Source organism: Cucurbita pepo, chromosome 10 (genome assembly GCF_057944985.1).
Source record: "Cucurbita pepo subsp. pepo isolate OVF chromosome 10, ASM5794498v1, whole genome shotgun sequence".
Classification (NCBI taxonomy): Eukaryota; Viridiplantae; Streptophyta; class Magnoliopsida; order Cucurbitales; family Cucurbitaceae; genus Cucurbita; species Cucurbita pepo.
In genome coordinates this window covers 11,368,405-11,440,493 of record NC_141807.1, presented here as the reverse complement: position 1 = coordinate 11,440,493, position 72,089 = coordinate 11,368,405, and the positions used below count along the sequence as shown (strand labels likewise).

General features: G+C 36.1%; 3 non-coding genes across 3 annotated transcripts; all 3 read left to right on the top strand.

Moving 5' to 3' along the window:
• Nucleotides 1–26,488: 26,488 nt before the first annotated feature.
• On the top strand, nt 26,489–26,560 carry TRNAQ-UUG (transfer RNA glutamine (anticodon UUG)). Its single transcript has one exon. It is a non-coding gene; the product is annotated as a tRNA-Gln (tRNA).
• A 27,707-nt stretch (nt 26,561–54,267) lies between these two features.
• Nucleotides 54,268–54,341, top strand: TRNAF-GAA (transfer RNA phenylalanine (anticodon GAA)). The gene has a single exon. It is a non-coding gene; the product is annotated as a tRNA-Phe (tRNA).
• Nucleotides 54,342–66,833: 12,492 nt separating this feature from the next.
• Nucleotides 66,834–66,905, top strand: TRNAQ-UUG (transfer RNA glutamine (anticodon UUG)). The gene has a single exon. It is a non-coding gene; the product is annotated as a tRNA-Gln (tRNA).
• The last annotated feature ends 5,184 nt before the right edge of the window (nt 66,906–72,089 follow it).

Below are 72,089 nucleotides of genomic sequence, written 5' to 3'. Positions count from 1 at the left end.
ACTAATATATTTAGTAATCGTTTCCTTTGTTGATGCATGGTATCGATCCCAGTAATTCTCACATGGGATGCAAACGCTCTACCATCTAAGCTATATCCTCAAGATTCTTACGTCACAAAATCCTAAACATCTCGTCATCAATAATAGTGAAAATAAAAAAATAACGCTATTCATTATGTCATAAATAAGGAAAAATTGAATAGAAATAAAATAGTAATAACGAATAGTTTCTTTTGGAGATATGGGGTATCGATCCGATCCCCGTACCTCTTGCATGCTAAGCAAGCAATCTACCATCTAAGCTACATTCCCACAATACTTATGTCAAAAAACCCTAAATGTCCCGTCATCAATTCTAGTGAAAATGAAAAAATATCTCCGCTAATTATGTCATAAATAAGGAAAGGTTGAATAGAAGTAAAATATTAATAACGTATTTCCCATCATAAGCTACATCCCCACAGTTGTTGCATCATAAAACCCTCAAATTCCCATCATCAATAATAGTGAAAATGAAGAAAATCTAGAGATGCAGGGTATCAATCCCCATACCTCTCGCATGCAAAGCGAGTGCTCTACCATCTAAGCTATATCCCCACAATTCTTATGTCACAAAGTCCTAAACATCTCGTCATCAATAATAGTGAAAATGAAAAATTATCCGAGCTCATTATGTCCTAAATAAGAAAAAATTGAAAAGAAATAATATATTTAGTAATCGATTCAACTGGAGATGCAAGGTATTGATCCCCGTACTTTCCACATGGGAAATGAACGCTCTACCATTTGGACTACATCCCTACGATTCTTACATCAGAAAACCCTAAACGTCCCTTCATCAATAATTGTGAAAATGAAAAAGTATCTCTGCATATTATGTCATAAATAAGGAAATATTGAATAGAAATAAAATATTAATAATAAATAGTTTCTTTTGGAGATGCGAGGTATCAATCCTCGTACCTCTCGTATGCTAAGTCATACCTCTTTTATGCTAAGCGCAGCTACATCCCCACAATTCTTGCATCACAAAACCCTAAATTTTTCATCATCAATAATAGTGAAAATGAAGAAATATTGCTACTCAATCTGTCATGAATAAGGAAAATTTGAAAAGAAATAATTTTCAATAATATATTTAATAATAGATAGTTTTATTTTGGAGATGCGTGGTATCTATCCCCGTACCTCTCGCATGCAAAGCAAGCGGTCTACCATTTAAGCTACATCCCCACGATTCTCACGTCCCAAAATCCTAAACGTGTCGTCATCAATAATAGTGACATGAAAAACTATCCCTGCTCATTATGTCGTAAATAAGAAAAAATTGAAAAGAAATAATATATTAGTGATCGATTCATTTGGAGATGCAAGGTATCGATCTCCGTACTTTCCACATCGGAAGCGAGCGCTCTACCATCTGAGCTACATCCCCACGATTCTTACATTAAAAAATCCTAAACCTCTCGTCTAATTGTGAAAATGAAAAATATCTCCGATCATTATTTCATAAATAAGGAAAGATGTAATATAAATAAAATATTAATAACATAGTTTACATATGTGTTATTTTAATGTATTTATTTACTTGGTAAATGTCTTTCATACTACAATCTCTTGAAGGGGCATTTTGAGAATCGAACTTTCATAGCACTAGACCAAATGCCCTTGTTATACCACTTGAAACGTATGCATGAAGCCTAATGCCCTTGTTATACCACTTGAAACGTATGCATGAAGCCTAATGCCCTTGTTATACCACTTGAAACGTATGTATGAAACCTTAGGCCTAGGTATTATACCACTTGAAACGTATGTATGAAGCCTTAGGCCAAGGTATTAAGGTCGTATTGCAGGAAACACGTGAAGTCCTTGGATGTAGAATTTGTCTTCGAGAATACCTTGGATGTAGAATTTGTCTTGGAGAATAAAGCCTTGGGATGAGATGTTAAGACTATGAGTATTAAGAGCATGATGGTAAGTGTAAAATGTCGAATATGAAGTTAGGTTGATTTCGAATATGATGTCCTTAGATAAGAAAAGATTTAAACATAGGGGCATTTCAAGAATTGAACTCAAAACCTCTTGCACCCCAAGTGAGAATCATACCACTAAACCAAATGCCTTTTCTTGAACACCAAATATTTTTAGCTTCTACTTAAATATATTATTCTCTTTGAATCGTTATAATATACAAGGGTTATCAAATAAACCAACAACCCAACAAAAGAAACAAACTAATCAATTTTGGTTGGATTGATTCGATTCAGTTCATTAGTTTGTTTGATTTAATTTTTCTATTTTGCCTCGTATGACAAGAAAATAAAGTTGTATTGAATGCACCTTAGTTTCATTTATGACAAACTCATATGAAACATGATTGCATTAATAGTACTCACAATTGGAGTCTATAAGCATTTCATGAACTTCAGTGCAATTCATGCTTCATTAAAGAGGAGATAAACTTTAGTTAGGTAAGGGAACTAGTTAAGTAACAGTATTATGGTACTAGGAGTTCAAGAATCTAGATTTGAATCTAGTTAAGTAACAGTAAGATTTAAAAGTTTTGAATTCTAGACCAAATTTGTACCTAATTATTTCTTTTTATGACTAATTTTAAATTAAGAGAAAAATATTTTTGTAAAGATAGATTTATCTCTAAAGCTTTCGTGACGAAACCATGTTCAGACTAGCAGTTTAAAGTCAGGAGATGTAGTCACAGGTGTGATTATTTTGGATGGATTCGTAATAGAACTTACCGTTGAGATGAGGGAGCCTTCAAAGGTTGTGCACTCACAGATGGTGTTGTTATGTAGCGTTAGTCTGTCTTTGTGTTTGAGTTTTTTTGTATTTTTTCTTTTTTTTGTAATTGTATCCCAAACACTTTTTTTTTTTGTTTGGATAAACTTGATCAACAGCGTCTTATAATTTAATTTAATTTTATATTTAATGTTGTGTTGTTTTCTCAATCTCATTTTAATTTTACAACATTTTCTTATTTTATATTAATTTACTTTTATTTTTATTTGTTTTCACTCTCAATTTTAGTTTCTATTTGAGTTTTGAACCCTTAAAAGTTGGGTTGTGACAGATTGGTATCTGCCATATTTTAAATTATATAGATTTTTTTTTAGGATAAAGAGTCGTATATCTCTATGACTCAGCTCGATGACACGTCTCTCCACGACCAAGTAAGCAGTATATGATATGTTGTAAAACTTGTATGAATTTATTGTATGTTTTGATTTTCGTGGTAGTTATAAAATGTCCTCGGACGTTAAAGAGTGAACGTTAACTATATAAGACAAAACTGGATCAACGTTATAGTGTCTAGCTATGGTGAGGAGAAAAAGAGTGGTCATGAGATATCTGACTAGCCTAACGAAAACAGAGAGTTGTCGTTGCAAGGGCGAGACCTCTAATCCATGAAATTTTGGTACTAGAAATGAAGAAACTGGAGATGGTCCCCAAACGTCTGTATGGACCATTTCCAATCGCACTTTCTTTGGTTCCCTGGCAGCGTCAACCAAATTAACCCTACGGCGTGACAATCCTTGAGCTTCCACTCCTCCGTGGTCATGGTATCCAGCTTCACCCCAAAATGGGTTCCTGAATATCTTTCTCGTACAGATAATCTTCAATCTACATCTTCTAGAAACTGATATCGAAACCATCAAACTTTTCAATTCCAGTCTTTGAACTTTCCATCTTCACAGATCGTGGTGAATCTCTCCTCGCTCTGATACCAGTTATTAGAATCACACAACAATGCACACACTTGATCTAAATGAACACAAAGAACGTGATAGAGAAAATAGAAGAAGAAATATTGACTAATGGTTTTGTATTAATGACTTCTGGTATGCAAAGAGAGGATATGGAGAATGAGAAATGTACATTTAGGAAGCACTGACTAATGGGTATACATATGATTTCAGTTTATTATATATAGCTTCACTACATGTAACCGCCTACTATATATAATTATTTAGTATATATATCTCTATAAGATTTTTACTATAAATAGTCAGCCTTCATATCCAACCTTCTAGAGCCCAAATAGTCAGTGATTGACATCCTGCTAGAACACAAAGTCATGTACATGCGCCTAGAAAAATGCCTAGTAGTAACGGAGTCTAACCCAACGATCATTTAGACAAACATCCATCAACCAAGATGTCATGCGGCTCAGCATGAGCTAGTTGAATTCTACAAATAGCAAAATGTCATGTTCACAGTCGGGTTTATTTGACCTGCAAAGGCTCTTGTCAGTGATCACTCAAATGCTTGGCAAAGACACCAAGCCAACACCTCTACTGAAGAAGGGAGACAAAAACAAACCACTAAAGCATCACATTTTCACGCAAAAATACCATCCAGACGGATGTAGAGAAGGGTCGACCACGATAATTTCAAAGCAAATAGAGAGTTATGATAAGTTAAGGTCAGATCAACTTTGAGTTCAAAGCAACAAGAACCAAAGACTGGTGCGAAAATTCTATGGACTAGTCGAAGTTATCCACAAGATGAGGAAGACATCATATAGGATTCAATTGCTTCTATCGATACAGACTAACCCTGTTGTCCACGTCAGTAACTTGAAACGTTATTATTCCGACCAAGAAAACATCAAGTAAAAGCAGGTGGTATGACATCGTGCAAAGAAGAAATTGTTTCAAGCGAAGAAAGTAGGATAAACACCAACAGAGAAGACTTGATGAGTTAACAAACCGAGAAGTGATTTTCAATAGCTTCTAGTAGGTTGGAAAAGACTCCTCAATACTGAGATCAGCTAGAAGTGCGTCGGGAGACCTAAAGTCAGCCTCATCCTACAACGTTGTGTTTATGAAGAGCCGGTTGATAGAGATATTGACAAATTGTGTAAGGGCAGATGTCGCGGTCATGATTGGTCGAGGCATGTTGCCTGTGACTGCATGTTAGATGTCTCAGCTATTCTTGTAAACGATTTGTGATTCATGGTGGCATGCTCATTCCAAACACCTTTTACTTGCTTTCATCTTAGATAGGCTTTTACTATTATTGTTGTGCCAATACGGGGTGTATGATTAGCCCTCAAAATCATATCTACACCCATCAGGACTAAAATGTCCCAAAATGTACTATAGAAGAACGTGACCAGTTGTTGTTTCTTCACTTTTAGCTTATAACATTGCTTTATTTGAAATTGTTTTTAACGTATTTCCTCGCTCACGTTTTCTAAAATATTTCTTCAAAATGTGATTCGAGCATATACTACTATTGTTCGTTCAGTCTAAATTTTGCATGGTTGACTTGTTCATTGGATTAGAACAAATGTCACATAATCATTGTCTCACTACTGCAAGAGTGCGATTGTGACACTTGTCTTCCGTTCAGTTGTGGGCTGCATCTTCTAACTAGTTACGTGAGTTTGGCCTGGAGCATACGTGTAGGTTGAAAAAGAAATGGTTGGATGCTGATTGCAAATAAGGGTTGGGCCACGGAAGGTTTTTTATTTTACCACATATGGACTATGGGCTAGTGAGTCTTGAATTTGGGTTCGTTTGAAAAAATTTGGTTCGTTTTTTAGTTCAAATGAACCCAAATTAAACCTACTAGTTCCTTCTTTCTTGCACGACTCACTCCTATTCTCTGTTCTATCTCTTCTTGCTCTCTGAAACTTCTTTAAAGTCTATTGTTCACCGATTATTTGGGAGCATCTTTCTTAAAATGATTGTGACCATAGATGACCTATGTAGAAAATTTGTACCCCCTGTCCTAAAACATTTAGCGGATAACATACCCAAAACAGATGCGCTGACCAGACTGCGCTACACCTCGTCTCACCACCCCCCTCCCCCCCGGAGCAAATGGATCCACCCAATCGATGAACACTCAAACCAAACTCGCCCATCCTTTTTGGCACAGGGACGCGAGAACCAATCTGAGTAATCTATAGTGGGGAGACCCCTTAAAGCAACAAGCGAGAATGGCTAGGTTGATAGCAGGGTTAAAGAAAAGGCGAGTATGAAAAGACGTATCGCATAACCGTCCCTGTAAGCAGCTTCATTCTTTCTTGATCTATGAACCGACTTTATGAAAAAAATCAGTCTCTCGGCTGAAAGTGTGACTGTTGGGTATAGATAAGCAGGACCTCTTGGTTCGAGGAAAACCGGAGATGTTGGTTATGAAACCTAAGCAAGCAAGTACAGGACGTTCAAAATGCACATACAAATTGATTGACATGATCCCTCTCCCTCTCTCTTTGGCTAGTTGGCTAGTTGCACGATAAGCGGAAAAGCATACCAGGTAGGGAAAGAAAGGCTGCTCGATCTCCTGTAAGGCACACCCTCAACGGCGAGCTCACCAGGCAATGCTATAAGTCCGATAGAAGTCCAAGATTTCATCTACTACGGACAAGGAAGCTCTTGGGGGAGCTAACATGAAATGAGAAATACATTCGATTACGGCAACTAATAGATAGCGAACTTTTTGGTAGAAACTGAATGATCCCTTGGCTCGGGCAAGAAAAGGAAAAGGTAGTCGTACTCCTACCTTTTCCGTCGGACGATAGGAAAGTTTGAGCTGAAAGATTGAATCACATCTGGTAAGAAAGGCGCGCTTAGCAGGTTTCTCCAAACGTATAAACAAAAAGAGGAAGCAACCGGTCCTAAAGAGGTCAACGCATACGTGCTTTTTCCTTTCGTTTAGCGAGATAGCTTACCAGCTCTTTCGGCTCATAGCAGCAGTATGAAAAGCGAAATCCTCATCCTGAGTCGAGTCCGCATTGCCATACGAATCAATATCGGCCATACCAAGAGCTACTATTTTTTCTTTAACGAAAGCGGATCTAACAGTTTCGATAAAACCAACCTCTTTTAAAGAAGGAGTCGCTCTGCCTTGATCACCGTGGATATATGCAGCTCCCGCTTTACCTTTGCCTGTCGTGAAAAGGAAAGTTCCCTCACGATAGGCCCTCCCAGCTCCCGAACGTCTTTCTATCAATCGAGAGAGGTATAGAATAGTACAACAAACCAACAAGACAAGAATGAACTCATAAGATGGGCGGTCAGGGAAACGATTTCATTTGTGTTATCCGCCAAGGAAATGATCAAGGAATTCTCTATACACGGCTGAGAGATGACCGTATTGTTGCACATCCTGAATAAAGTACCGTAGGCAAGCGAAGCTTTTGAAAATGAAAGCGTGTAGAACTCAGATCCACTTTCTCTTCGATTCGTAAACTTCGGATCTGATCATCATTTCGTCTCCGGGTGACTGAGAGAGAATTTAGGCCTAGCGTGCATCCGATTTGGTCAACAATAAGGTACAAAGCGGATTGATAAAATGGGCTTGAAGTTCTATTGTCGTTAGGTCGAAGATCTCTACTAGGTTTAGTGCACTTTGGTAGTTGCGAATGTTGCCGTAATCGAATGTCTTTCTCATTCGACATTCTCTCTTACCAAGCACTCATACTCGCCAGGCTTGAGGAGACAGTCCGTGAGCTAATTGGGTTTCGAGATTGCGTATACGCGAAAAGAGCTCGCTTTCGACTTTCTCCTCGGTGTTTTATGCTCGGTTTTGGTTCAGGAAAGGGTCTCATCTCTTTCATTGGAGCACATTGATGCCAAAGGAGTCTTCGGAACCGGTGGAGAGGCTATGATGACTTCAGGCTATTCAAATAGCATGGCTGATACCACAAAGAAAGGGTATCTAAGTCATACTAGTGGAATAGATTTTTCATAATAATTATCTCGATATATGATACCAAAAACCTGCCTGATGACTGATAAGGTAAGGGGTTTCAAAAGACAAAAGAATGACAATTCCACGTGTGATAGAAAAGGAGATATTTTTTTTTTAGTGTGCGTGGTTCGCCTGCCTTCCTGACCACGGATAGGCTTTGGGGATTTGCACTTCGGCCCCTTAGAATACCACATCAAGGTGACAGGATTCGAACCTATGGCTCTCTGAAACTTCTTCATAGGTTATTTGGGCGCATCTTTCTTAAAAGGATTGTGACGATAGATGACCTATGTGACGACAGCGGACAACATGCCTGCCTTCCTGACCACGGATAGACTACGGGGCTTTGCACTTCGGCCCCTGAGAATACAACATCAAGGTGATAGGATTCGAACCTATGGCTTTCTGAAACTTCTTTATCGGTTATGTGGGTGCATCTTCCTTAAAAGGATTGTGACAACAGATGATCTATTTGACGACAGCGGACAACATAATGAAAAGTTCCTAGAAAGGGCGCATCTTCCTTAAAAGGATTGTGACAACAGATGATCTATTTGACGACAGCGGACAACATAATGAAAAGTTCCTAGAAAGAATACAATAGAACAATTTCTGTAATGCTCTTTTTGAAGTCCGGCCCTTCCAAGAATATGTTTCATTCTGTATTCTCATCTTCTTGGTTCAATGTTTAAAAAATCTTCTTGGTTCAATGTTTAAAAAATCTTCTTGGTTCAATGTTTAAAAACCACATTATTAATATTATCTTGCATAATTCATTTTGATATAATTTTGTTGGGGGCATTTTGAGAATCGAACTTGAGACCTCTCACACCCAAAACGATAATCATACCACTTAGACCAAATGCCTTTATAGTAGATTTATAATTCTTAGTTGCTAGTCTATATATTTTTCGTGCCTCAATATATGAAAAATTTATAGAAGTTGAAAGATGCATTGCCACGCATTCCTTTGGGTCAGGCCCCATTGATAACTATTTTGTTTTTTTGTTTTTTTTTTCTTTCAAAATTGTGCTTTTTTTCTTTTGAAGAAGGGGCATTTCAAGAATCGAACTCAAGACCTCTTGCACCCAAAGCAAGAATCATACCACTAGACCAAATGCCTTATTAATAACAATATATTAAGTTGTTTATGGAATGTATCATCATTATTTCATTTATTTTCTTTGTTAATGAAATCCATGAGCAATTATTATTATATCTTTTAGATCTTTTAGATCTAGACCGCTGTTAAATTATTTACATAGGGTTTGCGATAATTACGGTAGAGAGAAGAAAAAAGAATAGAAGTTATTTAAAGAATAGAAGTTAATTACTGTAGAGAAGTTAATTAAAGAATAGAAGTTAATTACTGTAGAGAGAAGAAAAAATAATAGAATTACTATAGAGAGAAGAAAAAATAATAGAATTACTATAGAGAGAAGAAAAAATAATAGAATTACTATAGAGACAAGAAAAAAGAATATAAGTTATTTTTATTTTCTATAAGTTAATTACGGTAGGGATAGAAGAAAAAAGAATAGAATTACTGTAGAGAGAAGAAAAAAGAATAGAAGTTATTTAAAGAATAGAAGTTAATTACTGTAGAGAAGTTAATTAAAGAATAGAAGTTAATTACGGTAGAGAGAAGAAAAAATAATAGAATTACTATAGAGAGAAGAAAAAATAATAGAATTACTATAGAGAGAAGAAAAAAATAATAGAATTACTATAGAGACAAGAAAAAAGAATAGAAGTTATTTTTATTTTCTATAAGTTAATTACGGTAGGGATAGAAGAAAAAAGAATAGAAAAAAGAATAGAAGTTATTTTTATTTTCTATAAGTTAATTACGGTAGGGATAGAAGAAAAAAGAATAGAATTACCGTAGAGAGAAGAAAAAAGAATAGAATTACTATAGAGAGAAGAAAAAATAATAGAATTACTATAGAGAGAAGAAAAAAATAATAGAATTACTATAGAGACAAGAAAAAAGAATAGAAGTTATTTTTATTTTCTATAAGTTAATTACGGTAGGGATAGAAGAAAAAATAATAGAATTACTATAGAGAGAAGAAAAAAATAATAGAATTACTATAGAGACAAGAAAAAAGAATAGAAGTTATTTTTATTTTCTATAAGTTAATTACGGTAGGGATAGAAGAAAAAAGAATAGAAAAAAGAATAGAAGTTATTTTTATTTTCTATAAGTTAATTACGGTAGGGATAGAAGAAAAAAGAATAGAATTACCGTAGAGAGAAGAAAAAAGAATAGAATTACTATAGAGAGAAGAAAAAATAATAGAATTACTATAGAGAGAAGAAAAAAATAATAGAATTACTATAGAGACAAGAAAAAAGAATAGAAGTTATTTTTATTTTCTATAAGTTAATTACGGTAGGGATAGAAGAAAAAAGAATAGAAAAAAGAATAGAAGTTATTTTTATTTTCTATAAGTTAATTACGGTAGGGATAGAAGAAAAAAGAATAGAATTACCGTAGAGAGAAGAAAAATTTTCTATAAGTTAATTACGGTAGGGATAGAAGAAAAAAGAATAGAATTACCGTAGAGAGAAGAAAAAAGAATAGAATTACCGTAGAGAGAAGAAAAAAGAATAGAAAAGAAAAAAGAATAGAAGTTATTTTGGAGTTCTTATTTTTTATTTTAGAAGTTATTTTGGAGTTCTTATTTTTTATTTTTTCGTGTAAGTAAGTTTTAGTTTGATAGTTACATTTGAGACATATATTACACAAGTAAATGATATTAAGAGCATTATCTTTAATTATCATTAAATGATAATACACTAGGTTGGCTCATCTTTTGATGACATGAACATAGGGGCATTTCGGGAATTGAACTTGTGACCTCTCGCACCTTAAGCGAGAATCATACCACTAGACCAAATGCCCTTTCCAAAAAAAAATGCAACATTTTTAGCTCCTACTCAATATATTTTTTTCCCTCAAGTTTGAAATCTAGTTTCTTGAGCGGTTGTTGGACTATAAAACAAAAAGTTGATGGTCTAGTATTTTACTTGTAAGTAAGGCTTGTAATATTCAATGGTTCTAATATGCAAGTGTTATCAAATAAACTACAACCCAACAAATGAATCAAACTAATCAGTTTGGGTTGGGTTGGATTTATTCGGCTCAGTTCATCAGTTTGTTTGATTTAATTCTTCTATTTTGCTTCGTATGACAAGAAAATGAAATTGTATTGAATGTACATAGTTTGATTTATGACAAACTCATATGAAATATAATTGCATTAATAGTACTAAGAGTTGGAGTCTATAAACATTTCATGAACTTAAGTGCAACTCATGCTTCACTAAAGACGAGATAAACTTTAGTTAACTAATTGGAACTTTAAATTACTTCATGTGGAGCTTCAATTACTCTATGTTAGCTCCTATCTTCAGGATTTACTAATTGGACAGAGTTCTTGGATTTAGGAGATTGTTTTATGTAATTTAGGTACTGGTTGTATATTATGGATGAACACTAGAGTTTCTATTCTAGTTTTTGTTTGAAGGCTAAATTGTCATCTATGTTGTATGGCAATAAAATTTGTTTAGATGAAATTTTAGTTAAAGTTGCATATTTTACTTCTTGCGAGTAAAAAATTTGTTTCTTCGCATAATATGAATTTAGTTACAAAGTTTTTAGGAATAAGATGGAGAAAGAAATTTTCTTTAAAATAATAATTAGACCCAAGTTCATCTTTAGAAATTTTCTTTAAAATAATAAATAGACCCAAGTTCATCTTTGTTGTTGTCTAATTGTGATTTTGCAAAAAGCTTAACTAATATGAAATATCGAGGTAAATCAAGAATATATCCTACACGTCATTCAAGATGACAATAAAATTGAGTTAAATTGAACGCAGTTTTAGTTTCATGTTTACTAGGTTCAAGATGAAGCATAATTGTATTAATGATATTAAAGAGAAATTCGTGTTTTATTAGAAGAGACCAACTTCATTTAAGGTACTAGGAGTTTAAACTACTTCCATTGTAATTTCAATCACTCCATAATGATTACAAATTTAGGGTTGGCTAATTGGACATCAATTATCAACTTTAGGTTATAATTTAGGTAGTAGCCATTATAATATTGATAACTCTGTAAGAGTAGAGTTATATCAAGTCTTTTTATAGTTAATATTGCACCCTTATTCACAATTTTCTCATTTATTACCCATTTATTCTACTTAGTGAGCATGAAATCGTTTATTGCGGTCTAACATGAAAAAAAAATGATTTGGCATAAATCGATCTTAATTGTATATTTAGTTGAATTATATGGTATAATTTCAGACATTTATGCTAAACCATGTGGGAGTAGCAAATTTGGAAACAAATGGGGGATGACATGAAAATTTTAAATCCACATCATCAGTCCAAGTGGGTCATTGACTACCCAATGAGGAACATCATATGTGGACTACTTATTTCTTTTCAGCCCTAAAGGGGAACCCATGCTCAATATAAAAAGGAAAAGGAAGACCAAGAGGAGAGGAGCCACATTTTGGGGGAGAAAATCGAATTACAAAGCAGCATCCTCGGCTGTGAAACCAGAGAAGAAGAAGAAAACACTAATTCAGCAGCTGTTGACAGCAGAAAGAAAAGGAGACCAACAAGGATTGATTAGGGCAAAGAGATGGACGTGAGAGCTCAAGAGAAGGGAACTTCCATTGACGATCGGCAACAAACCGGGATAACTCTCTATTTTCTTATTCCATCAATTTTACATGATGAAGATGCGGATTCCTCTGTTTAATTCAGTTTGTATGGAGAGCTAAACATAATTGGGGAGGCGAGAGAGTTTTATATAGTTTAAGTATGTTGACGATATGATTTTAGTTTATTAAAGAGTTGTTTTTAATAGCCCTAAGCAATGCTCCTAACGTTCTATTAACCACCTTAGTTTGCTCGTTAATCTGAAGATGACATGTAGTTGAAAACAATAATTTGTTACCCAATTTATGACTTAATATTCTTATAAATAATAGCCCTAAGCAATGCTCCTAACATTTTGTTACCCAATTTATGACTTAGTATTCCAAAAGTGACTTAAAAATTTAATATCCCTATCTTTTTTTTGTGCAGCAAACATTGGCAACATTGACTACAAAACTTATAAACATCGTGCTTCATGGCAAAGGTCATATGGATCGTGATGAGCATTTTCTCCCATATCTTGGTTTCGCTAACTAAAGTTTTCCAATAACTCCGAAACTTCATTACCTTATATAAACTCTTGGGATAAGGATTCATATAACATTTCATAAAATAAGATCTACCGATGAATTTCATAGCATTTGAAGGTCATCTAGGTCATGAACCGAAGGTAAATTACCTTAGGGGCACTATGGTCATTTTACAATGTTTCTTGGTTTCCCTACTTTTCCTTATTCAATGACCACCAAATTTCATATCTGACCTCAACATACTATGATATGCTCAGTATTAAAATTTGATAGGCAGCGAAGCTCATATAGTGGGTTATTTTAACGTTACTTAAATCTTGAGCTATTTGATCGGTTCAGGGTCTTAACTCACGGTTCTATGGGTTTTTCTTTCTTATATCCTTAATTCATACTTGGTTTAGGGTTCATATGAAAATCCAAGCGAATTCTACAAGTATTTCTTAACAAAAAGTCCAAGGTAGCTACTTGCCTCGTCGTCGACATTTGGGACGTCCATTCTTGAGCTTCCAGTATCTAAATTACTTCAAAATTTCCTTCCACGTACTCCTTATTGTGTCTAGTTTCTGAAACCATAAGATTTTCTATGAGAATCGGTCTGGAATGGGGTTAAAATTGAGAAAACTCGAGAAAAGATCAAATTTTGAGTTGACTTGGTCAGTTCAGTTGAACTGGCCATATCATCGTTTTCTTCCTCTGAACAGGAAGAAGATGCGCATTTTTCGCGTCGCCGCCATCTGAAACTCGGCTTGTACAGTCACATTTACAGCGTTTCTCTCCTCGATTTCTTCGTGAAACTTAAAGATGGGTATTACAAGGAAGGGCTAGTGATTGATTTGATACCTTCTCGTGGATCGTAGCCTAAGATATTCGCTTCCAAAGTTCATCCAAAATCTGATTTATCGCTGGAGATAAAACAAAGGATTTCTTATTGGGTAGCTGATTCTAGGGGTTTCAAGGCCCTATTTCTTCATCGAACCTCTTTCATATCCTTTCTTCAGGCTAAAGGAATTGGTTTGGAGGAACGTCTTTCAATGCAAGACGTTAATTTTTAAAAATCGTTCTCGGTATGCAACTCCCTAGAAACGCCAGATTTTTCAATCTCCTGGGTAGCTTGTTTTACGATGTTTCCTCTCTCGATTCCTTCATCAAGTTTACTCAACTTCTTCCTCTGAAGCTAGAGGATCCTTAATTTGAAGGAAAAGAGATCGAAGATAGGAATTCGACTCTTATCCCCAATTTAATTTCGAAACCTATTTCCTTCAATTCGACACGCTCTCGAGGTTACTTTTCTTTGTGGTCTTCTATGGAAGCATTCCTTGGAGGTGTAGAAACTGATTGGAATCATTCTTGCTCGACGAATCATCATGTATCCTTGTGTTGGATTTTCAAGTTTTTCTTGAAGTTCTTCAATGGTTGATTGAATTGGGGGAATGGTTTCTAGGCTCTTTCAGCACTATATTCCTTCACAGAACTTGTGGGTAATCTTATTGAGAAACGGTAGGAATAAGTTTGAAGAGAAATGGTGGAGGATTGCTCTCAAATTTCGAAGAAATCTGAAAGTAGGAGACCCATAATCTAAACGCTTATTGCCCTCGATTGGGGGATCGACCTTTCTCGATTCTTATTCCGTTTTGTTTCTCCTACTTCAGACTTTATAGGAGGAGCTTAAACCGACATTGAGAACCCCAGATTCTTCGTTATTTAGAAGTTTAAAGAGAAATGGTTTACGTTGCATAAAAAATAAACTAGTTATTATTTATTTTTCAAATTTCAAAGAATAATGAATTAGCACAAATACCTTTACACATGAATTTTGATTTTTAGTGTTAGCAGGGATAGCTTAGTTCGGACTGAATATCTGAAGGTTACATGTTTAATCCACGTTCACTGCACTTGGTTTATGTTGCATAAGTTCATTAAGTTGCATAACTTTATTCAATCTAAAATTAGTGATTATTTCTTTTAAAAATATAATGAATTAGCAGAAATACCTTTACTTATGATTTTTTTTTTCAAATATTAGCGAAGATAACTTAGTTTTGAGAGCGTCAGACTGAAAATGTGAAGGTCACGTGTTCGATCCACGTTCACCGCACCTGATTCAAGTCACATAACTTCACTCGTGATTATTTCCTTTTAAAATATCAATTGATTATTTCCTTTTAAAATATCAATTTATTAGCTAAATACTTTACTAATGAGTTTTCATTTTTAATGTTAGCCCGGATAGCTTCGTTGGGAGAGCGTCACTAAAGATCTCAAGGTCACGTCTTAGATCCACGTTCACTACATCTGATTCAAGTTGACTAAGTTGCATAATCTTGCTATTCAATCTAAAATTAGTGATTATTTCTTTTTTAAAATCTCAATGATGTAGTGAAAATATCTTATTAACCGATGAATTTTTATTTTTAATGTTAGCGGGGATAGCTCAGTTTGGAGAGCGTTCAAGTTGACTAAGTTGCATAACCTGGCTACAAAATCTAAAATTAGTGATTATTTTTTTTTTAAATCTCAATGAAGTAGTGAAAATATCTTAACCGATGAATTTTTATTTTTAATGTTAGCGGGGATAGCTCAGTTTGGAAGATCTGAAAGTCACGTGAGAGCATCACTGAAGATCTGAACGACACGTGTTTGATCCACGTTCACCGCACCTAATTCAAGTTGACTAACTTGCATAACCTAAATATTCAATCTAAAATTAGTGATTAGAAGTGTTTGATCCAGCCACCTGATTCAAGTTGACTAAGTTGCATAACCTCGCTATTCAATCTAAAATTAGTGATTATTTCTTTTTAAAATCTCAATGAAGTAGTGAAAATATCTTAATAACCGATGAATTTTTATTTTTAATGTTAGCGGGGATAGCTGAATTTTTATTTTTAATGTTAGGGGGGATAGCTCAGTTTGGAGAGGGTTCAAGTTGACTAAGTTGCATAACCTGGCTATTCAATCTAAAATTAGTGATATTTCTTTTTAAAATCTCAATGAAGTAATGAAAATATCTTAACCGATGAATTTTTATTTTTAATGTTAGCGGGGATAGCTTAGTTTGGAGAGCGTCACTGAAGATCTGAAAGTCACGTGAGAGCATCACTGAAGATCTGAAAGTCACGTGAGAGCATCACTGAAGATCTGAAAGTCACGTGAGAGCATCACTGAAGATCTGAAAGTCACGTGAGAGCATCACTGAAGATCTGAAAGTCACGTGAGAGCATCACTGAAGATCTGAAAGTCACGTGAGAGCATCACTGAAGATCTGAAAGTCACGTGTTTATCCACGTTCACCGCACCTAATTCAAGTTGACTAACTTGCATAACCTAAATATTCAATCTAAATTTAGTGATTATTTCTTTTTAAATAGCTTAGTTGGGAGAGCTTAATATTGAAGATTTGAAGGTCAGGTGTTGTTCGACCTTCACCACACCTGATTCAAGTAATATAACTTACTATCTTATCTAAATTTAGAGATGATAACTTACTATCTTATCTAAATTTAGAGATGATTTCTTTTTTATCTTATCTTAATTTAGAGATGATAACTTACTATCTTATCTAAATTTAGAGATGATTTCTTTTTTATCTTATCTTAATTTAGAGATGATAACTTACTATCTTATTTAAATTTTAGAGATGATTTCTTTTTAAAATTTCAATAATTTAGCGTAAATAATTTGACTGATGAATTTTCATTTTAACGTTAGCGTGGATAGCTCAATTGGGAGTGGGTTTGTAGATAGGGTGGATTCCTAATTCTTTATTTGACTATAAATGCTCTATAAGACATTTAGTAAAATGACTCATTTTATTGCATGGAACAATAAAATTGATCTTCCCTTAGAATTGTCAATACATTCTAGTTTCAATGTTGCTAAATTGAGTCCTTCTGATTTAGGTGATGATTTTTCTTATTCGAGGACGAATCCTAAAGAGGGGGATGATGATAAGAATCAGAGTGTACATTCTACTTTCAATGTTGCTGAGTTGAGTTCTTTTGATGTAGGTGATGATTTTTCTGATTCGAGGACCAATCTTTTGAAGAGGGGAATGATGATAAGAATCACGGTGTTCAAACTGGATCTATTACACAACCCAAGGCCAAGAAGATTCAACAAGCATTCATACTTCATCTACAAAATTGGATAGGCTAGGTTCAACCATCATTTCATGTGTGACAAGCTGATTCGTTTGAGTCAAGACCATTTGGAGATTCAAAAGTAAATATTTGCATGGTTGAAGTAGCGGATGAAGTTGCAAGCATCATTTCATGAGTGGTTAGAAAACTTTATTTCTTATTTTAATTTCATAAAGTTTGTAATGCTCAAATTGACTTCGTCTTCTGTGGAGATCTAAAGAGATCGAGATTAAATCACGGCCACTAACTTCTCTTGTGGGGAGACTATAAATACCCACACATTATTATGTAAAAGCATATTTGTGATCAATGAAATTGATCTCTCAAGTTGAGATGATCCCCCGTGTAGAAATTCGAGCATATCTTTGTCATTTCTAAGTTTTATGCAATTCTTGTGGTACATTGCATCTGAGTCATTCAATCAAGCCTTGATCTAAGTTTGATTGTGGGGTGACTCAATTTAGAAAAGGGTTCCATAATCTAATTCTAGCTTTATCTCTTGGTTGATCCGAATTTTGTATAAGAAGGAGCGTCGATTGCATCGATTCCATCAACAGTCTTCCCATGAGTTTATGGTGCATGACCCATTTTTTATACCATTCACCTTTGAGCGCCACCATAGTTTTGCATCGTCCATGAGATGCATTGCGACCAACGTATCTCTTAGGTCCTATGAGCAAGTTCAAGTAACCTTCAAGTATTTTTTTACGTCAAAAATAAAGCTTTTTAATTCCTTAGCATCCCGGTTTTCATTTAAGGGGTTGTGTTCTTGGATTTTAAGTTTCTTAAGCCCACATGAACTTGGCTTGAGGTGTGGTTCTCTACAGTCCAACTTGTCAAACTCACTCGGGTGCTCATCAACCATGATGTCGTTGAACAAGAGAGACCTCGAAAACGACTGGATTATCCTATTAACCATTTGAATCACCTGCTCATCTCAACCATGACGTCGTTCAACAAGAGAGACCTAAAAAATGACTAGATTATCGCATTAACCATTTGAATTACCTTCTCATCTCAACCATGATGTCGTTCAACAAGAGAGACCTCGAAAACAACTGGATTATCGCATTAACCATTTGAAATTGAACAAAATATCTATAACATAACTCTAACAAAGGTACGAAGTTCATAAAAGTCTTTTTAGTCTAAGATAGAAACTGTAAAATAAAATGAAATAAGAAAATAATATTCCATTGCCAAGAATCGAACAGACTTTTAGTCTAAGATAGAAACTGTAAAATAAAATGAAATAAGAAAATAATATTCCATTGCCAAGAATCGAACAGACTTTTAGTCTAAGATAGAAACTGTAAAATAAAATGAAATAAGAAAATAATATTCCATTGCCAAGAATCGAACCCGGGTCTCTTGGGTGAAAGCCAAATATCCTTACCGCTGGACGACAATGGATTTTTGGTGTAGATGTCCTGAAGTCTTTTGTCAGATCGCTGAAGAGTTTTAGCATGATCTTTTGCTTAATGTCTAACTCTTCGACACGTCCTTCCCTGTGTGTGTTAGAGTTCCCAAGGCTACCGCGACGTTTTAAGCTGTTCGATTGTGTGGCTCTTTCTTCAAAAGAGTCAATATAAAATGTTAGGTCTTTCATTGGCAACCCATCCAGGGGAGTGTCGATTGCATCGATTCCATCAACGATCTTCCCATGAGTTTATGGTTCATGACCCATTTTTTATACCATTCACCTTCGTGAACTACCATAGTTTTGCATTCTCCATGAGATGCATTGCGGCTAACGTAACTCTCAGGTCGTATGAGAAAGTTCTTGTAGCCCTCAACTCTCAGGTCATATGATAGAGTTCTTAGAGCTACCGCGACATTTTGAGGTGTTCGATCGTGTGGCTCTTTCTTCAAAAGAGTCAACATCAAACGTCAGGTCTTTAATTTGCAACCCATCAAGGGGAGAGTCGATTGCATCGATTCCATCAACGGTCTTCCCATGAGTTTATGGTGCATGACCCATTTTCTATATCATCCACCTTCGAGCTCCACCGTCCATGAGAGGCATTGTGGCCAACGTAACTCGTAGGTTCTATGAGCAAGTTCCTGTAACCTTCAAGTATTGTTCTACGTCAAAAATAAAGCTTTTTAATTCCTTAGCATCCTGGTTCCCATTTAAGGGTTTGTGTTTTTGGATTTTCAGTTTGTTAAGCCCAACATGAGCTTGGCTTGGGGTGTGGTTCTCTACGACCCTCCTTGTCAAACTCACTCTGGTGCTCATCTCAGTCATCTCAGCCATGATGGTGTTCAACAAAGGAGACCTTGAAAATGATCGGATTATCACATTAACCAATTGAATGACCGCAACCTCACTTGTTGAAATTGAACTAAATATCTATGACATAACACTATTAAAGGTTCAAAGTTCATAAAAGTCCTTTTAATCTAAGATACTATTGAACTTGACCATTATAGTGCCTCTCAAACCAAGTTCATAAAAGTCTTTTGAATTTAAGATACTATTGAACTTATCGATTATAGTGCTTCTCAAACCTAGGTAAAGTTTAAATATAATTTGTGACAAAAGATGAAACTATAAAATAAACGAAATAAGAAAATAAAATTTCATTTTCGAGAATCGAACTCGGGTCTCCTCGATGAAAGCTAGATCTTCTGTGTAATGTCTAACTCTTCGACACGTTTTTTTTATGTGTGTGATAGAGTTCTCAAAGATACCGCCGCGTTTTTTGTTGTTTGATCATGTGGCTCTTTGTTCAAAAGAGTCAACATCAAACATTAGGTCTTTAATTGGAAACCCATACAGGGGAGCGTCGATTGCTTCAATTCCATCAATGGTCTTCCCATGATTTTTTGGTGCATGACCAGTTTTTTATACAATTTACCTTCAAGCGCCACCATAGTTTTGCATCGTCCATGAGATGCATTGTAGGCCAACGTAACTCTCAGGTCCTCTGAGCAAGTTCCTATAGTCTTGAAGTATAATATCAAAACATATTAACATATTTGATATGTTAAATATTAAAATAATTGATGTGTATCATAAACATTAAATAAAAATATATATTTGAAATTTGAATAGATTCATATTAATTAAACATATATTATGATATTCTACAACATTTTAATATTATTGAAATAAGATATTATATCTTAATGTATTAGGTATTTGACAAAAATTATCACAAGATCACTTTCAATAGAACCCTAGGGTTAAGTCAAAAAGCATCGAACACTAAGTACTGTGACATTTTAGGTGATATTTTGCAGAGGAAGCTGATAAGGTCTTCAAAGAGCATGTGGTCATGTCTGGCATTTTAGGTTAACAACATGGTGAAAAGAAACCAGAAATTCTGATACTGGTAATTAACTACAAACCTTTGAATAAGGTTTTAGAATAAATAAGATATCCAATCCAAAACAAAAATGATTTGATAAAAATAATTTAGAGTCAAATGTTTTTATAAAATTCGACATGAAATTGTGATTTCGGAAAATTCTAGTTTCCTAAAAGGACAACTATAAAATAGCATTTAATGTCCAATTTAGAAAATATGAGAGGAACGTCATGCCATTTAGGCTAAATAACGCTCCATCCGAATTTCAGAAGATTATGAATGATATGTTCAATCCTTTCAAAAAAATTCGATAGTTTATATCGATGATGTGTTGATATTTTCTAAAACCATTAAGATCAACACTTTAAACATCTACATACATTCATTAATGTAATCAAAAGAAATCAGCTAGTTGTGTCCATACCCAAAATCAAATAATATCAAACTCAGATACGTTTTGCTAGATAGAAGTAAATTTTGTTGTGGTTTAATTTTAAAATTCGACCTATAAAAGAAGTTGAAAACACTTTGTTACCGGGGAGAATTTCTAACAAAGTCTCTCTTCTCTCCTCTGTCTTCTTAAACTGATACTAATCCAACCAATCATTTACATGAACTCAAAAGTTCAATTACCTATAAAAGAAGTTGAAAACACCTTGTGAAAGTATCTAAGGATACTACGACCTCTAGCTTTGCAAAATCCAGCGTTGTTGGCGCTTATCAAAATCGCTGCCAAAATAAAGTTTAACAAGTGGTTCTATGGTGTAGTGGTTAGAACTTTCGACTTTGAATCTAATGACCTGTGTTTAATTCCCGATAGGTAATCCACCAATTTATACAAAATTGGTCCATAGCCGATTCGGTAGGGTCACTTTTGGACCGATAATCTGTAGAAGGGGTCACTAAGGTTGAGATCATACAAAATGGGACCATAGCTCAATGTTAGAGCATTTGATTGCAGATCAAGAGGTCACCAATTCAAACCTAGTTGAGCCCTGTTAGGTTATGGAGTCTGCTGCTTATTTATAGCTTGGTCAACGGTTATATCCGGTAAAGCTATATTTGGTAAAGCTATATCCGGTAAAACTATATTTGGTAAAGATATATGTTGTAAAGCTATATATTAAATAGCTATATATAGTAGATGGTTAAATCGGGTAAAGCTATATATAGTAAATGGCTATATATAGTAGATGGTTAAATCTGGTAAACCTATATATTGTAAACTGAACTATATATATACCCTCCACTCAAGCTTCTTTTAGCCAGAGTTCTCCTTGCACTTTTCTCTATCCTGTTCTTTGTGTTCATCTAGATCGAGCGTTTGCGTTTTTGTGCGATCCCAACAACTGGTATCAGAGCTAGGCGAAATTCACCACGATCTGTGAAGATGGAAAGTTCAAACGTTGGAATTGAGAAGTTCGATGGATCCGATTTCGATTTCTGGATGATGCAGATTGAAGACTATCTGTACCAGAAAGATCTTCACGAACCTCTGTTGGGAGTGAAGCCGGAATCCATGACCATGGAACAGTGGAAGCTCAAGGATCGACAAGCCTTGGGGCTGATTCGGTTTACGCTATCCAGAAACGTGGCGTTCAACATTATCAAGTAGAAGACAACGTCAGATCTATTGAAGGCGCTGTCAAATATGTATGAAAAACCATCGGCTATGAACAAGGTGTATTTGATGTGGAGATTGTTCAATCTACAGATGTCTGAATGTGAACCTGTTGCTGATCATATAAATGAATTCAATATGATCATGAGTCAACTGAGTTCGGTGGAAATTAATTTCGAAGATGAAATTAAAGCGTTGATTTTGATGTCATCCTTACCCGAGTCATGGGATACTGTTGTAGCCGCAATCAGCAGTTCCCGAGGATCTGATAAACTTAAGTTTTGTGAAATTTGAGATGTAGTTCTCACCGAAAGTATTTGCAAACGGAAAACTGGAGATTCATCAGGCAATGCTCTCAGTGTTGATCGAAGGGGAAGAAGTAAACCGAAGGGCTCAAACAAAGGGCGATCAAAATCAAAGAACCGAGAAAAATCTCCAAATAGACCAAACGTAACGTGTTGGAATTGTGGAGAAAAAGGTCACTTTCGGACAGGTTGTACAAGACCAAAGAGAAAGCAGAATCACAAATCTGGAGATGTGATGATTCTATAAATTCAGCAGAAGACATTGGGGATGCTCTAATCCTCAGCGTGGACAGTTCGATTGAATCCTGGATTTTGGATTCAGGTGCATCTTTTCATTCGTCTCCAAATAAAGAGTTGTTCTGGAATTTCAAGTCTGGAAATTTCGAGAAGGTGTATCTTGCCGACAACAAAGATTTGGAGATTAAAGAAAAAGGAGATGTCTGCATAAAAACTCCAGAAGGAAATCAGTGGACATTAAAGGATGTCAGATATATTTCTGGTCTCTGAAGGAACCTGATCTCTATTGGTCAGTTGGACAGCACATGTTATGCAACAAAGTTATGGAAGAGTTCGTGGAAAATTATGAAGGGTGCTACGGTGGTAGCACGTGGCTCAAAATCTGGAACCTTATACAGCACTGCAGGGTGTATGAACATAGCTGCTGCTGCTGAGAGTGCTTCAAATTCAAGTCTACAGCACAATAGACTTGAACCTATGAGCGCGAAAGGAATGAAGAGGCTGGCTGCGAAAGTAGTTTTAGAAGGTCTGAAATCTGTTGATGTGGGTTGTTGTGAGAACTACGTTATGAGCAAGCAGAAACGAGTTAGCTTCACAAGGACCGCCAGAGAATTGAAGAAAGTGCGATTGGAAATGGAACCAGATGTGAAGCAAGGTTCCAAGACCACGAAGACAGTGGGAGTTGAGCTTGAGTTGCAGGGAAACTCACCTAGTGATGTTGTAGCAGATACTCAAGAACCTCCTGAGACTACTGCTGAGGAACCAGATGTGGAGCAAGGTTCCAAGACAACAAAGCAAGTGGGAGTTGAGGTTGAGTTGCGGAGAAAATCACCAAGTGATCTTATAGCAGATACTCAACAAACTCCTGAGGTTGTTGCGGAGGAATCAGTAGTGGAGTAACTGACACCTGAACTGGTGTTGAGAAGATCATCATGTACTATCAGAGTACCAAATATGTATGTACCTTCATTACACTATCTGTTGCTGATGAAAGGGAACCACAACCCTTTGATGAGACCCTACAGTTGGAGGATACAACCAAGTAGGAGCAAGCCATGGATGATGGGACGTCTAGGCTTAAAAAATGCGTTGTACTGAGATTGAGTACGTGGCCATAGTTGAAGCTGGAAAGAAGAGGATATGGATGACTGACTATCTGGAAGAATGGGCAAGAAGTAGCACGAAGATTCTTAACAGAAATAGTCAGAGTGTCATACAGTTGGCGAAGGAACCCGGTCTAATATTTAAAGAGAAAACACATAAGACGATACCATTTCACTTGTAGGTTAATGAAAGATAGTGATGTGTTTGGAGAAGATAGAGGGTGCAAAGAATCCAGCAAACATGTTGACAAAATGTGTTGATGTTGGAATATTGAGGTTGTGCAAAGCCTCAATTGATATGGTGCCATGAAGACCATGAAGATGCTCATGGTCGTTTGAGAATTAAATTCTTGGTTGACTAGATCAGTCTCCAAGTGGGAGAATTGTTAGGTTATGAAGCCTGTAGCTTATTTATAGCTTGGTCAACGGTTATATCCGGTAAAGCTATATTTGAAAAAGCTATATCCGGTACAGCTATATTTGGTAAAACTATATCCTGTAAACCTATATATGGTAAATAGTTATATATAGTAGATGGTTAAATCGGGTAAAGCTATATATAGTAAATGGTTATATATAATAGATGGTTAAATCTGGTAAACCTATATATAGTAAACTGAACTATATATATATCCCGTCCACTAGAGCTTTGAAAAGTATTTTCTATTCTCTGTAATTCTCTCTTACTGTACATACGTGAAGTCATCAATAAAAAAATCCTTTTAGCCAGAGTTCTCCTTGCACTTTTCTCTATCCTGTTCTTTGTGTTCATCTAGATCGAGCGTGTGCGTTGTTGTGCGATCCTAATAGGCCCTTCTATCTTGGATAGAAATTTGTTACACTTTTTGGACCGACACTATGTCTAAGGGGTCACTAAGGTTAAAATCCTACAAAATGGATCCATGGCTTAGTGGTAGAGAATTTGACCGGTCACCCGTTTGACCTTGGTTGGTCCCTTTTATTTTGGAGAGACACTTTTTACACTTTTAGACTGACACTCTGTAGAAGGGGTCACTCAGGTTGAAATCATGCAAAATGGGTCTATAGCTTAGTGGTAAAGCATTTGATTGTAGATCAAGAGGTCACCCGTTCGAATTTGGTTGGGCCCTTTTATCATTTTACTTTGTTTTCAACCTCTTTTAACGTGCAATCCGTGCTTGCAGAACCCACCGAAATGTGAGTTTGTAACCCATCCGATAGGGTTCTTGGAATGATTCTCTAGATTATCCCTTCCATGTTGGGAGTCGGGCCATAGGTCTTGGGTGAAGGAACCGTTGGTTTTCTCATTGTCTTTGAGATAACAATTCTTTTCTATTTTTATATAAATTTTTTAAATATGGGTTCATTTCCAAATGCATGCTAACACCCTTATTGTTTAATAAATGACATGAAACTAGTTTCACATAGTAACGTTGCTTTTGCTCCTATTGGTGAAAGGATAATAGGTCGATTATACCTATAGGGTAGTTTTAAGCGTGACAACGAGACTAATTTTTTTTTTTAGTTAAAAATTAGAATTATAACAATCTGCCTAAAACCCTCAGACTAATTTTGCTTCATTTCTAAATGCAAGCAGACAAAGTAGAAAAATGAAAACATGTAAATTGTAAACTCAAACATTTCAAAGAAATAAATAAGTTTTGATGGTACCAACGCTAACCAGAAAACAATCAACCAAATTTATTTCAACAGAGAAAACTTCATGTCTCCATCTTGTAAAGCCAATAAACCAAAGGGCCTAATATAGTAGAGAAATAAAAAAATGTTACCCTCATCTGTGTTGTGTTGTTTCATAAGTGATCAATGGATGTTGACTTTGACCAATTCCTACTATTTTTTTTCTATATTTTGAAACTATTTTAAACACTTTTTTCTTTTACTCATAATTTTACCTTTTAAGTTGTAAATATTTGTGAACCGGTGACTATTATGATTATTAGTCAACTGAGTTAAGTGGAAATAAATTTTGAAGATGAAATTAAAGTATTAATTTTGATGTAATCTTTACCTGAGTTTTGGGATATTGTTATTAATGAGATTCAATCTAATGCCATTAGTAATTCACAATGATAATATTCAAAATACTTGACAAAAAGAATGGTCAACGTAAGATATTTGAGACAAATAAATATTTTGTCCTCTATGATATATCAAATAACTCATTTGAAATTCCTTAATAATAAACCTGAAAGTCTTACATCTTTTATAGTGAAAAGTTCCTTAAATAGAAGTCTTATTAGATACTTCTAAGCATTTATAAATCAACTAGACACAAAGCTAAACATTCTAAAAAAGATTAGGGGTTAAACTTTTAAGTTAACTTAATTGAAGAAACTTATGATTTTTATATTATCAAGAGTTTAATTAAGCTACGTCAATTCAATCTAGTGGACCCAAGAATTGAACCAAACCAAACCAACTAGTTAGTAACATGATTTAGTGGAAGCATTTTCACGCAAAGTAGAAGCAATAATGGAGGGTTTGAAATAATATAGTTTTCACCCCTTGTTTCTCGAGTGAATATTGAAATAATATAGTTTTCATGTTAAGTTTTGCACGGAAGAAAGAAAGACGGGGATGTAAAGTATTATTTCAATTTGTTTGTAAAATTAACTATAAGAAATATATAAAATTACATGTTCTCCAAGAGCTTCAATCAACACCAGAGGGTTACTTCTACAACCACTCTAAAGGTGCTCAAGATCACAACGAGTTGGATAAAACAACTCTAGAACTTTGAATCCAATAACTTGAGTTTGACTCATGATAGGATCTCCCTTCTTGGGGAATCGGCATAAAATAGGAAAACCATTCCAAAATAAATTTGTACAAGGGGTTCTATGGTGTAGTGGTTAGCACTTTGGACTTTGAATCCAACGACCTGGGTTCAACTCCCGGTAGGACCTTTATGAAATGACCTTGATGTGAAATCACAGAATAAGGAACGACAACACAAGACATCTGCTCATGGTACATATAAATAAGTTCGTAGGAAATAAGCCCGGCATGATATTGTGCAATAGTGTACATCTGGGGAATTTATTATTTTTTAGGGATACCACTTTAGTTAAGTCATATGGAGAAGAAGCAATAGTGTACATCTTGGGAATCTATTATTTTAGGGATACCACTTTAGTTATTTAGTTATCCTACGAGGTAAAGTCATATGGAGAAGAAAATGTAAACTTTTTAGTTGACTTGGCCTGTACAGCCAAATTCACAGTGAAAAAGTACTCTACACAAAATGTGCCCCTTTAGGGTAAGGAACCTCTTAAAGCACGCATGTCACTCATTCTAACTACAAACACTACTAAAAACCTCATATTTAACTCTCTAATACCCTTTCAGACATGTTCACACTCACACAAAATGAGTATAAAAAAGATACATCACTTTCCACATATCAAGAACACTGAACCACACTCACACAAAATGAGTATAAAAAAGATACATCACTTTCCACATATCAAGAACACTGAACCACAACCATCTGGGGAATCTATTATTTTAGGGATACCACTTTAGTTATTTAGTTATCCTAGGAGGTAAAGTCATATGGAGAAGAAAATGTAAACTTTTTAGTTGACTTGGCCTGTACAGCCAAATTCACAGTGTTTCTCTCCTCGATTTCTTCGTGAAACTTAAAGAATGTTACAAGAAAGGGCTTGGGATTTATTTGATAACTTCTCGTGGATCGTAGCCTAAGATATTCGCTACAAAAGTTCATCCAAAATCTGATTTATCGCTGGAGATAAAACAAAGGATTTCTTATTGGGTAGCCGATTCTAGGGGTTTCAAGGCCCTATTTCTTCATTGAACCTCTTCCATATCCTATCTTCAGGCTCAATGAATTGGTTTGGAGGAACGTATTTGAGTGTAGGACCTTAATTTCCAGAAATCGTTCTTGGTATGCAACTCACTCGAAACGCCAGATTTTCAATCTCGTGGGTAGCTTGTTCTACGACGTTTCAGCACTGGATTCCTTCATCAAGTTTACTCAACTTCTTCCTCTCAAGCTAGAGGAATCCTTAATTTGAAGGAAAAGAGGTCGTAGATAGGAATTTTGACTCTTATCTCCAATTTAATTTTGAAACCTAATTCCTTCAATTTGGCATGCTCTCGAGGTTATTTTTCTTCGTGGTCTTCTATGGAAGCATTCCTTGGAGGTACAGAAACTGATTGGAATCATTCTTGCTCGATGAGTCATCATGTATCCTCGGGTTGGATTTTCAAGTTTTTCTTGAAGTTCTTCAATGGCGGATTGAATTGGGGGAATGGTTTCTAGGCACTTTCAGCACTCTATTCCTTCATAGAACTTGTGGGTAATCTTGTTGAGAAACGGTAGGAATAAGTTTGAAGAGAAATGGTGGAGGATTGCTCTCGAATTTGGAAGAAATCTGAGAGTAGGAGACCCATAATCTAAACGCTTATTGCCTTCGATTGGGGGATCGACCTTTCTCGATTCTTATTCCATATTGTTGCTCCTACTTTAGACTTTATAGGAGGAGCTTAAACCGACATTGAGAGCTCCAGATTCTTCGTTATTTAGATGTTTGAAGAGAAATGGTGGAGGATTGCTCTCGAATTTGGAAGAAATCTGAGAGTAGGAGAAACACAATCTAAACGTTTATTGCCTTCAATTGGGGGATCGACCTTTCTCGATTCTTATTCCGTATTGTTGCTCCTACTTTCAACTTTATAGGAGGAGCTTAAACCGACATTGAGAGCTCCAGAATCTTCGTTATTTAGAGATTGATCTTTCTAGATAATTTTTTGGTGATATCAACTTCGATCATGGCCTTATCGACCTTGGCTTTGCATACTAGTCGTTGGATGTGATAATTCGTGTGTGTTCGTTCTAGATCATATCAAATTTTTGAGAACATCCGACGGTTGAGATTTGAGTTCGAAAGATTTTGTTTGGATGGTCACGGTAGATGCTCTGATTCTAATTGGAGTGACATTTCTGTAATTATCCATTCTTCTAGGGGTATTTTGGTAATTTACCACTTTCCGAATATTTTATTATTATTTTTCTACAAATTTCTCATCGCTTTTTTATCATTTTCCCTTTTTTTTTTGAATCTTGAGATTTCTTTTAGATAAGGAATTACAAATCCGGAAAGATTTTTTATAATTGATAAAATGACTTTTTTGCCCTTTTGATTTACTTTTTCGTTTCCAATCCTTTTCAAAAGGCCTTTAACTCCTTGAAATCACTTGTTAGGGTACACGAGTGACTTGACTAAGTCCTTTGTTCTTGCTTTATCCTTTAATTTTTTTCCTTTCTATCCATTGGGTCTTTCATGAGTGGCTTATAGAGGTTAGTCCATGGCCCACACTCCAAAGTCCGCTCTCATCCACGACCAACTCTTAGTTACTTGAAAAAAAAATGATAAACATGAAGTGGGTAAAACTTAGTAAGTAGCCTACTAGTAGGTTCTTAATGGCGACCTTAAGCTAGGATATTACTTCTTGTTATGTTTTCAAGATCTTATACTGATCTTGAAAACCATCCCCTAAAATAACCTTCAATTTTCTCCCCATGAACACAATTTTCTCCCCACGAACACACTTTTGAAGTTTTTTTTTTTTTTTTTTTTTTTTTTTTGAAAATTCAACGGTATTTTTTTTAAAAACAAATTAATAGTTTCTATAGATTTTTTTTTTTAAAGATTAAGTGTATTATTGAAACTTCTAAAAAAATTAAGAGTATTTTTTTAGATAAAGTGCAAAGTTCAATGGTATTTTTATTAATTTAGCTTATAATTAAAAAAAAATACAAATTTTTGTTGATTAAGTTAATATTAATTTTATTAAAATACATAACACCACATCAAAATTAATTTATTAGGAATAAAACTAAAACTAAAAAATCAATTTATTTTAAAACTAAAAAGTATACTTAATTTGACTAAAACATCCCTTATCCCAACTATAAAGAATTTAATACCAAGCTCTCTTCTAATAGACAAACGATTTATTAACATCGATTGTAAAATTTCACTTCATCAATTTAAGTAGCGTTCAACTATAAATATCGAATTTTAAAGTATTCCTCGGCAAAGTAAATCTGTTGAAACTATCTATCAAAGGTGTTCCATAATGAGTTGTGGAGAAGTGTTTCCTTCAATTCTATTTTCAATTAAGGATGTCAATGACAAAAAAGTGCAAGAGGCTAGAAGGTTTGTAGGGCAAGAAAATAACAAGAGTCCTGGACATCGTTTTGTTTACAAGCTGTATCATGTGTCTTATTCATGGTTACTTAAATCTCGTTGAATTGGTGCGCCTTTCACATCAGAGACATTTGTGCCTTAAACCGAGCTCTTTGCAATAGCAAACTTATTAAAAACTCTTTGCTTGCTACAACATTTGCTTGACATAATTGGACCAAAGGACGTTATGGACGACCATAGCTCACTGTATTGGTCTCCAATCATGAAGTGTGACATCGGATCTTTGTGCATACCATATTCATTAACTATAACATGGCAAGAAATTTTTTATGTTTTGACTGGGAATGCCATATTCTGTTGTTCTTATATATCTTTAGTTACCTGTGATTAAAGCAAAGAAGTATAGACATGGTTTCCAACCAACCCTTCCTTTATAGTTAGTTCGACGAATGGGTTTTTGTTATCATTTTATCGTTAACCCTTCCAGTCGATTTTGTGTTATGATATCATACAGGGAATGAAAAGCGACCTTACTTCGACAAAATTATATACCATTTGATAATTATTGTTGATAATAAAAATATATTGAATTATAATCATTTTAAGTTCAAAAGTAACAAATTACTTGTAGATCTTTTACTTATAATCTTCATATTCTTTATATAGCGATAAGGAAGGGAGGGATAGAAAAGATATTCATAATATCATTATGACTATGCCATATTTCATTAATAAAAGAGAGTAATACATCCACAAACACACATATATATTTCGAGAGAGAGAGGGCTTTATTATAAGTAGAGATAGCATTCTAGTAGTTGTATTGCTACTTGGGGACAAGGAACTCGAGAACTTCTTTAAAAGTTCTGCACCCTTGTAATAAAAGACCAAGGAATATCATTATTATTTATAACTTCTATCACAATAATATAAATTCTACGAGGACGACGTTCTCTAGTCATACTAACCAGACCGTTCACCACACGCTTGTAGATGAAACGATGTCCACTATTCTCGTTATTCTTTTCAACTACGAACCTTCCTGCATTCTGCACTACTAGGATATTGACATCCTTAATTGGTACTAAAGCATCTAAAGGCAACCCTTCCACACGGTTCATTCTAACACCTTTGGTAAATAGTTCCAAGAGACATTGTTAGGCCGATTTTGTTCATGAATACTTAAGAATTTGATATTTATAGTTGTAGTTGAACGCTACTTAAATTGATGAAGTGAAATCTTACAATAGAGTCTAATAAAGCGTTTGTCCATTAGAATAGGTTGGAATTAAATTATTTATAGTTCGAGATAATAGTTGTGTTCTTTAAGTCATTGAGACTAGTGTTACTAGTACTTGTTAGTATATTTGAGTATAAATATTAAAATGATTAGTTATTAAATATTGTTTGAATTAATGATCTTCATAACCTAATTCATAAAAAAATAAATAAAATAATTAGGAAACATTTATGTGCTAGATTAAAATAAGATGCATAAAAAGAACTTGCCGTAATTACTTTATTCATGGACCTTTAATCTTAAAAGGAACTTAAAATATTGCAATATTGTGATTCAATAGCCTATTATGAAATTAGGCCCGAACTAAAAAAATAATATTTTTAAAAGATGGAAAAATTCATTAGCCAACCAAAATATGTATTCAAAGAGAAGAATTCACAACAACAATCACAAACAATATTAATTAGCATCTTGTCTTTTGGTTTGTCACATTTTCAAACATGAACAAACCTCAATTTCGGGTGAGTATTATAGATCATAATCAACAGTACTTTGCAAGTAGCTTTGAGCATTCACAAAAGGTCAAAAGTTGAATTTCTTTAGAACGGTAACCAAATAACCGATGATTATTGTTGAATTTCTAAAAAATACACCACAAATTTCATTTATAGATATAAATGGAACCATTGATATAAAACCCTGATTATATAATTGCATCATCACTAACAAACCCACCTCGGAGCGATCATCTTCACCGGAGGCTGCAAATTAAGAAGCCTTCCAGGATTACTCAAAAGTGAACTTTTAAGACAAATGAAGCTATAATTGAGCAAGAAAAATCATGTTACATGTGTCTGGGATACCACGGAGACACCAATGCAAGCAATCGCTACCACCCGAAGTTTCTTTGATATTGTAGTTGGATCTTTGAGACTCATCCCTCAGATGTGAAAGAGTAGTTATATCCAACATTCTTAATTGTGTGCCTCTTACAGTACTCTCAACAAATGGATCGCTTGATCTATTCTACTCTACTTTACTTCCTCTTGATAACCGTGTGGTATTGACACAACTCATATTGCTGATAATCATCACTTACATCCAAAACAAGAGTATAGCGGTCGACTATCGTCAAGGACCCATTCACCATTTCCATTCCTACCGACGGAAAAGTTTTATTACATTCATTTCTTTCTCCTTTCTAACTTCTTCATTCTCACATTAAACTTTTTTTTATTTAAAAAATAAATAAATAAACGTGAAAAGGGAGAAAGAAGGAAGAAGAAAAGAGAAAACCCTTCATTTTGAAAGCTTATCAAATACTCTTTGACCGATGTAAAGAAAGCTCGAGAATAATTTATTCTCATGTCCCTCTTAGACACTTGTTGGATATATATCCGTCCTTCACATATCGTATCATAATCATATCATGTCGTAAAAACTTCGTGATTATATCCTTCCCTAATTTATCATAGCCTTAACGTCCTTAGACATATCATAGTTGTGTCGTTACCTGAACGTACCTTAGTCTTAACGTTACAGGAACGTATCCTAACGCTATCGTTCTATCAATCTATCATAATCCTATCCCTTTCTACCCATAACCTAATCGTATTGTTTTATGAATCCATCGTGACCATATCGTTGTTATCGATCTGTCATACCCATAACACTTCGATATGTAACCAAACCATAACGTTTCATGAACATGTCTTACTCCTATCGTTACATTACGTTTAGTGCATCCTTCTCGTATCCTATCTCAAATATACCATTGAACACATGGTACCGTAAGTATTATCATACAATTAACATATTATAACATATCATAAGCATATCGATTCATAAACATTTCACACATATCAATATATATGACACTTGCAGAACCAATCTGTCACGACCCGATTTTCGAGGCTTCGAAGAATCAAACTCGTGACTAAAAGGACGAAATCGAAAACAAACAAAAATAAAATAAAAGAAAAGAAAAACAAAGTAAAAGGATAAACATACCATTCAATTAAAACAAAAGAGAAAGAAAATTTGTTTCGAAAATATTACAAAGGGAATTGCAAATGTAAAAATGAAATACAAAATTAAAATCAAATATTTCAAATGGAAAATACAATTATGAAGAAAAATACAAAAGACTCTAAATATGAAAACAGACAAAGGACTCTAAAAGACCGACCAGGGACTGACGCTCCGGAACGACACCCCTTTGTGACCGCACAGCTCTTGAACACCTCCCCGTATCGACTGGTACCTGAAAAAAAAAAGGGAGAAAGGGGTGAGTATAAAAATATACTCAGTAAGCAGCCTACTTGTAGGCTCTTTTCACATCCTTATCTTGGTAGGTAACCACGGTCCTTCTCGGGTTTCTAAGGAGAGTGATCTAAGCTGCAACTCTCTTTTCTGTATCATAAAAGGCTTGCCCATCTTATGCAGTGAAATGATCAGTGTCCTGAGGTGAGGCGCGACCTCATAAGCAAATCTGAGGGGATCGTATGGCTGGATCTGAATACGTGACTCTCTCTCTCTGAACATCATCCGTGGAGGTTAACTGACAACCCTCACACGGGACCATACATCCACAAAACGGGGTGCGACCCCCTATGTGCCGGTGAGCTCATACTCTTTCATTTGTCTAGAGGCGTAGACTATCACTTTGCCCTTTTTGCATGAGTACACGCCCTAACCCTTTTTCCTAAGGCGTCGCTGTAAACCACAAGTCCACCTGACCCATCAAGCACTTAAAATTACAGGTGTAGTGGCCAACCTCGTTCTCAGTTTCAGAAAACTTTTTTCACACTCTAGTGTCCAAACATAGAGTTTCCCTTCTTGGTCAACTGTGTCACACTGCTGAGGTCTTAGGAAATCTTGTTCAAGCCTTTTATAAAAGCCTGCTAGACCTAGAGCACTCCTTACTTCAGTGACAGTGGTTGGTCTAGACCATTTCAAAATTACTTCAATCTTAGTGGGGTCCACCGTTATCCCCTGCTTGGATACTAAGTGGCCAAGCAAGGCCACCTCCTACAGCTAGAATTCGCACTTCGTGAATTTAGCGCACAACTGGTGGGCTCTCAATAGAGTTAAAACATTCCTCAGGTGTTCCTCACACTCTACCTCAGACTTAAAACACACCAGAATGTCATCAACGAACAAATCACGAAGATGTCTAGGAATTCTTTAAACGCTCTGTTCGTCAGTTCCATAAAACTGCAGAAACGTTAAATTAAGCCAAAAGACATGACTATGAACTCATAATGTCCATAGCGGCTTCTAAAGGCTGTTTTAAGTATATCTTCCCCTTTGGTTCTCATCTGGCGATATCCCGACCTTGTCGAGGCAGTCTTTACTACTTCTCCAAAATGGCTTAGTAATTTCATCTCATTTAGCCAACTTTTTGCTCAGCGAGACGCCCTGTAACGTGACTCGCTTAAGTACTAATACCCATCTGGGCTAAGTACGGGTTCTTTTGGAAGTAAAGATCCTTACATAAGTTCTCTACGTTCACCTAGGTTAACCCCTGTCCTATCTTTTATGACTGAGCTAGACACATTTTCTCATAGTGATATCTCATCACTGGCTCTTTTTCGAGCACGTGAACCTTTCAAGTTCTTGTACAGAAGCCTAGGGAACTCTCTGAAAACTCTGGTTTGGTAGCTAGCCTCCCTCGAACTTTGAGGGTGCTACATCTAGTGTTTTCTCTAATACATATCATGTCTCTGCTAGCCTTACCTGTTTACAAGTCACCATCTCACTATCCTTCAGGTAATTTCCAAAATCACGTTATTTGGAAGTTCTTCCTCTACCTAAGAATGCTTCACAAGTTTGGCATTACACTCGTGTATGAAACTAGAGTTCTACTCTTTGTAGTCCGGATCACCTACACAAGGGTTGGTTCTATTTAAAGCCCATCTGGTCTTTCTTCCTTCAGACGATAAAGGCATGACCATAGCTTGACCTCTTCTCTTTCTGTTCTCAACCCTGAGGTTCGTTGGACTACCTCGACAGTTCCACATCCTTCACCTTGTGAGTATACATGCCCTGACTAAAGGATAGGTTAGAACACAATGTTATAGTTCTGATAACCACGTGCTGCCTTTGGACTTGGTCCTCTCCACCAAGGTCCAAAGCAACTTGTCATCCATTGGGTGATCCTTTAGTAGGAATATTCTACACCCCATGACTCATTAGTGGCGTAAAAGCGCACATCTCACTTATGGAAGTCCATAAACCTGAACTTATATCACGAAGACTCCAACCAACCTTGAATCCATGGCCCCCATAGTTTCGCTCTCTCTCTTGGTGAATCTTATCTCTCGACTTCCAACTTAACCAAACTCACTGTGAAAATGGTTTGCTTGAGGGGTGCTTAATTCCTACAGTGGCTGCCCTTACTTGTAAGAACGATGTTGTCTGGGTCTACTATGTGGTTAAGACAACTCTATGTTGTCTAGGCCTACTACGTGATCTCCACGGAGGCATGCTTGACATCTAGAATTATGGTCATGGGAGGCTGGTTCATAGGTATATCATCTCGTACTGGGCCTTAAAAAGAAAATCTCATGTACATTTCTAAGGGTTGGACGTCACGCGCTCTGCGGAGTCACCTTTTTGTCTTCCTAAGGCCAATAAACTAAAACATGACCCCTCTCAGCCTCCTCACAATAACTCGAATCTAGCATCAACATACAGAGGGAATGTTCACTTTTAACACCCTAAAGCGTTAACCCAAAACATACATCAAGTTCTTACTGGCATTACATCATATCATAACCTACTAAACAAGGTTAGACAGCGTACCTGGTCGCGGCGAGGTATGTCGTCAAGCCGAGTCACAGAGGTGTACGACTCTCTATCCTAGAGAAAAGTCTACAGAATCAAAACCCGACTACTCTGATACCAATCTGTCACGACCCGATTTTCGAGGCTTCGAAGAATCGGACTCGTGACTAAAAGGACGAAATCGAAAACAAACAAAAAGAAAATAAAAGAAAAGAAAAACAAAGTAAAAGGATAAAAATACCATTCAATTAAAACAAAAGAGAAAGAAAATTTGTTTCGAAAATATTACAAAGGGAATTGCAAATGTAAAAATGAAATACAAAATTAAAATCAAATATTTCAAATGAAAAATACAATTATGAAGAAAAATACAAAAGACTCTAAATATGAAAACGGACAAAGGACTCTAAAAGACCGACCATGGATTGACGCTCCGGAACGACACCCCTCTGTGACCGCACAGCTCTCGAACACCTCCCCGTATCGACTGGTACCTGAAAAAAAAAAAGGGAGAAAGCGGTGAGTATAAAAATATACTCAGTAAGCAGCCTACTTGTAGGCTCTTTTCGCATCCTTATCTTGGTAGGTAACCACGGTCCTTCTGGGTTTCTAAGGAGAGTGATCTAAGCTGCAACTCTCTTTTCTGTATCATAAAAGGCTTGCCCATCTTATGCAGTGAAATGATCAGTGTCCTGAGGTGAGGCGCGACCTCATAAGCAAATCTGAGGGGATCGTATGGCTGGATCTGAATACGTGACTCTCTCTCTAAACATCATCCGTGGAGGTTAACTGACGACCCTCACACGGGACCATACATCCACAAAATGGGGTGCGACCCCCTATGTGCCGGTCAGCTACTGAGTCATCCTAAGTGGCTCCACGTCCCCCGCTCAGGGACGGGTTTCTACGGCCCAGGAGTCCTGTTCAGAAGACCCATTAGCTATCACCACTAGGTCTGGGCACCTGTCACACTTCCCTATCCGGATCTACAAAGATCAACGATCACCGTATCGGAGCTCTGTCTCGACGGTATGGTATCGGAGGAGAGAGGGAAGTGGAGGTTCTGATGACACTATCTTCACTGCTCAACTCTAGCGGGCTACCTACAGTTACCGTGGTGACCTATTATTCTTTCTAGGGTGGAACTTGGTGCCTTAGACTTAGATTCGTGTTTCTCTAGGATTCTCGTGCCTGGTGTCACAAACCTATTGGGTTTGGAATTCAGGGTTCTGGTTCCGCCGGTAATCATTTTGCGGGTCTAATTGCACGGTATTCTAGAGGTTCCCCAATCTAGGGTCTTGTCTAGCTTATTTAGCCATAAGCATCCTAATCTAAGCTCATAATTTCTTCCTACTCATCAAGAAAGATAATACAAGCAATCATCATACAACAGAGTTTACACGCAGCAGTTCATGCAAAATTATCAAACATGCTCAACGGGAAGATAACGTCCATCTTTACCCGGAGCGCAGATTTCACAAGTTTTCCAACCTCCTCATGCATACATACATTTTCAGAGTTCCAATCAAAACAGATTTAATACACATCTTGTATCTAGCTTTCCATAATCATCTCATATTCGCAGTTTCTATAATAATATGCTAAGACCGGCTAGCTAATTTCATAGGTGTTAGCATGCATGCTTGTTCCTAGCGGTTCCTACAAGTACTGCTCGTGGAAATCCAAATGGCTACTTACATGGTCGACGCGTGCCTTCCCGAGTTCGAGTTTTCTTGACGGAATGGATTCCAACAATTCTGGAATTTTCTTCATAGGTCCTAATTCACATACTAATAGGGTCAGCATCAAAATCGGGTCGGGAAACAAGCAAACAGAGACCGAACGAAAAGAAATATGGTGCCTCACGCGCCCCCACGCGCGACGCACGCGCCCTGAAAGGTTACTACGCGCGCGTGCCCTACGCGCTTCTCCCCCGCGCAGGCGCGGGTCAGAGGCACCGGGTCGGGCGCTTCGCGTGCGGCGCGGGTCGAGCCGGCCGGGTTCGTGCGCCTAACGCGTGCCCGCTGCCGGGTGAGGACGCGCCTCACCAGCCAGTGATCGACACGTGTTGATCACCGGTTCCCCCGCTCTCCTCTGCACGCCGACCAACGCGTGGCGGTCTCCACCCTCTCTCCTGTCTTCATTTTCCAGGTCTCTTTCCCGTTTTGATCTATTTTCTTCTGATTTTTTTATCTTCCAATCCGTAATCCGATTCGTTAAATTTTCTTCACGAAACTTGTAGACCTCATATTCTACTCCTTGGAAAGAATTTTCTTAAATTTTTCTGATGATCACAGATCTTATTATTTGAGTTCAAATTTGGAGAAAAATACGAGTTCTTACCGAAAATCACGTTATCTATAAACTCCGATTCGAACGCCGATCTTGGCCGCCTTCACTCCAGAACTTAACCAGATAGCGCTGTTGAGGGTAAGAGTCCAAGGATCAACACAAAACGTTGCTAGCACAAGAAAATCTTGATGACTTCTCAATGTAGATACTCGTGGACTAACCTGAAGTTCTTGAACGTTTTGTCGAAGTAGGAAGGTGCGATTCGTGAGAGCACCTTGCCTCAAGCTATTCGACGGTTTAGATAGGGACTCGGTTCTCCGGCGTCGGTTCTGATCCGATCTCCTCCCCTTCCTCAAAACCCTAATCTTCTCTCCCTCTTCTTTCTCTTTTCCCCCATTCTCTCTCACTTTTTCTTTTCTTTTCTCTCTCTTTCTTCTTGTAGCCCAAACAACTAGACCCCTTGGATAAGAGTAGGGGCAAAATGACCCTTTTTCCCTTTGTTGTTATTTTTTTATTTTTTTATTTATTTATCTAAAAATTTGGGTATTACACACGAGCACAATCAACATCAAATATAACTATACGGACGGTAAGGCCACCTACCTGATTAGCTTAGGCTGGTGTCCCCAATTTATCCTTAAGAAAGTTCGAATTGTCTTTTGTATTAAAGTCAACCTATATGAACATGACATCAATTTCAATCATTTCTCTAAATTTTATGATGCTCTAGTGTTAGATTTCATGGGAAAATTGCATGAGTCAGGTCTTGAAATGTCTATATATCAAAACAGTTTAACACTTTCCAAATCTTGATTTTTTGGCTGTTTGTGTTTTTTTTTTTTTTTTTTTTTTTTTTTTTTTTTACTTGTGTTCCTAATCTTACTTCGGTGTGTTTTGTTACATTTTTTTTTTAATTATGTTAGCAATTAGCCAATTTAATCAATTCATCCTTTATGTTTTTTTTTTTTTTAATTGTGTTAGTCATTACTTTTGGCTAATTTAATCTATTCTATTTATTTTATTTTATTTTATTTTTTTGCTATTAATGGACGTATCTTTCTAAAACATACTAACTAAAACTAAATAATTGGTTAAGAGAGGATATGAGATATAACTTAAGGTTAAATCTCTTTCCATATGAGAATAACTCATTCTCATGTCCATCTTTGCTAGTCAATTATAATATTTGACGTGCTAGTTTTCAAGAGAGGATATGAGATTTTATTTCTCTTGGGTCAAAACCAGCACAAAATTGAAGTTGTAGTTAGTCAATTATAATATTTGACGTGCTAGTTTTCAAACTACTTTAAATGAGTGTTAAGAGAGCATGAGAATAACTTAGTTTCACTAATCTGACACGTGTTGGGCATGTACTGAACACTTGTTAATACAATGGATACATTACAAATTTATAATCCATCGTATCAGACACTTGACTTTGAATATATTTTGAGAGTGAAATATATATTAAGCTTTTTTTTTAAGTATACAAATATATAAACTTATTTATATGAATTTATTTCTAATATAAAATTGATAAATTTTTTGAAATAATTATTTTTAATTAATGTATCATTGTCACATCGGTATCCTAATTTTTTAAGAATGACATGTTACTATTAGTAACACAAAAAGAAAACGGTAAGATCAGAAGAATTGGGAGAAATCTCTCATCCAATTGAAGAATGACTAAATCAAATCTAATTCAAATGACTAGATCAAATCTAATCCAAATAACTCAATCAAATCTAATCCTAACAATCCCTCCCTTAAACTGAACACGAATAGTAATCAGTTTATATCAAGGACCTCATACCAAACTTCCACCAGGTAACTTCATCAATTCCGATGTGCCATTTCTGTTTATTGCTCCAGATCCCTAGCTTGCCTCCATTTCTCACTCTTCAATACTTCTCTAAAGTTTACAAAGTTTGCAGGTTCAGTAGGGGTAAACATGGCTGAGCTTCATCATCTTCTTTACAAAAAAAAAAAAATTTCTCCTATTGCATAGTCTCTCATCCAAACTGGTGGTCTCTTATTCCTTGCCTTATTCGAGCTAGGAGAGCTTGCAAGCCAAAGAGCCAGATGAAATATTTTCCTTTGCAGTATTTTCATCTGCTGCTTCTATATTCTTATTTTCATCTGCCGTTTCTATATCATAGAGTCTGTAAGCTTTTGACTCTTCACTAACTCCCAGCAAAACATAACTCAAACTGTTATCATCTAGCTTAGTTCTCTGAGCTGCCTCCTCTTTTTGTCTCTTAATCAACTCGAGCTCACAATATTGTTCTTCTTCCTTCCGCTGCAGCTCCAGAACTAATCGTCGCTGTGCTTTTTCTACCCTTCTTCTATTCTCTTCCAGCATTTTATCTAACTCTTCTCTCTCTTTTCGTGCTTGTTCTTTTTTTTGTCTTGTAGCAGTAAGAGCGGCTTCTTTCTCTTTCTCAAGCTGCACATCAACATCATCAAACAACTTCGTGCGACCTTCCTCTATTCGCCTCTGTATTTCTAATTTAGTCTCTTCAGAGTTTAGCCTTTCTTCAACATTCTTCTGAATTAGTTCTTCCATCCTCCTAGTTGCATCTTCTTCTAACTTCTTCAACTCTGTTTCACGCCTTTTCTTCTCTTCTTTCTCTTTCTCAAGCTTCTCTATGGAATGATTCCGATCAGTGGATGCACGACTAGGACTGGAACTGGACGATTTGGGAAAAGAAGATAACGAGGAAGACCTACTTCTGCGTTGGCGGCTGAGGGAACTTGAAGGACTGCTTCTCCTGGAATTGGTAGTGGAATGATAAGGGGAAGAACTTGGGTCCCTTCTGCTTCTCTGACTATGGCGATAGGAATTGGAGCGGTGAGTGTACGACAGAGACCTTGAACCACTTTTCCCCATAAGTTTCAATTGAGTTTGAACGGCTGCTACAGGCTGAGATATAGCATGCAATACGAACATTCGATTCAAAGACATCTTTGTCTCCATGATTAAGCCTCTCTCAGGATGAAACACCTTGCATGTTCCATTTTAAAACAAAAAGGTAACGCCTTTGCTTGCAATTTACCAATACTCAACAAATTGTTCCTCAGGTCTGGCACATAGAACACTCCTGTGATTATCATTATGATTCCATTCACTTCCAGCAGTACATTACCCTTTCCAGTTACAACCATGCTTGAGTTGTTGCCCAGCTTCACTGAATCTCTGAAACTTCCATCAAAATCTGAAAAATATTCCTTCTTCCCACACATATGATTGCTACATCTCGAGTCAAGGAACCACATATCTTCTCTATTGGCCTTATTCATATTCACGTAAGCCTCAAGGAACCACAGTCTAAATTTTGCATGGTTGACTTGCTCATTGGATTAGAACAAATGTCACATAATCATTGTCTCACTACTGCAAGAGTGCGATTGTGACACTTGTCTTCCGTTCAGTTGTGGGCCGCATCTTCTGACTAGTTACGTGAGTTTGGCCTGGAGCATACGTGTAGGTTGAAAAAGAAATGGTTGGATGCGGATTGCAAATAAGGGTTGGGCCACGGAAGGTTTTTTTTTTTTTTTACCACATATGGACTTTGGTCTAGTGAGTCTTAAATTTGGGTTCGTTTGAAAAAATTTGGTTCGTTTTTTAGTTCAAACGAACCCAAATTAAACCTACTAGTTCCTTCTTCCTTGCACGACTCACTCCTATTCTCTGTTCTGCCTCTTCTTGCTCTCTGAAACTTCTTTAAAGGCTATTGTTCACTGATTATTTGGGAGCATCTTCCTTAAAAGGATTGTGACCACAGATGACCTATGTAGAAAATTTGTACCCCCTTTCTTAAAACCTTTAGCGGACAACATACCCAAAACAGATGCGCTGACCAAACTGCGCTACACCTTGTCTCAGCCCCCCCCCCCCCCCCCGGAGCAAATGGATCCACCCAATCGATGAACACTCAAATCAAACTCGCCCATCCTTTTTGGCACAGGGACGCGAGAACCAATCCCAGTAATCTACAGTGGGGAGACCCCTTAAAGCAACAAGCGAGAATGGCTAGGTTGATAGCAGGGTTAAAGAAAAGGCGAGTATGAAAAGACGTATCGCATAACCGTCCCTGTAAGCAGCTTCATTCTTTCTTGATCTATGAACCGACTTTATAAAAAAAATCAGTCTTTCGGCTGAAAGTGTGACTGTTGGGTATAGATAAGCAGGACCTCTTGGTTCGAGGGAAACCAGAGATGTTGGTTAAGAAAGCTAAGCAAGCAAGTACAGGACGGACAAAATGCACATACAAATTGATTAACATGATCCCTCTCCCTCTCTCTTTGGCTAGTTGGCTAGTTGCACGATAAGTGGAAAAGCATACCAGGTAGGGAAAGAAAGGCTGCTCGATCTCCTGTAAGGCACACCCTCAACGGCGAGCTCACCAGGTAATGCTATAAATCCGATAGAAGTCCAAGATTTCGTATACTATGGACCAGGCAGCTCTTGGAGGAGCTAACATGAAATGAGAAATACATTCGATTACGGCAACTAATAGATAGCGAACTTTTTGGTAGAAACTGAATGATCCCTTGGCTCGGGCAAGAAAAGGAAAAGGTAGTCGTACTCCTACCTTTTCCGTCGGATGATAGGAAAGTTTGAGCTGAAAGATTGAAGCACACCTGGTAAGAAAGGCGGGCTTAGCAGGTTTCTCCAAACGTATAAACAAAAAGAGGAAGCAACCGGTCCTAAAGAGGTCAACGCATACGTGCTTTTTCCTTTCGTTTAGCGAGATAGCTTATCAGCTCTTTCAGCTCATAGCAGCAGTATGAAAAGCGAAATCCTCATCCTGAGTCGAGTCCGCATTGCCATACAAATCAACATCGGCCAAACCAAGAGCTACTATTTTTTCTTTAACGAAAGCGGATCTAACAGTTTTGATAAAACCAACCTCTTTTAAAGGAGTCGCTCTGCCTTGATCACCGTGGATATATGCAGCTCCCGCTTTACCTTTGCCTACCGTGAAAAGGAAAGTTCCCTCACGATAGGCCCTCTCAGCTCCCGAACGTCTTTCTATCAATCGAGAGAGGTATAGAATAGTACAACAAACCAATAAGACAAGAATGGACTCATAAGATGGGCGGTCAGGGAAGCGATTTCATTTGTGTTATCCGCCAAGGAAATGATCAAGGAATTCTCTATACACGGCTGAGAGATGACCGTATTGTTGCACATCCTGAATAAAGTACCGTAGGCAAGCGAAGCTTTTGAAAATGAAAGCGTGTAGAACTCAGATCCTCTTTCTCTTCGATTTGTAAACTTCGGATCTGATCATCCTTTCGTCTCCGGGTGACTGAGAGAGAATTTAGGCCTGGCGTGCATCCGATTCGGTCAACAATAAGGTACAAAGCGGATTGATAAAATGGGCTTGAAGTTCCATTGTCGTTAGGTCGAAGATCTCTACTAGGTTTAGTGCACTTTGGTAGTTGCGAATGTTGCCGTAATCGAATGTCTTTCTCATTCGACATTCTCTCTTACCAAGCACTCATACTCGCCAGGGTTGAGGAGACAATCCGTGAGCTAATTGGGTTTCGAGATTGCATATACGCAAAAAGAGCTCGGTTTCGACTTTCTCCTCGTCGTTTTATGCCTGGTTCTGGTTCAGGAAAGGGTCTCATCTCTTTCATTGGAGCACATTGATGCCGAAGGAGTCTTCGGAACCGGTGGAGAGGCTATGATGACTTCAGGCTATTCAAATAGCATGGCTGATACCATAAAGAAAGGGTATCTAAGTCACACTAGTGGGATATATTTTTCATAATAATTATCTCGATATATGATACCAAAAACCTGCCTGATGACTGATAAGGTAAGGGGTTTCAAAAGACAAAAGAATGACAATTCTACGTGTGATAGAAAAGGAGATCTTTTTTTTTTTCAGTGTGCGTGGTTTGCCTGCCTTCCTGACCACAGATAGGCTTTGGGGATTTGCACTTCGGTCCTTTAGAATACCACATCAAGGTGACAGGATTCAAACCTATGGCTCTCTGAAACTTCTTCATCGGTTATTTGGGCGCATCTTTCTTAAATAGATTGTGACGACAGATGACCTATTTGACAACAGCGAACAACATGTCTGCCTTCCTGACCACGGATAGACTACGGGGCTTTGCACGTCGGCCTCTGAGAATACCACATCAAGGTGACAGGATTCAAACCTATGGCTCTCTGAAACTTCTTCATCTGTTATTTGGGCGCATCTTTCTTAAAAGAATTGTGACGACAGATGACCTATGTGACGACAGCGGACAACATGTCTGCCTTCCTGACCACGGATAGACTACAGTGCTTTGCACTTCGGCCCCTGAGAATACCACATCAAGTTGACAGGATTCGAACCTATGGCTTTCTGAAACTTCTTCGTCTGTTATTTGGGCGCATCTTTCTTAAAAGGATTCTGACGACAGATGACCTATGTGACGACAACAGACAACATGCCTACCTTCCTAACCACGGATAGACTACGGGGCTTTGCACTTCGGCCCCTGAGAATAGCACATCAAGGTGACAGGATTCGAACCTATGGCTCTCTGAAACTTCTTCCTCGGTTATTTGGGCGCATATTTCTTAAAAGGATTGTGACGACAGATGACCTATTCGAACCTATGGCTCTCTGAAACTTCTTCATCGATTATTTGGGCCCATCTTCCTTAAAAGGATTGTGACAACATATGATCTATTCGAACCTATGGCTCTCTGAAACTTCTTCATCAGTTATTTGGGCGCATCTTCCTTAAGGATTGTGACGACAGATGACCTATTCGAACCTAAGGCTCTCTGAAACTTCTTTAGATGACCTATTCGAATGACAACATATGATCTATTCGAACCTATGGCTCTCTGAAACTTCTTCATCAGTTATTTGGGCGCATCTTTCTTAAGGATTGTGATGACAGATGACCTATTCGAACCTAAGGCTCTCTGAAACTTCTTCATCGGTTATTTGGGCCCATCTTCCTTAAAAGGATTGTGACAACAGATGACCTATTCGAACCTAAGGCTCTCTGAAACTTCTTCATCAGTTATTTGGGCGCATTAAAAGGATTGTGACAACAAATGACCTATTCGGACCTAAGGCTCTCTGAAACTTCTTCATCAGTTATTTGGGCGCATTAAAAGGATTGTGACAACGGATGAACTTCTTCATCAGTTATTTGGGCGCATTAAAAGGATTGTGACAACAGATGAACTTCTTCATCAGCTATTTGGGCGCATTAAAAGGATTGTGACAAATGACCTATTCGAACCTAAGGCTCGATTGTGACAACAGATGAACTCTTCATCAGTTATTTGGGCGCATTAAAAGGATTGTGACAAATGACCTATTCGAACCTAAGGCTCTCTGAAACTTCTTCATCAGTTATTTGAGCGCATTAAAAAGATTGTGACAACAGATGAACTTCTTCATCAGTTATTTAAGTTCCTAGAACAATTTGTGTAATGCTCTTTTTGAAGTCCGACCCTTCCAAGAATATGTTTCATTCTCTATTCTCATCTTTTTGGTTCAATGTTTAAAAAACCACATTTTATGTTACATTCTCTATTCTCATCTTCTTGGTTCAATGTTTAAAAAACCACATTTTCAATCATATTATCTTGCATAATTCATTTTGATATAATATTGTTAGGGGCATTTTAAGAATCGAACTTGAGGCCTCTCACACCCAAAGCGATAATCATACAACTTAGACCAAATGCCTTTGTTGTAGATTTATAATTCTTAGTTATATCAAATATTGTTAGGGGCATTTTAAGAATCGAACTTGAGGCCTCTCACACCCAAAGCGATAATCATACAACTTAGACCAAATGCCTTTGTTGTAGATTTATAATTCTTAGTTGCTAGTCTATATATTTTCTGTGCCTCAATATATGAAAATTTTATATAAGTTGAAGGTGCATTGCCACGCATTCCTTTGGGTTAGGCTCCATTGATAACTATTTTATTTTTTTTGTTTTTTTTTTTCAATATTGTGCTTTTTTTCTTTTGGAGGGGCAATTCAGAGAATCAAACTCGAGACCTCTTGCACCCAAAGCAAGAATCATACCACTAGACCAAATGCCCTTATTAACAATTATATATTAAGTTGTTTATGGAATGTATCATCATTATTTCATTTATTTTCTTTGTTAATGAAATCCATGAGCAATTATTATTATATCTTTTAGATCTTTTAGATCTAGACCGATGTTAAATTATTTACATAGGGTTTGCGATAATTACTGTAGAGAGAAGAAAAAAGAATAGAAGTTAATTACTGTAGAGAGAAGAAAAAAGAATAGAATTACTGTAGAAAGAAGAAAAAAGAATAGAAGTTATTTAAAGAATATAAGTTAATTAAAGAATAGAAGTTAATTAGTGTAGAGAGAAGAAAAAATATTTCTAGAAGTTAATTACGGTAGAGAGAAGAAAAAAGAATAGAATTACGGTAGAAAGAAGAAAAAAGAATAGAAGTTATTTTGGAGTTTTTATTTTTTATTTCTTATTTTCTAGTATAAGTTTTAGTTTGATAGTTCCATTTGAGACATATATTACACAAGTAAATGATAATAAGAGCATTATCATTAAATGATAATATACTAGGTTGAGACATATATCGTGGGGTACACAAGTAAATGATATTAAAAGAGCATTATCATTAAATGATAATATACTAGGTTGAGACATATATCGTGGAGTACACAAGTAAATGATATTAAAAGAGCATTATCATTAAATGATAATATACTAGGTTGAGACATATATCGTGGAGTACACAAGTAAATGATATTAAAAGAGCATTATCATTAAATGATAATATACTAGGTTGAGACATATATCGTGGAGTACACAAGTAAATGATATTAAAAGAGCATTATCATTAAATGATAATAGGTTGAGACATATATCGTGGAGTACACAAGTAAATGATATTAAAAAAAAAGAATTATCATTAAATGATAATACACTAGGTTGGCTCATCTTTTGATGACATGAACAAAGGGACATTCCGAGACCTCTCGCACCCTAAGCGAGAATCATACCACTAGACCAAATGCCCTTTCTAAAAAAAATGCAACATTTTTAACTCCTACTCAATATATTTTTTTCTCTCAAGTTTGAAATCTATTTTCTTGAGCGGTTGTAGGACTATAAAACAAAAAGTTGATGGTCTAGTATTTTACTTGTAAGTAAGGCTTGTAATATTGAATTGTTCTAATATGCAAGTGTTATCAAATAAACTACAACCCAACAAATGAATCAAACTAATCAGTTTGGGTTGGGTTGGATTTATTCGGCTCAATTCATCAGTTTGTTTAATTTAATTCTTCTATTTTGCTTCGTATGACAAGAAAATGAAGTTGTATTGAATGTACCATAGTTTGATTTATGACAAACTCATATGAAATATAATTGTATTAATAGTACTAAGAGTTGGAGTCTATAAACATTTCATGAACTTAAGTACAACTCATGCTTCATTAAAGACGAGATAAACTTTAGTTAAGTAACTTGAACTTTAAATTATTTCATGTGGAGCTTCAATTACTCTATGTTAGCTACTATCTTTAGGATTTACTAATTGGACAGAGTTCTTTGATTTATGGGGTTGTTTTATGTAATTTTCAACTACAACTTATGTTTTAAAATTTTTAGGTCATAATTTAGGTAGTGGTTGTATACTATGGATGAACACTAGAGTTTCTATCCCGTTCACCACAACTATTCTAGTTTTCATTTGAAGGCTATAATTGTCATCTATGTTGTATGGCAATAAAATTTTTTTAGATGAAATTTTAGTTAAAGTTGCATATTTTACTTCTTGCGAGTACAAAATTTGTTTCTTCGCATAATATGAATTTAGTTGCAAAGTTATTAGGAATAAGATGGAGAAAGAAATTTTCTTTAAAATAATAAATAGACCCAAGTTCATCTTTGTTGTTGTCTAATTGTGATTTTGCAAAAAGCTTAACTAATATGAAATATCGAGGTAAATCAAGAATATATCCTACACGTCATTCAAGATGACAATAAAATTGAGTTAAATTGAACGCAGTTTTAGTTTCATGTTTAGTACGTTCAAGATGAAGCATAATTGTATTAATGATATTAAAGAGAAATTCGTGTTTTATTAGAAGAGACCAACTTCATTTAAGGTACTAGGAGTTTAAACTACTTCCATTGTAATTTCAATCACTCCATAATGATTACAAATTTAGGGTTGGCTAATTGGACATCAATTATCAACTTTAGGTTATAATTTAGGTAGTAGCCATTATAATATTGATAACCAGAGAAGAAGAAGAAAACATTAATCGAGCAGCTGTTGACAGCATAAAGAAAAGGAGACCAACAAGGATTGATTAGGGCAAAGAGGTGGACGTGAGAGCTCAAGAGAAGGGAACTTCCATTGACGAATGGCAACAAACCGGGATAACTCTCTATTTCCTTATTCTCTTTCCTTATTCCAACAATTTTACATGATGAAGATGCGGATTCCTCTGTTTAATTTAGTTTGTATGGAGAGCTAAACTTAATAGGGGAGGCGAGAGAGTTTTATATAGTTTAAGTATGTTGACGGTATGATTTTAGTTTATTAAAGAGTTGTTGTTAATAGCCCTAGGCAATGCTCCTAACGTTCTATTAACCACCTTAGTTTGCTCGTTAATCTTAAGATGACATGTAGTTAAAAACAATAATTTGTTACCCAATTGACTTAATATTCTTATAAATAATAGCCCTAGGCAATGCTCCTAATATTTTGTTACCCAATTTATGACTTAATATTCCAAAAGTGACTTAAAAATTTAACATCCCTATCTTTTTTTTTTGTGCAGCAAACATTGGCAACATTGACTACAAAACTTATAAACATCGTGCTTCATGGCAAAGGTCATATGGATCGTACTTATCCTTATCCAATGACCACCAAAATTTCATATTTGACCTCAACATACTATAATATGCTCAGTATTAAAATTTGATAGGCAGCGGAGCTCATATAGTGGGTTATTTTAACGTTACTTAAATCTCGAGCTATTTGATCGGTTCAGGGTCTTAACTCACGAATCTTTGGGTTTTTCTTTCATATATCCTTAATTCATACTTGGTTTAGGGTTCATATGAAAATCCAAGCGATTTTTAGAAGTATTTCTTAACAAAAATTCCAAGGTGGCTACTTGCCTCGTCGTCGACGTTTGGGACGTCCATTTTTGAGCTTCCAGTATCTAAATTACTTCAAAATTTCCTTCCACGTACTCCTTATTGTGTCTAGTTTCTGAAACCATAAGATTTTCTATGAGAATCAGTCTGGAATGGGGTTAAAATTGAGAAAACCCGAGAAAAGGTCAAATTTTGAGTTGACTTGGACAGTTCAGTTGAACTGGCCATATAATCGTTTTCTTCCTCTGAACAAGAAGAAGATGCGCATTTTTCGCGTCGCCGCCATCTGAAACTCGGCCTGTACAGCCACATTTACAGCGTTTCTCTCCTCGATTTCTTCGTGAAACTTAAAGATGGGTATTACAAGGAAGGGCTAATGATTGATTTGATACCTTCTCGTGGATCGTAGCCTAAGATATTCGCTTCCAAAGTTCATCCAAAATCTGATGTATCGCTTGAGATAAACCAAAGGATTTCTTATTGGGTAGCTGATTCTAGGGGTTTCAAGGCCCTATGTCTTCATCGAACCTCTTCTATATCCTTTCTTCAGGCTAAAGGAATTGGTTTGGAGGAACGTCTTTGAATTTAAGACGTTAATTTTCAAAAATCGTTCTCGGTAGATGATTTGGGTAGCTTGTTTTACGATGTTTCCTCTCTCGATTCCTTCATCAAGTTTACTCAACTTCTTCGTCTGAAGCTAGAGGATCCTTAATTTGAAGGAAAAGAGATCGTAGATAGGAATTCGACTCTTATCCCCAATTTAATTTCGAAACCTATTTCCTTCAATTCGACACGCTCTCGAGGTTACTTTTCTTTGTGGTCTTCTATGGAAGCATTCCTTGGAGGTGTAGAAATTGATTGGAATCATTCTTGCTCGACGAATCATCATGTATCCTCGGATTGGATTTTCAAGTTTTTCTTGAAGTTCTTCAATGGTTGATTGAATTGGGGGAATGGTTTCTAGGCTCTTTCAGCACTATATTCCTTAATACAACTTGTGGGTAATCTTGTTGAGAAACGGTAGGAATAAGTTTGAAGAGAAATGGTGGAGGATTGCTCTCAAATTTGGAAGAAATCTGAAAGTAGGAGACCCATAATCTAAACGCTTATTGCCCTCGATTGGGGGATCGACCTTTCTCGATTCTTATTCGATATTGTTTCTCCTACTTCAGACTTTATAGGAGGAGCTTAAACCGACATTGAGAGCTCCAGATTCTTCGTTATTTAGAAGTTTGAAGAGAAATGATGGAGGATTGCTCTCGAATTTGGAAGAAATCTGAGAGTAGGAGACCCACAATCTAAACGCTTATTGCCTTCGATTGGGGGATCGACCTTTCTCGATTCTTATTCCGTATTGTTGCTCCTATTTCAAACTTTATAGGAGGAGCTTAAACCGACATTGAGAGCTCCAGATTCTTTGTTATTTAGAAGTTTGAAGAGAAATGATGGAGGATTTCTCTCGAATTTGGAAGAAATCTGAGAGTAGGAGACCCACAATCTAAACGCTTATTGCCTTCGATTGGAGGATCGACCTTTCTCGATTCTTATTCCGTATTGTTGCTCCTACTTCAGACTTTATAGGAGGAGCTTAAACAGACATTGAGAGCTCCAGAATCTTCGTTATTTAGCGATCAAACTTTCTGGATAATTTTTTGGAGATATCAACTCCGATCATAGCCTTACCGACCTTGGCTTTGAATACTAGTCGTTGGATGAGATGATCCGTGCATGTTCGTTGTAGATCATATCAAATTTTGGAGGAGATCCGATGGTTGAAATTTGTGTTTGAAGGATTTTGCTCGGATGGTCACGGTAGATGCTCTGATTCTAATTAGAGTGGCATTTTTGTAATTATCTATTCTTCTAGGGGTATTTTGGTAATTTGCCACTTTCTGAATATTTTATTATTATTTTTCTCAAAAAAATCCATAATTTTTCTGCAAATTCCTCATTGCTTTTTTATCATTTTTTGCTTATTTTGAATCTAGAGAAGAACAAAAAATACTAGATTAAAAATAGAGGTTAGTCCATGGCCCACACTCCAAAGTCCACTCTCATCCACGACCAACTCTTAGTTACATGAAAAAAAATGATAAACATGGAGTGAGTAAAACTTAGTAAGTAGCTTACTCGTAGGTTCTTAATCGCGACCTTAAGCTAGGATATTACTTCTGTTATGTTTTCAGGATCTTAGAACATAGAGGTCATCGTGTCATGTATCATATACTGATCCTGAAAACCTTCCGCTAAAATAACCTTCAATTTTCTCCCCATGAACACATGAGTGGTGTCGTCATAATCATGTAATCCTACTGGTAAATCGTGGTGCAGGACATCTCGTTTAGCTGATGGGAAAGGTAGGCCTATCATAACATCCAGCTCATGATACATATTGCAGGACATCCTACCTAAAGAGGAATAGGGGCCTTTTAGTACACATCGTAATGCAGATAATGGTTACTTATGGGTATGGATCCTAGCAACTTATTTAGCATGTTATTCACATAGTTCTAGGTACTTGGTACATGGATTATTGATGAACCTAGGTTTATACATAATGTCATGGGTTAGGCTTTAGGAGTTGAGGTTTTAGATTAGGAAAACATTAGAGGGTAACCTAACGTGGACTAATTCGTTTGAAAACCTACTAGCACTTTGAGGACCTCTTTCCTTCACCAAACCTATGGGTAAACTTATTTAGAAGGTGCAGGAACAAGTTTGGAAATGAATAGTGGACTATAGTTCTCAAATTCTAGGTAAACCCATGAACACGATACCCCGAAACAAAAAACTCGTATCTCTCGATTGGGTACTCGATTAAGCTTGCTTCTTGCCCCTAATAGTCTACCCTTATTCATAATTTATAGACGGATTTTCCACTACCATTGAAACGTCTAGAATTTCTATAATTTCATTCTTGATTTTTCTGAATCTTCTGCCAGAAAAGTCTTCTCCGATCGGAGTCTTCCTTTTTTAAGCAACTTGTAATTCTTATTCTATAAAAAATTTAATGATTCTGGAAGTTTATACAAATTAGAAAAAGTACCATTTTCTCAATGTTTTTTCAATTTTACTTGTTCTTTACTTCTAGATACAACCTAGTAGGGATTATACACTGTCTCTTATTGGAGACCTTAGTGTTTCAAATTCTCCTGTCTTTTGAAAACTTTCAGTCATCGAAAGTGTTTATTCTAAAATAGGTCAAGGTACAAGGTTCTTATTTGCCTTCTGTTTCCCAAGTGGCTTCTTTTACTCTATGATTCTTCCGTAGGACCTTAACAAGAGAGATTTCCTTGTTTCTCAATCATTTGACTTTCTTGTCTATTATTTGAATCGGATCTTTTTTATACGTTAGGTGATCTCACAAGAAGAGAGTTTCATGAGCCAGTACGTGCGAACGATCTAGGGTATACTTCCGTAGTATGGATACATGAAAGATATTATGTACTGCAGACAAGTTTGGGCATTGCCCGATTCTATAGGCCACAGATCCAATCCTTTCTAATATCTCAAAGGGACGGATAAACCTAGGGCTTAGCTTTCCCTTTTTACCCTACTTAGCACCCCTCTCATGGGGTGCTACCTTTAGGAATATATGATCCCCTACCTACAATTCCATGTCCTTGCGCCTTAGGTCTGCATAGCTTTTCTCTCGGCTTTGTGCGGTTTGTATCCTAGCTTTAATCTTCTGGACTGCGGCGTTGGTACTTTGCACCAACTCTGGCCCAATAGTTGTCGTTTGCCTCCCTTCTTCCCAAAAGATAAGGGATCGAAATCTTCGTCCATAGAGAACCTCGTATGTTGCCATTTGTATGGTGGCTTGGCAAGTATTATTATAAGTGAATTTCATAAGGGGTAGGTACTTATCCGAGCTTCCTGCAAAATCCATCACATATACCCTCAACATGTCTTCCAATATTTGCTTGAGCATTTCTGTTTGACCATCTGTTTATGGGTGGAATGTCGTACTATAACTGCGTACCCAATGCCTTAGTTGAATTTTTCGGTCTAATACTATTGCCTTTTATTGAATTTCCAGAAGCGTACCCAATACCTTTACTGATAAATATTCATTTTTAATGTTAGCAAGAGTAGCTCAGTTGGGAGATTGTTAGACTGAAGATTTGAAGGTCACACATGTTTTATCCATGTTCAACGCACCTAATACAAGTTTATTACCTGACTATACAATCTAAAAACATAACTTGCTTATTCAATCTAAAATTAGTGATTATTTCTTTTTTAAAGGTCACGTGGGAGAGTGTCAGACTTATGAATTTTCATTTTTAATATTAGCAGGGATAACTCTGGTGGGAGAGTGTCAGACTGAAGATTTGAAGGTCACGTGTTTGATCTCCCCGTTCCCCGCACCTGATTCTAGTGGCATAACCTGACTATTCAATCTAAAATTAGTCATTATTCCTTTCTGAAATCTCAATGAATTATCGGAAATACCTAATGTGTTCTAGTTCACCGCACCTTATACAAGTTGGATAACTTGAATATCTTATTAAAAATTAGTGATTATTTCTATTTAAAATTTCAATGAATTAAGCGAACCTTTACTGATGAATTTTCATTTTTAATGTTAGTGTGGATAGCTCAGTTGAGATAGCGTTAGATTGAAGATCTAAAGGTCTCGTGTTCGATCCATGGTGATAAATTGACTATTCAACAAAAATTAGTGATTATTTCTTTCTAACATTTCAATTAATTAGTGGAAATACCTTTACTTAAAAACTTTTATTTTTAATGTTAGCAGGGATACCTCAGTTTGGAGAGCGTCAGATTTAAGATTTGAAGGTCACGTGTTCGATCTTCATGTTCACCGGACCTGTTTCTTTTTGCATAACCTGACTACTCAATAAAAAATTAGTCATTATTTCTTTTTAAAATCTCAATGAATCAGCAAAAATACCTTTACTGATGAATTTTCATTTCCAATGATTGCGGGGATAGCTCAGTTGGGAGAGCGTCAGACTGAAGATCTGAAGGTCACGTGTTCCGATCCACGTTCACCGCACTTTGTTCAGGTTGTATAATTTGACTATTCTTTCTAAAATTTGTGATTATTTATGTTTAAAATATAATGAATTAGTGGAAATACCTTTATTTATGAATTTTCAATTTTAATATTAGCGTGGATAGCTCAGGGAGAGCGTCATATTGAAGATTTAAAGGTAACGCTTAATCCACGTTCACTGCATTAGCGATTATTTCTTTTTGAATTTTTAATTTTAATATTAGCGTGGATAGTTCAGGGAGAGCGTCATATTGAAGATTTAAAGGTAACGTTTCATCCACGTTCACTGCATTAACGATTATTTCTTTTTGAATTTTTAATTTTAATATTAGCGTGGATAGCTCAAGGAGAGCGTCATATTGAAGATTTAAAGGTAACGTTTGATCCAGGTTCACTGCATTAGCGATTCTTTCTTTTTAAAATCTCAATCTCAATGAATTAGTAGAAGGAAGATTTAAAGGTAACGTTTGATCCAGGTTCACTACATTAGCGATTATTTCTTTTTAAAATCTCAATCTCAATGAATTAGCAGAAGATCGATTATTTCTTTTTAAAATCTCAATGAATTAGCAGAAGATCACATTTTTTATCCAACTGGTATAAGTTGACTAAGTTGCATAACTTTACTGTTCAATCTAAAACATGTGATTATTTATTTTTTATGTTATCTAGGATGGCTTAGTTGGGAGAGCATCACATTGATTATTGGGAGGTCTTGTGTTCAATTTGCATTCATTGCACCTTATAGTTTTATGAATTTTTAGTTTTAATGTTAGCGGGGATAGCTCAGATGAATTTTGATTTTTAATGTTAGCGGGGATAGCTTAGTTCGGACTTAATATCTGAAGGTTACATGTTTAATCCACGTTCACCGCACTTGGTTTACGTTGCATAAAAAATAAACTAGTTATTATTTATTTTTAAAATTTCAACGAATAATGAATTAGCAGAAATACCTTTACACATGAATTTTGATTTTTAGTGTTAGCGGGGATAGCTTAGTTTGGACTTAATATCTGAAGGTTACATGTTTAATCCACGTTCACCGCACTTGGTTTACGTTGCATAAAAAATAAACTAGTTATTATTTATTTTTAAAATTTCAACGAATAATGAATTAGCAGAAATACCTTTACACATGAATTTTGATTTTTAGTGTTAGCGGGGATAGCTTAGTTCGGACTGAATATCTGAAGGTTACATGTTTAATCCACGTTCACCGCAGTTGGTTTACGTTGCATAAGTTCATTAAGTTGCATAACTTTATTCAATCTAAAATTAGTGATTATTTCTTTTTAAAATATAATGAAGATAACTTAGTTTTGAGTGCGTCAGACTGAAAATGTGAAGGTCACGTGTTCGATCCACGTTCACCGCACCTGATTCAAGTCACATAATTTCACTCGTGACTATTCAATTTAAAATTAGTGATTATTTCCTTTTAAAATATCAATGAATTAGCTAAATACTTTACTAATGAGTTTTCATTTTTAATGTTAGCCAAGATAGCTTCGTTGGGAGAGAGTCACTAAAGATCTCAAGGTCATGTGTTTGATCCACGTTCACTGCACCTCATTCAAGTTGACTAAGTTGCATAACCTCGCTATTCAATCTAAAATTAGTGATTATTTCTTTTTAAAATCTCAATGAAGTAGTGAAAATATCTTATTAACCGATGAATTATTATTTTTAATGTTAGCGGGGATAACTCAGTTTGCAGAGCGTTCAAGTTGACAAAGTTGCATAACCAGGCTATTCAATCTAAAATTAGTGATTATTTCTTTTTAAAATCTCAATGAAGTAGTGAAAATATCTTAACCGATGAATTTTTATTTTTAATGTTAGCGGGGATAGCTCAGTTTGGAGAGCGTCACTGAAGATCTGAAAGTCACGTGAGAGCATCACTGTAGATCTGAAAGTCACGTGTTTGATCCACGTTCACCGCACCTAATTCAAGTTGACTAACTTGCATAACTTAAATATTCAATCTAAAATTAGTGATTATTTCTTTTTAAAATTACTTGACTATTTAATCTAAATTTAGTGATTATTTCTTTTTAAAATTTTAGAATTTTCATTTTCTAACGTTTCAGAATTTTCCTTCTAAAATTACTTGAAGGTCAGGTGTTGTTCGACCTTCACCACATGTGATTCAAGTAATATAATTTACTATCTTATCTAAATTTAGAGATGATTTCTTTTTAAAATTTCAATGAGTTAGCGTAAATAATTTTACTGATGAATTTTCATTTTAATGTTAGCGTGGATAGCTCAATTGGGAGTTCGTTTGTAGATAGCGTGGATTCCTAATTCTTTATTTGACTATAAATGCTCTATGAGACATTTAGTAAAATGACTCATTTTATTGCATGGAACAATAAAATTGATCTTCCCTTAGAATTGTCAATACATTCTACTTTCAATGTTGCTAAGTTGAGTCCTTCGGATGTAGGTGATGATTTTTCTTATTTGAGGACCAATCCTAAAGAGGGGGATGATGATAAGAATCACAGTGTACATTCTACTTTCAATGTTGCTGAGTTGAGTCCTTTTGATGTAGGTGATGATTTTTCTGATTCGAGGACGAATCCTTTTGAAGAGGGGGATGATGATAAGAATCACGGTGTTCCAACTGGACCTATTACACAACTCAAGGCCAAGAAGATTCAACAAGCATTCATACTTCATCTACCAAATTGGATAGGCTAGGTTCAACCATCATTTCATGTGTGACAAGCTGAGTCGTTTGAGTTAAGACCATTTGGAGATTCAAAAGTAAATATTTACATGGTTGAAGTAGCGGATGAAGTTGCAAGCATCATTTCATGAGTGGTTAGAAAACTTTATTTCTTATTTTAATTTCATAAAGTTTGTAATGCTCAAATTGACTTCGTCTTCTGTGGAGATCTAAAGGGATCGAGATTCAATCACGGCCACTAACTTCCCATGAGTTTATGGTGCATGACTCATTTTTTATACCATTCACCTTCGAGCGCCACCATAGTTTTGCATCGTCCATGAGATGCATTGCGACCAACGTAACTCTTAGGTCCTATGAGCAAGTTCAAGTAACCTTCAAGTATTGTTCTACGTCAAAAATAAAGCTTTTTAATTCCTTAGCATCCCGGTTACCATTTAAGGGGTTGTGTTCTTGGATTTTAAGTTTGTTAAGCCCACATGAACGTGGCTTGAGGTGTGGTTCTCTACAGCCCAACTTGTCAAACTCACTCGGGTGCTCATCAACCATGATGTCGTTCAACAAGAGAGATCTCGAAAACAACTGGATTATCGCATTAACCATTTGAATCACCTGCTCATCTCAACCATGACGTCGTTCAACAAGAGAGACCTCGAAAATGACTTGATTATCGCATTAACCATTTGAATTACCTACTCATCTCAACCATGATGTCGTTCAACAAGAGAGACCTCGAAAACGACTGGATTATCGCATTAACCATTTGAAATTGAACAAAATATCTATAACATAACTCTAACAAGGGTACGAAGTTCATAAAAGTCTTTTTAGTCTAAGATAGAAATTGTAAAATAAAATGAAATAAGAAAATAATGTTCCATTGCCGAGAATCAAACCCGAGTCTCCTGGGTGAAAGCCAAATATCCTTACTGCTGGATGACAATGGATTTTTGATGTAGATGTCCTGAAGTCTTTTGTCAGATCGCTGAAGAGTTTTAGCATGATCTTTTGCTTAATGTCTAACTCTTCGACACGTCCTTCCCTGTGTGTGTTAGAGTTCTCAGGGCTACCGCGACGTTTCAAGCTGTTCGATTGTGTGGCTCTTTCTTCAAAAGAGTCAATATAAAATGTTAGGTCCTTGATTGGCAACCCATCCAGGGGAGTGTCGATTGCATCGATTCCATCAACGATCATCCCATGAGTTTATGGTTCATGACCCATTTTTTATACCATTAACCTTCGAGAACTACCATAGTTTTGCATCGTCCATGAGATGCATTGCGGCTAACGTAACTCTCAGGTCGTATGAGAAAGTTCCTGTAGCCCTCAACTCTCAGGTCGTATGATAGAGTTCTTAGAGCTACTACGACATTTCGAGGTGTTCGATCGTGTGGCTTTTTCTTCAAAAGAGTCAACATCAAACGTCAGGTCTTTAATTGGCAACCCATCAAGGGGAGCGTTGATTGCATCGATTCCATCAACGGTCTTCCCATGAGTTTATGGTGCATGACCCATTTTTTATATCATCCACCTTCGAGCGCCACCGTCCATGAGATGCATTGTGGCCAACGGAACTCTTAGGTTCTATGAGCAAGTTCCTATAACCTTCAAGTATTGTTCTACGTCACAAATAAAGCTTTTTAATTCCTTAGCATCCTGGTTCCCATTTAAGGGTTTGTGTTTTTGGATTTTCAGTTTGTTAAGCCCAACATGAGCATGGCTTGGGGTGTGGTTCTCTACGACCCTCCTTGTCAAACTCACTCTGGTGCTCATCTCAGTCATCTCAGCCATGATGGCGTTCAACAAAAGAGACCTTGAAAATGACCGGATTATCACATTAACCATTTGAATGACCTCAACCTCACTTGTTGAAATTGAACAAAATATCTATGACATAACACTATTAAAGGTTCAAAGTTCATAAAAGTCTTTTTAATCTAAGATACAATTGAACTTGACCATTATAGTGCCTCTGAAACCAAGTTCATAAAAGTCTTTTGAATTTAAGATACTATTGAACTCATCCATTATAGTGCTTCTCAAACCTAGGTAAAGTTTAAATATAATTAGTGACAAAAGATGAAACTATAAAATAAACGAAATAAGAACATAAAATTTCATTTTCGAGAATCAAACTTGGGTCTCCTCGATGAAAGCCAGATCTTCTGTGTAATGTCTAACTCTTCGACACGCTTTTTTTTATGTGTGTGATAGAGTTCTCAAAGATATCGCCACGTTTCTTGTTGTTTGATCATGTGGCTCTTTCTTCAAAAGAGTCAACATCAAACATTAGGTCTTTGATTAGAAACCCATACAGGGGAGCGTCGATTGCTTCAATTCCATCAACGGTCTTTCCATGATTTTTTGGTGCATGACTAGTTTTTTATACAATTCACCTTCAAGCGCCACCATAGTTTTGCATCGTCCATGAGATGCATTGTAGGCCAATGTAACTCTCATGTCCTCTGAGCAAGTTCCTATAGTCTTGAAGTATAATATCAAAACATATTAACGTATATGATATGTTAAATATTAAAATAATTGATGTGTATCATAAACATTAAATAAAAATATATATTTGAAATTTGAATGAGATTCATATTAATTAAACATATATTATGATATTCTACGACATTTTAATATTATTGAAATAAGATATTATATCTTAATGTATTAGGTATTCAAATATATAATTTGACAAAAATTATCACAAGTTCACTTTAAATAGAACCCTAGGGTTAAGTCAAAAAGCATCGAACACTAAATACTGTGACATTTTAGGTGATATTTTGCAGAGGAAGCTGATAAGGTCTTCAAAGAGCATGTGGTCATGTCTGACATTTTAGGTTAACAACATGGTGAAAAGAAACCAGAAATTCTGATATTGGTAATTAACTACAAACCTCTGAATAAGGTTTTAGAATAAATAAGATATCCAATCCAAAACAAAAATGATTTGATAAAAAGAATTTAGAGTCAAATGTTTTTATAAAATTCGACATGAAATTGGGATTTAGGAAAATTCTAGTTTCCTAAAAGGACAAATATAAAATAGCATTTAATGTCCAATTTAGAAAATATGAGAGGAACGTCATGCCATTTAGGCTAAATAACGCTCCATCTGAATTTCAGAAGATTATGAATGATATTTTCAATCCTTTCAAAAAAATTCGATAGTTTATATCGATGATGTGTTGATATTTTCTAAAACCATTAAGATCAACACTTTAAACATCTACATACATTCATTAATGTAATCAAAAGAAATCAGCTAGTTGTGTCCATACCCAAAATCAAATAATATCAAACTCAGATACGTTTTCTTGGATTTTAAATTTATTTGAGCCTTATTAAAACCCATCCAATGGTCTTTGTCTCAAACTTTGGTGATGACGTATCTTAGAAAAGTAAACTTCAAAAAAAATTTAGGTTCTCTCAATTACGTTTCTTATATCCTTCAAGATATCAGGCACATTTACAAATGTCTTGATGAGTGTCTTCAAAATAATACAAAGTCTTGATTTGTAAGGGATATCTCTACAACCCAAAAAAATCAATTCATTAGTCAAATAAACTCTCTGCTTACGTCTTATTGACCCAAGGACAGATCTCATAATGAAACGTGACGCATCAAATATCGGATATAGAGGTATCTAAAATTGTCAAAGAGGACAGAGAATCAATTATCATATTTCATTCAAAAGCCTCCAATAATACCATACAAATTACAAAATAGTAAAAAAAAAATATATATATATATATATATATATATATATATATATTATTTCCATTGTACTCGGTGTACAAAAATTTTAAAGAAAATTTAAATAACAAAACTATTAAAATCTATTCGAGAGTCAAATTTAGTTTTAGAAAAAGAAGGGAATAATCTTGTTTCAAACCAGAAAATAATTTTGCTAGATAGAAGTAAATTTTGTTGTGGTTTGATTTTAAAATTCGACCTATAAAAGAAGTTGAAAACACCTTGGGGGATTACGTATGGGAGAATTTCTAACAAAGTCTCTCTTCTCTCTTCTGTTTTCTTAAACTGATACTAATCCAATCAATCATTTACATGGACTCAAAAGTTCAATTACCTATAAAAGAAGTTGAAAACACCTTGTGAAAGTATCTAAGGATACTACGACCTCTAGCTTTGCAAAATCCAGCGTTGTTGGCGCTTATCAAAATCGCTGCCAAAATAAAGTTTAACAAGTGGTTCTATGGTGTAGTGGTTAGCACTTTCGACTTTGAGTCTAATGACCTGTGTTTAATTCCGGATAGCTAATCCACCAATTTATACAAAATTGGTCCATAGCCGATTTGGTAGGGTCACTTTTGGACCGATAATCTGTAGAAGGGGTCACTAAGGTTGAGATCATACAAAATGGGACCATAGCTCAATGTTAGAGCATTTGATTGTAGATCAAGAGGTCACCAATTCGAACCTAGTTGGGCCTTGTTAGGTTATGGAGCCTGCTGCTTATTTATAGCTTGGTCAACGGTTATATCCGGTAAAGCTATATTTGGTAAAGCTATATCTGGTAAAACTATATTTTGTAAAGCTATATCAAGCTATATATTAAATAGCCTAGATGGTTAAATCGGGTAAAGCTATATATAGTAAATGGCTATATATAGTCGATGGTTAAATCTGGTAAACCTATATATAGTAAACTGAACTATATATATATACCATCCACTAAAGCTTTGAAAATTACTTTCTATTCTTTGTAATTCTCTCTTACTGTACATACGTCAAGTCATCAATAGAAAAATCCTTTTAGCCAGAGTTCTCCTTGCACTTTTCTCTATCCTGTTCTTTGTGTTGATCTAGATCGAGCGTGTGTGTTGTTGTGCGATCCCAACAACTGGTATCAGAGCTAGGCGAAATTCACCACGATCTATGAAGATGGAAAGTTCAAAGATTGGAATTGAGAAGTTCGATGGATCCGATTTCGGTTTCTGGATGATGCAGATTGAAGATGATCTGTACCATAAAGATCTTCACGAACCTCTGTTGGGAGTGAAGTCAGAATCCATGACCATGGAACAGTTGAAGCTCAAGGATCGACAAGCCTTGGGGCTGATTCGGTTGACGCTATCCAGAAACGTGGTGTTCAACATTATCAAGTAGAAGACAACGTCAGATCTATTGAAGGCGCTGTCAAATATGTATGAAAAACCATCGGCTATGAACAAGGCGTATTTGATGTGGAGATTGTTCAATCTACAGATGTCTGAAGGTGAACCTGTTGCTGATCATATAAATGAATTCAATATGATCATAAGTCAACTGAGTTTGGTGGAAATTAATTTCAAAGATGAAATGAAAGCGTTGATTTTGATGTCATCCTTACCCGAGTCATGGGATACTGTTGTTGCCGCAATCAGCAGTTTCCGAGGATCTGATAAACTGAAGTTTTGTGAAATTCGAGATGTAGTTCTCAGCGAAAGTATTCGCAAACGGGAAACTGGAGATTCACCAGGCAATGCTCTCAGTGTTGATCGAAGGGGAAGAAGTAAACCGAAGGGCCCAAACAAAGGGCGATCAAAATGAAAGAACCGAAAAAAATCTCCAAATAGGCCAAACGTAACGTGTTGGAATTGTGGAGAAAAAGGTCACTTTCGGACAGGTTGTACAAGACCAAAGAGAAAGCAGAATCACAAATCTGGAGATGTGATGATTCTATAAATTCAGCAGAAGACATTGGGAATGCTCTAATCCTCAGCGTGGACAGTTCGATTAAATCCTGGATTTTGGATTCAGGTGCATCTTTTCATTCGTCTCCAAATAAAGAGTTGTTCTGGAATTTCAAGTCTGGAAATTTCGAGAAGGTGTATCTTGCCGACAACAAAGATTTGGAGATTAAAGGAAAAGGAGATGTCTGCATAAAAACTCCAGCAGAAAATCAGTGGACATTAAAGGATGTCAGATATATTTCTGGTCTCTGAAGGAACCTGATCTCTATTGGTCAGTTGGACAGCACAGGTTATGCAACAAAGTTAGGGAAGAGTTCGTGGAAGATTATGAAGGGTGCTACGGTGGAAGCACGTGGCTTAAAATCTGGAACTTTATACACCACTGCAGGGTGTATGAACATAGCTGCTGTTGCTGAGAGTGCTTCAAATTCAAGTCTACAGCACAATAGCCTTGAACCTATGAGCGCGAAAGGAATGAAGAGGCTAGCTGTGAAAGGAGTTTTAGAAGGTCTGAAATCTGTTGATGTGGGTCGTTGTGAGAACTACGTTATGAGCAAGCAGAAACGAGTTAGCTTCACAAGGACCGCCAGAGAATTGAAGAAAGTGCGATTGGAAATGGAACCAGATGTGGAGCACGGTTCCAAGAGCACGAAGATAGTGAGAGTTGAGCTTGAGTTGCAGGGAAACTCACCTAGTGATGTTGTAGCAGATACTCAAGAAACTCCTGAGACTACTGCTGAGGAACCAGATGTGGAGCAAGGTTCCAAGACAACAAAGCAAGTGGGAGTTGAGGTTGAGTTGCGGAGAAAATCACCAAGTGATCTTGTAGCAGATACTCAACAAACTCCTGAGGTTGTTGCAGAGGAATCAGCAGTGGAGCAACTGACACCTGAACTAGTGTTGAGAAGATCATCTTGTACTATCAGAGTACCAGATATGTATGTACCTTCATTACACTATCTGTTGCTGATGAAAGGGAACCACAACCCTTTGATGAGACCCTACAGTTGGAGGATACAACCAAGTAGAAGCAAGCCATGGATGATGGGACGTCTAGGCTTCAAAAATGCGTTGTACTGAGATTGAGTACGTGGCAATAGTTGAAGCTGGAAAGAAGACGATATGGATGACTGACTATCTGGAAGAATGGGCAAGAAGCAGCACGAAGATTCTTAACAGAAATAGTTAGAGTGTCATACAGTTGGCGAAGGAACCCGGTCTATCATTTAAAGAGAAAACACATAAGACGATACCATTTCACTTGCAGGTTAGTGAAAGATGGTGATGTGTTTGGAGAAGATAGAGGGTGCAAAGAATCCAGCAAACATGTTGACAAAATGTGTTGTTGGAATATTGAGGTTGTGCAAAGCCTCAATTGATATGGTGCCATGAAGACCATGAAGATGCTCATGGTCGTTTGAGAATGAAATTCTTGGTTGACTAGATCAGTCTCCAAGTGGGAGAATTGTTAGGATATGGATCCTGCGGCTTATTTATATCTTGGTCAACGGTTATATCCGGTAAAGCTATATTTGGTAAAGTTATATCCGGTACAACTATATTTGGTAAAACTATATCCGCTAAACCTATATATGGTAAATAGCTATATATAGTAGATGGTTAAATCGGGTAAAGCTATATATAGTAAATGGCTATATATAGTAGATGATTAAATCTGGTAAACCTATATATAGTAAACTGAACTATATATATATCCCGTCCGCCAGAGCTTTGAAAAGTACTTTCTATTCTCTGTAATTCTCTCTTACTGTACATACGTGAAGTCATCAATAGAAAAATCCTTTTAGCCAGAGTTCTCCTTGCACTTTTCTCTATCCTGTTCTTTGTGTTCATCTAGATCGAGCGTGTGCGTTGTTGTGCGATCCTAACAGGCCCTTCTATCTTGGATAGAAATTTGTTACACTTTTTGGACCGACACTATGTCTAAGGGGTCACTAAGGTTAAAATCCTACAAAATGGAACCATGGCTCAGTGGTAGAGAATTTGACCGGTCACCCGTTTGAACTTGGTTGGGCCCTTTTATTTTGGAGAGACGCTTTTTACACTTTTAGACTGACACTCTGTAGAAGGGGTCATTAAGGTTGAAATCATGCAAAATGAGTCCATAACTCAGTGGTAAAGCATTTGACTGCAGATCAAGAGGTCACCCGTTCGAATTTGGTTGGTTCCTTTTATCATTTTACTTTGTTTTCAACCTCTTTTAACTTGCAATCTGTGCTTGGAGAACCCACCGAAATGTGAGTTTGTAACCCATCCGTTAGGGTTCATGGAATGATTCTCTAGATTATCCCTTCCCTATTGGGAGTCGGGCCATGGGTCTTGGGTGAAGGAACCGTTGGTTTACATCCCCTAAGAGTTAAGGAAGCATCTTGAGGCTAGTTTCACATAGTATCATTGTCTTTGAGATAACAATTCTTTTCTATTTTATATAAATTTTTTAAATATGGGTTCATTTCCAAATGCATGCTAACACCCTTATTGTTGAATAAATGACATGAAACTAGTTTCACATAGTAACGTTGCCTTTTTCTCCTATTGGTGGAAGGATAATAGGTCGATTATACCTATAGGGTAGTTTTAAGCGTGACAACGAGACTATTTTTTTTTTTTAGTTAAAAATTAGAATTATAACAATCTACCTAAAACCCTCAGACTAATTTTGCTTCGTTTCTAAATGCAAGCAGACAAAGTAGAAAAATGAAAACAATGAAAACATGTAAATTGTAAACTCAAACATTTCAAAGAAATAAACAAGTTTTGATGGTACTAATGCTAACCAGAAAACAATCAACCAAATTTATTTCGAACATAGAAAACTTCGCGTCTCCATCTTGTGAAGCCAATAAACCAAAGGGCCTAATATAGTAGAGAAATGAAAAAATGTTACCCCCATATGTGTTGTGTTGTGCCATAAGTGATCAATGGATGTTGACTTTGACCAATTCCTACTATTTTTTTTTCTATATTTTGAAACTATTTTAAACACTTTTTTCTTGTACTCCTTATAATTTTATCTTTTAAGGTTGTAAATATTTGTGCACGGGTGACTATTATGATTATTAATCAACTGAGTTAAGTGGAAATAAATTTTGAAGATGAAATTAAAGTATTAATTTTGATGTATCTTTATCTGAGTTTTGGGATATTGTTATTAATGAGATTCAATATAATGCCATTAGTAATTCACAATGATAATATTCAAAATACTTGACAAAAAAGAATGGTCAACGTAAGATATTTGAAACAAATAAATATTTTGTCCTCTATGATATATCAAATCACTCCTTTTAAATTCCTTAATAATAAACCTAAAGTCTTACTCTTTTATAGTGAAAAGTTCCTTAAATAGAAGTCTTATTAGATACTTCTAAGCATTTAGAGATCAACTAGACACAAAGCTAAACATTTTAAAAAAAATTAGGGGTTAAACTTTTAAGTTAACTTAATTTAAGAAACTTATGATTTTTATATTATCAAGAGTTTAATTGAGCTACGTCAATTCAATCTAGTGGACCCAAGAATTGAACCAAACAAAACGAACTAGTTAGTAACATGATTTAGTGGAAGCATTTTCATGCAAAGTAGAAGCAATAATGGAGGGTTTGAAATAATATAGTTTTCACCCCTTGTTTCTCGAGTGAATATTGAAATAATATAGTTTTCGTGTTAAGTTTTGCACGGAAGAAAGAAAGACGGGGATGTAAAGTATTATTTCAATTTGTTTGTAATATACAACAATATATAAATTAACTATAAGAAATATATAAAATTACATGTTCTTCGAGAGCTTCAATCAACATTGGAGGGTTACTTCTGCAACCACTCTAAAGGTGCTCAAGATCACAACGAGTTAGATAAAACAGCTCTAGAACTTTGAATCCAATAACTTGTGTTTGACTATCTTGTGGAATCTGCATAAAATAGGAAAACCATTCCAAAATAAATTTTTACAAGGGGTTCTATGGTGTAGTGGTTAGCACTTTGGACTTTGAATCCAATAACTTGTGTTTGACTATCTTGTGGAATCTGCATAAAATAGGAAAACCATTCCAAAATAAATTTTTACAAGGGGTTCTATGGTGTAGTGGTTAGCACTTTGGACTTTGAATCCAACGACTTGGGTTCTACTCCCGGTAGGACCTTTGACAACACAAGACATCTTAAAACAAAACGGTGTTACCACTTCCCATGAGTGCATAGGTGGCGTTGTCATAATCGTGGCATCCTGCTAGCAAATCGTGGTGCAGGCTGCTCATGGTACATATACCATAGCATCCCACCTAAAGAGAAATAGGGGCCTCTATGCATAATGTCTTGGGTCAAGCTTGGAACTTATAAGTTCTTAGGAATAGCGACCAAGGGTACATCTGGGGAATCTATTACTTTAGGGATACCACTTACTCCCAAACTTCATTACCTTATATAACCTCCCGGGAAAAGGATTCATACAACATTTCATAAAATAAGATCTACTGAGAAAACCAGAGAAAAGGTCATAGGAGGATTCATACAACATTTCATAAAATAAGATCTACTGAGAGAGAAAAGGTCAACTTTTGAACTGAACTGTGGCCGTATCATCGTTTTCTTCCTCTGAACTGAAATAAGATGCACATTTTTCGCATCGCCGCCATCTGAAACTCGGCCTGTACAGCCACATTTACAGTGTTTCTCTCCTCGATTTCTTCGTGAAACTTAAAGATGGATGTTACAAGAAAGGGCTTGGGATTTATTTGATAACTTATCGTGGATCGTAGCCTAAGACATTCGCTACCAAAGTTCATCCAAAATCTGATTTATCGCTGGAGATAAAACAAAGGATTTCTTATTGAAACAAAGGATTTCTTATTGGGTAGCCGATTCTAGGGGTTTCAAGGTTCTATTTCTTCATTGAACCTCTTCCATATCTTATCTTCAGGCTAAAGGAATTGGTTTGTACGAACGTCTTTGAGTGTAGGACCTTAATTTCCAGAAATCGTTCTCGGTATGCAACTCACTCGAAATGCCAGATTTTCAATCTCGTGGGTAGCTTATTCTACGACGTTTTAGCTCTGGATTCCTTAATCAAGTTTACTCCACTTCTTCCTCTGAAGCTAGAGGAATCCTTAATTTGAAGGAAAAGAGATCGTATACAGGAATTTTGACTCTTATCCCCAATTTAATTTTGAAACCTATTTCCTTCAATTTGGCACGCTCTCGTGGTTATTTTTCTTCGTGGTCTTCTATGGAAGCATTCCTTGGAAGTACAGAAACTGATTGGAATCATTCTTTCTCGACGAGTCATCATGTATCCTCGGGTTGGATTTTCAAGTTTTCCTTGAAGTTCTTCAATGGCGGATTGAATTGGGGGAATGGTTTCAAGGCACTTTCAGCACTCTATTCCTTCATAGAACTTGTGGGTAATCTTGTTGAGAAACGGTAGGAATAAGTTTGAAGAGAAATGGTGGAGGATTGCTCTCGAATTTGGAAGAAATCTGAGAGTAGGAGACCCATAATCTAAACGCCTATTGCCTTCGATTGGGGGATCGACCTTTCTCGATTCTTATTCCATATTGTTGCTCCTACTTTAGACTTTATAGGAGGAGCTTAAACCGACATTGAGAGCTCCAGATTCTTCGTTATTTAGAAGTTTGAAGAGAAATGGTGGAGGATTGCTCTCGAATTTGGAAGAAATCTGAGAGTAGGAGAAACACAATCTAAACGTTTATTGCCTTCAATTGGGGGATCGACCTTTCTCGATTTTTATTCCGTATTGTTGCTCCTACTTCCGACTTTATAGGAGGAGCTTAAACCGACATTGAGAGCTCCAGAATCTTCGTTATTTAGAGATCGATCTTTCTGAATAATTTTTTGGTGATATCAACTCCGATCATGGCCATTCGACCTTGGCTTTGCATACTAGTCGTTGGTTGTGATGATCCGTGCGTGTTCGTTCTAGATCATATCAAATTTTGGAGGACATCCGACGGTTGAGATTTGAGTTCGAAAGATTTTGCTCGGATGGTCACGGTAGATGCTTTGATTCTAATTAGAGTGGCATTTCTGTAATTATCCATTCTTCTAGGGGTTTTTTTGGTAATTTACCACTTTCCGAATATTTTATTATTATTTTTCTTGAAAAATCCAAAATTTTTCTACAAAATTCTCATGGCTTTTTTATCATTTTTTTTTTTATCTTGAGATTCCTTCTAGATAAGGAATTACAAATCCGGAAAGATTTTTGATAATTGATAAAATGATTTTTTTGCCCTTTTGATTTACTTTTTCGTTTCCAATCCTTTTCAAAAGGCCTTTAACTCCGTGAAATCACTTGTTAGGGTACACGAGTGACTTGACTAAGTCCTTTGTTCTTGCTTAATCCTTTAATTTTTTTCCTTTCTATCCATTGGGTCTTTCATGAGTGGCTTATTCTTATGGGAGATAATTTCCTTCATTTTTTGGGTGTTACATATACATACTCATTACAAACACAAAATAAGAAGCAGACTTAAAAGAAGAACAAAAAATACTAGATTAAAAACAGAGGTTAGTCCATGGCCCACACTCCAAAGTCCACTCTCATCCACGACCAACTCTTAGTTACTTGAAAAAAAATGATAAACATGGAGTGAGTAAAACTTAGTAAGTAGCCTACTAGTAGGTTCTTAATGGCAACCTTAATCTGACACGTGTTGAGCATGTACTGAACACTTGTTAATACAATGGATACATTACAAATTTATAATCCATCATATCAGACACTTGACTTTGAATATATTTTGAGAGTGAAACATACATTAAGCTTTTTTTTAAGTATACAAATATATAAACTTATTTATATGAATTTATTTCTAATATAAAATTGATAAATTTTTTGAAATAATTCTTTTTAATTAATGTATCATTGTCACATCGGTATCCTAGTTTTTTAAGAATGACATGTTACTATTAGTAACAGAAAAAGAAAACGGTAAGATCAGAAGAATTGGGAGAAATCTCTCATCCAATTGAAGAATGACTAAATCAAATCTAATTCAAATAACTAGATCAAATCTAATCCAAATAACTCAATCAAATCTAATCCTAACAATCCCTCCCTTAAACCGAACACTAATAGTAATCAGTTTATATCTACGACCTCATACCAAACTTCCACCAGGTAACTTCATCAATTCCCATGTGCCATTTCTGTTTATAACTCCAGATCCCTGGCTTGCCTCCATTTCTCACTCTTCAATACTTCTCTAAAGTTTACAAAGTTTGCAGGTTCAGTAGGGGTAAACATGGCTGAGCTTCATCATCTTCTTTACAAAAAAAAAAAAAACTTCTCTTATTGCATAGTCTCTCATCATCTTCTTTACAAAAAAAAAAAAAACATATCTTATTCCTTGCCTTATTCGAGCTAGGAGAGCTTGCTTCAACCAAAGAGCCAAATGAAATATTTTCCTCTGTAGTATTTTCATCGGCCGCTTCTATATCATTATTTTCATCTGCCACTTCTATATCCTTATTTTCATCTGCCGTTTCTATATCATAGAGTCTGTAAGCTTTTGACTCTTCACTAACTCCCAGCAAAACATAACTCAAACTCTTATCATCTAGCTTAGTTCTCTGAGCTGCCTCCTCTTTTTGTCTCTAAATCAACTCGAGCTCACAATATTGTTCTTCTTTCTTCCATTGCAGCTCCAGAACTAATCGTCGTTGTGTTTTTTCTACCCTTCTTCTTGTTAGAATCAATACCAGTTGTTAGGATCGCACAACAACGCACACGCTCGATCTAAATGAACACAAAGAAAAAAAGGATAGAGAAAAGTTGCAAGGAGAACTCTGGCTAAAAGGATTTTGTATTGATGACTTCAGGTATGTACAATAAGAGGGTACAGAGAATAGAAAAGTACATTTTCAAAGCTCTACCGGACCAGATATATATATGGTATAGTTTACTATAAATAGCTTTACCAGATTTAGCCATCTACTATATATAGTTATTTACAATATATAGCTTTACCAGATATAGCTTTACCATATATAGCTTTACTATATATAGCTTTACTAAATATAGCTTTACCGGATATAACCGTTGACCAAGTCATAAATAAGAATCAGGCTCCATAGCCTAACACTTCTATTCTCTTCCAGCATTTTATCTAGCTCTTCTCTCTTTTTTCGTGCTTGTTCTTCTTTTTGTCTTGTAGCAGTAAGAGCGGCTTCTTTCTCTTTCTCAAGCTGCACATCAACATCATCAAACAACTTCGTGCGACCTTCCACTATTCGCCTCTGTATTTCTAATTTAGTCTCTTCAGAGTTTAGCCTTTCTTCAACATTCTTCTGAAATAGTTCTTCCATCCTCCTAGCTGCATCTTCTTCTAACTTCTTCAACTCTATTTCACGCATTTTCTTCTCTTCTTCCTCTTTCTTAAGCTTCTCTATGGAATGATTCCGATCAGTGGATGCACGACTAGGACTGGAACTGGACGATTTGGGGAAAGGAGATAACGAGGAAGACCTACTTCTACGTTGGCGGCTGAAGGAACTTGAACGGCTGCTTCTCCTGGAATTGGTAGTGGAATGATAGGGGGAAGAACTTGGGTCCCTTCTGCTTCTCTGACTAAGGCGATAGGAATTGGAGCGGTGAGTGTAGGACAGAGACCTTGAACCACTTCTCCCCATAAGTTTCAATTGAGTTTGAACGGCTGCTACAGGTTGAGATATAGCATGCAATACGAACATTCGATTCAAAGACATCTTTGTCTCCATGATTAAGCCTCTCTCAGGATGAAACACCTTGCATGTTCCATTTTGAAACAAAAAGATAACCCCTTTGCTTGCAATTTACCAATACTCAACAAATTGTTCCTCAGGTCTGATACATAGAATACTCCTATGATTATCATTATGATTCCATTCACTTCCAGTAGTACATTACCCTTTCCAGTTAAAACCATGCTTGAGTTGTTGCCCAGCTTCACTGAATCTCTGAAACTTCCATCAAAATCTGAAAAAATATTTCTTCTTCCCACACATATGATTGCTACATCCCAAGTCAAAGAACCACATATCTTCTTTATTGGCCTTATTCATATTCACGTAAGCCTCAGCGACATCTCTTCTTGACTCTCTGCATAGTTTGTCTCATTCTCCTTGCTTTGACATTCCTATTGAAAATGTCCTAGCTTGTGACAGTTATAGCACTCTACTATGGCCTTGTTGAAGGTTTGTCTGCCTCGTCTGGTATTGCTTTGACATTTCCATTGAAAATGTCCTAGCTTGTGACAGTTATAGCACTCCACTATGGCCTTGTTGAAGGTTTGTCGTCCTCGTCCCTTTCCTATGCCTCTAAAGCTTCC